The following is a 72,089-nucleotide window of genomic DNA, read 5'->3' on the forward strand; positions in this document are numbered from 1 at the left end:
ACCTCAGTCAAATCCAACTGTGCCCGGGCAGTCTCCTTCTCCGAGGCCAGGCGATCCATGTTTTTCTTCAATTCTTCGGCCTCAGCTTTGACCGTATCCACCTCCACCTGGAGCTGCTCAATCTGGTCAAGTCTCTTTTGAACCTGCAGGTTCGGATCGTTATCCACTGTGTCTGACTCATCGTTGCTAACTTCAAAAACTCTTCTTACCTATTCGACCAGGTCGGCATGCTCCTTCTGAGCCACTTCAAGCTCAGCCTTTAGTTTCTCAGTAAGAAGCTTGTAAGCATCCCTTTTCTCAATAAGCTCTCGAGTCTCTACCTCATGATGATTTAACTCCTATCGATATCAGAGAAAGGTCTCGTGATGAAGCACCAAGGCCTGCAAGCACAAAAGAAAATGTTACGATCGTTTAAGACTTAATCTAAGTACATAATAGAGGGGCATTCGAAGTTACCCGATTTAATGCATGTTGAGCTTCGTTGAACAGGTAGGGCGCTTCCACCTCTTTTATCCTAGCTTAATCCTCTTCGGTCACCAGGCACCGAAGATAACTGGTAATCCCCATGGGGGCGAAGAGAACTGGGGCATACTCCGGAATGGACATAATGATTAACCGCTACCGGGTAGGATCTGCACTCGGAGTTGGGAATCGGTTTACTAATTTCGGACTTAAAGAAGACTCGCCAGCTCCCGGAGACGGTATCTTCTTTGGTACCAGTAAGTCACCCAACCCGGTGACGTCCTCCGATGCGGTAGAATCCAAGCCATCGAAGAAGTGGTTAAAAGAATTTGCTGCCCCTTGGGGCCCCTCGCTGAGGTGACCTTTTAGCGTCTGAGCCTTGTTTATCATAAAATTAGTAATTGGAAGTGACCTAGAGAGATCTGTCACCCCAAGTGCATCCTTCGATACATTATCTTCTGCCCGAGAAGTACCGGCCACAATCTCTTTGTCGACCTCCCCAGCTCGGGGAAAAACGACCTCGACCCTCCCTAGTTCAGAGGCCTCATCCACTGCCTCTTCATTGGCCCCCCTAGTTCGAGGCAGTTCGGTATCGCTTCTTATGCGGGTCACCAATTCTGAGTTTTCTTCTTCTTCTTCGGACTCATCCCTCAACCAGTGGAGTGAGTCCGATGGGAGTTCTCGGGCGCTAGTACTTTCTTTGGATGTGCGCACCAGCCGCCTCTTTGGTTTCTTCCGTTCTGAGCTCGTGGAGCTTTTCTTCTTTTCTTTTATTTATCCTGCTTCGGAGCATGGGGATCGATGAAAATGTCATCATCACCGGACGGAGGCCTCATTTCAATATCTTTTGGTAAACCTGCAAAAGGAAAGTAAAACAAGTTAGAAATCGACGGCGTGAAAGTAAGGTCGAATGTAACTTAAACAAAAAATATCACCATGAGAACGGGCCTCCCATCGGCCCTTCGAAAGCTCATGCCATGAACGCTTGGAATAAGATCTCTGTGTTGCAATACCCTCGACCCACTCCTTGAGTCGAGGAACTGCATCCGGCATCCGAGCAACAACTGCACTATCACAAAATATCGATGAGAAGGGAGGAAAAGGAAAAGCGATAAAAGAAATTTTAAAGGCAAGGTTATACTTACATTTCATGTTGCATTTCTCAGGAAATGGCATATCCTCGGCCGGGAATAAATCTGAGGTCTTCACTCTAATGAATCAGCCCAACAAGCCTCGGTCCCGATCCTCGTCGATGCTCGAGAAAGGAGCCTTACTGGCCCGATGTGCGAGCTTGATTAATCCCCTCGATAGAGTCGGGGACTATACAGACGCATAAGGTGGTCGATGGTGAAGGGACACCCCTCGAGTTTGCTCACGAAGAAGCGAAGGAGAATTACAATCCTCTAAAACAAAGGATGAATCTACCCGAGAGTCACCTCATATCTTTTGCAAAAGGCTAAAATAACTGGATCTAAAGGACCTAGCGTGAAAGGATAAGTGTAAATACTTAAAAAATCCTCCACGTGGGTGGTGATTGCTTCCTCGGATGTAGGAATCACCATGTGCTTATCGACCCAGTTGCAGTCCTCATTGACCTTGGCGAGGACACTGTCGGTGACCGAACATATGTATCTCGAGACCGGCTCGCACCGACCCGGTATCGAGGAGGTTTTCTCGACCTTAAAATCAGCACCGGTTGGGCACCCCGTAGGTACGAACATTTTTAGAGGGGGTTCCGGTGTCGGTTCCTCAGCAGCAACAGACGAAACATTTTCCTCAACAGATGGTTGTGAGGAAGAGGGGTTTTCTTTTTGAGGAACGGATTTTAAAGTCTTTGCCATTGCTTCTAAATAGAGGAGAAAATAAAGTGCTGGTAAAAGAGGAGGTGTGATTAGCAAACAACTTATATAAGCTTTCAGAAAATCAGAAGATGTGAGTGATGAAGTTTTCTTAAAATACAAGAGCAAAAGTTTGAATGTAAAAGTTCTAAATGAATGGATGAAAGGGTATTTATAGTTTTTCCAAACGGCGGTTCGCATCTTGAAGTGGCTGACCGTTAACTGACACGCATTTAATGCCTTGAAAACTGGACCGACAGGACATTTCAACTATTCTTACGTCATGATTTTGTCGTCATGATTTATCGAAATGAGATTCGGAGGCTCATATCATTTCTCGTCATCTACTCTCCGAAAAATGAGAGAACTATCTGTATACGGGTAAAATCAGGCTCGATGTTTGATCGAGCTTCCAACATCCCTAATTAAAGCCAGGGTCAAAATATCCATAATAGGGTAAAAGTCGAGCTCGAAGTTCGATCTTATGTCCAACACAATCAGCTAAGATCGAAATATGGTAATTAAGATCGGACCCAAAGCATTGCTAAAATTAGTCATCGACACCACTAGATTTGACTTCGAGTTTATCAAAGTCATAACCGGTCCCGGTCATAACGGTCTCAAGGAATATGTTGCCAGCTTATCCGAAATTTTCGCAATTAACCGGACATTACGGCAAAAATCACGAAATATACCAAAAAAGGAACCAACAGTCAACTAATCAAGAACCTTTTTACCTTTTATGGAATAGTAGAATAATACCTCAAAAGTAGGTTCCTCTAATATATAAAGGGGGCCTCACAATTCATAAAGACATTGTAACATATACTTATAAGCAATACATTCTCTAAGTTCTTACTCTTTGATATCTTTGGGTCAATAAAAGTGCATTTAACTCCGGGGTAGCTTGCTTTCCTAAGCTGAAATCATCTAATTCATGTGGTTTGTAGTTAATTTATCGCTATTTATTTTAATTGTAATCTAATTTATCGCTTTGTATCAAGTTAATCTGCATATCCTTTAAACCACTAACAAATTCAATTGTTATCCGATTTCGAGGGTAAACAAATTTTTTTAAATGAATATATCTTAATATTTATACATACAGATAAAAATAAATTTGACAATGGTGTTACAACGTTTGTGTTATAATTCTGTATTGTTGTAATAAACAATTAAACTTTCTGAAAAAAATAAAACAGAAAGTTAGTAATACTCGTTTAACGAAATAGATTCTGGAAAACAAAAAACAGTATAGGAATAAATCGAGCCCACTGAATACACAGTGTGTCCTTAAGGAAATTATTTCCCTCAAGTACCCGAGGTGCTGGAATATATCCTCCCAAGATAGAATGATTTAACTCACCAGTGTATTGGTACCAAAAACTCTGATGAACTGCGAACCACTCAATGGTCGTAAAATACAATGGAAAATAATGTGCAGAAGAAGAAGAAGAAGAAGAAGCTCAGAAAATTTTCGTAAGGAAAGATTCTGGGATTCAAACTTTATTTATAGAGTTGCTGGCATTGTTTCTGAAAAGGTTTGCAACCTTTTAGAAACAGCCATGGCTGTTGGAAAAGGGGTGTTTGAAATATTGCGGGAAAAATATATTTAAAATAATTCGGAAAAGAAAACGGGCCTGACCGAACTGGGTCACGGGTCATGGGTTATTCCGGATTGAATTTTTCGTTAATTATTTAATTAATTAATTAATTAATTGAAAGGAATTTTGTCCAAAAAGATTAATCAATTAATCGATCTTTTGACCAAATTCAAATTCAAATCCAAATCCAAATCCAAATCCAAATCCGAATCCGAATCCGAATCCGAAGCCGAAGCCGAAGCCGAGCCGAGCGAGCAACGATGGCGATGATGCCAGGCTTGCCTTTTTCTTAACTCTTTAAGAGCTAGAAGAAGAGCAATTATATATATACCCATCAAAAGCCTTTTCTTCCTCCGATATGGGACAATGTCCCTTTCCCAAGGGAAACTCAAATATTTCATTTTCCCTCCATTTCTCATTCACCTTCTTTAAGCTACACAAGCTTAAAATCCCAACAATCCCCCACATGAATGGGGAATGACTATAAAATAAAGAAATGCACGGACACGTGTGTGTTTTACATGCAAGAATTAATTGCATCTGGATAAGTAGGTTTCCCTTTGAACTTTCTGTAGTGAACTTATATCGGATATACTCGGTCAATCGGTAGATTTGATATCTTTGAACCGTCGAGCTTTGTTGTATACCTAGACAACATAAGTCACACAATCAATCCTTAACCATCTATGGTTCTCACGGTTGTGTTCGTTTCAGCCATGAACACCGCCTGGTTTCATGAGTGCTTAGAGAATGGGCCTTTACTTTCATTCCCCTTGAAGCGGCTTACACTTCACACTCACATAGGTGATTTCTAAACGTGTAATCCTATAGACACACTATCTGGTCATATCCTGCCAGACTTAGCAAATCATTAAAAAACCTTTAAGCTTTGTTGACTCATCAAAAAGCCTTAATGTTTTACCTCGACTTCTAAACATTGTCTTCATCACGAGAATGGGTTGAGTTATTTGACAATGTTGAACCGTCATTCATAACTTTGTTTGATCTCTTTGAACCTAACTCGTGGGATCTCCAGTCTTCTAGGTAGATTTACCGTCATGATGACTTGTCCTAGACCTTAACCCCATTCCCTTTGATGATCTTTCAACTGCCTCTCTAGATAGACCTTTTGTAAGTGGATCCGACACGTTATCTCTTGACTTTATGTAGTCAATTATGATAACACCACTAGAGAATAGTTGTCTAATGGTATTGTGTCTCCATCGTATATGACGAGATTTTTCGTTATACATAACGCTCCCTGCCCTGCCTATTGCCGCTTAACTATCACAATGTATACAAATAGGTGCCAAAGGTTTGGGCCAAAATGGAATATTTTCCAAGAAATTCCGGAGCCATTCAGCTTCTTCATCGGCCTTATCTAAAGCTATGAATTCAGATTCCATTGTAGAACGGGCGATGCACGTTTGTTTGGATGATTTCCAAGACACTGCTCCACCCCCAATTGTGAAAACATATCCACTCGTGGATTTAACTTCAGATGATCCAGTGATCCAATTTGCATCACTATATCCCTCGATCACTGAGGGATATTTGTTATAATGCAAAGCGTAATTTTGGGTATGTTTGAGATACCCCAAAACTCGTTTCATTGCCATCCAATGTATGTGATTGGGATTACTTGTAAACCGACTCAGGTTTACTAATAGCACATGCTATATCTGGTCGTGTACAATTCATGATATACATCAAACTTCCCAATACTCTTGCATAATCCAATTGTGAGTCACTTTCACCTTCATTCTTTTGAAGTGCATAACTCACGTCAATTGGAGTCTTGGCAATTTTGAAATCCAAATACTTGAACTTGTCAAGTACCTTTTCAATGTAGTGAGACTGTGATAATGCTAGACCTTGTGGAGTCTTGTGAATTCTGATTCCTAAGATCACATCAGCAACTCCTAAGTCTTTCATATCGAATTTGCTAGCCAACATGCGCTTAGTAGCATTTATATCTGCCATGTTTTTGCTCATTATCAACATATAAACAAACAATGACTTCATGACCTGGAGTGTTTTTAATGTAAACACATTTGTCGCACTCGTTGATTTTAAACCCACTTGCCAACATTGTTTGGTCAAATTTGGCATGCCATTGTTTGGGTGCTTGTTTAAGTCCATAAAGTGACTTAACAAGTTTGCACACTTTCTTTTCTTTACCAGTTACCACAAAACCCTCAGGTTGTTCCATGTAAATCTCTTCCTCTAATTCTCCATTTAAGAAAACTATTTTAACATCCATTTGATGGATTTCAAGACCATACACGGCCGCTAGTGCCACTAACACCCTAATAGATGTTATCCTCGTTACTGGAGAGTAAGTGTCAAAGTAATCAAGGCCTTCCTTTTGTCTATAACCTTTGACAATAAGTCTTGCCTTATATTTGTCAATAGTGCCATCAGCTTTCACTTTCCGTTTAAAGATCCATTTCGAACCTAAAGGCTTATTTCCTGGAGGAAGATCTACCAATTCCCATGTATGATTATCCAAAATTGATTGAATCTCACTATTGACTGCCTCTTTCCAAAACGCTGAATCAGAAGATGACATAGCTGCTTTAAAAGTTTGAGGCTCATTTTCAAGCAAGAATATCACAAAATCTGGTCCAAAGGAAGTAGATGTTCTTTGACGTTTGCTACGCCTTGGATCTTCTATACTTGGAGTATTTTCCTTTGGTTCTTCCCGAGGTCGTTTAGGTCTTTCACTTAACGACTCACATTCAGTTTTATACGGATAGATGCTTTCAAAGAATTCAGCATTATCTGATTCCATTACCGTATTAATGTGAATTTCGGGATTATCGGATTTATGAACCAAAAACCGACATGCTTTACTGTTTGTAGCATATCCAATGAAAACGCAATCAATAGTTTTTGGTCCGATTTTAACCCTTTTAGGTAAAGGAACTTGTACCTTTGCTAGACACCCCCACATTTTGAAATATTTCACGTTGGGTTTTCTTCCTTTCCATTTTTCATATGGAATAGATTGCGTTTTGCTGTGGGGTACTCTGTTGAGTATTTGGTTAGCTGTAAGGATCGCTTCGCCCCACAAACTCTGCGGTAATCCGGAACTTATTAATAAAGAATTTATCATTTCCTTTAATGTCCGATTTTTCCTTTCCGCAATTCCATTGGATTGAGGTGTGTAAGGTGCAGTAGTTTGATGGATAATTCTATATTCCGAACATATTTCTGCAAATGGAAATTCATATTCTCCGCCCCTATCACTTCTAATCATTTTGATCTTTTTATTCAATTGATTCTCCACTTCATTCTTGTATTGCTTAAATGCTTCAATTGCTTCATTCTTACTATTAAGCAAATAAACATAATAATATCGAGTGCAGTCGTCAATAAAAATAATAAAATACTATTTCCCACCTCGAGATGGTGTCGACTTCATATCACAAATGTCAGTATGAATTAAGTCTAAAGGATTTGAATTCCTTTCAATAGACTTATAAGGATGTTTTACAAACTTAGACTCAACACATATTTGACATTTTGATTTATTACACTCTAATTTAGGCAACACTTCTAAATTAATTAACTTTCGCAAGGTTTTGTAATTGACATGTCCTAAACGAAAATGTCATAAATCATTTGACTCCAATAAATAAGAAGAAGCTGTAATTTTATTCATACTGTCAACAACCATTATATTTAGTTTGAAGATGCCCTCTGTGAGGTAGCCCTTTCCAACATACATTTCATTCTTGCTTACAACAACTTTATTAGAAACAAATACACATTTGAATCCGTTCTTAACAAGCAAAGAAGTAGAAACTAAATTCTTCCTAATAGTAGGAACATGAAGAACGTTGTTGAGCGTTAACACCTTGCCGGAAGTCATCTTCGGGAATGTCTTCCCATTACCTTCAATCTTGGCTGTTGCAGTATTTCCCATGGAAAGCTCTTCTTCGGGACCAGCAGTAGAGTAAGTCGCAAATGCTTCCTTGACAGCACAAACATGTCGAGTGGCTCTAGAGTCAATCCACCACTCCTTCGGATTTCCAACTAGGTTGCATTCCGAAAGCATTGCACACAGATCATCAATGTCATAATTCTTCTCCACTATGTTGGCCTGTCCCTTCTTTTTATACTTTTTCGGGAGACGACAATCAGGGGCTTTGTGACCGGTTTTTCCACAATTGTAGCAGCTGCCCTTGAATTTCTTTTTGTTCTGCTCCTTAGTCTGTCCAGAAGACCTCTTTCTCTTCTTACTTTTTGGAGCAGTCTCCTCAACGATATTAGCTCCCATGATCGTTGAATTTCCATGAAACTTCTTCTCGGCTGTTTTGTTGTCTTCCTCAATCTTGAGACGAATCACAAGATCTTCCAACTTTATTTCTTTGCGCTTGTGCTTAAGATAGTTCTTTAAATCTCTCCACGAAGGAGGCAATTTTTCAATCATTGCAGCCACTTGAAATGCTTCATTCACGACCATACCTTCAGCAATAAGGTCATGAAAAATAAGTTGAAGCTCCTGAACTTGGTTCCAACAGTTTTACTGTCTATCATTTTATAGTCTAGAAACTTGGCAACCACGAACTTTTTCAAGCATGCATCTTCAGTCTTGTACTTCTTCTCAAGTGCGTCCCATAATTCTTTCGAAGTATTCATCGCACTGTACACATTGTACAAGTCATCCTCTAAAGCGCTTAAGATATAGCCTTTGCAAAGAAAATCTGCCTGCTTCCACGCCTCAACAATCATGAATTTCTCGTTGTCCGGCATGTCCGCAGCAGGCACTGGAGGTTCTTCACTAGTGAATTTCTGCATACCAAGTGTGGTAAGCCAGAAGAACACCCTTTGCTGCCATCCTTTGAAGTTGGCTCCGAAAAATTTCCCCAGTTTCTCTGCCGGTGGAACAACAGTCCGGCTTGACGAGGCTATCGTCGTTGCCGCAATAGTCGCAGAAGAATTTCCGTTATCAATTGCCATTTCTCACAATAAACAACAAAAGAGTTCAATTAATGGCAAAATCATAACAGTAAACAATACTGTTATTAACAAAAATAGTATGTATAATAAATAAAACCGAAGTTTTTATATACTGTTTCACAGAAAAACGATGAAGTTTTTACGTTCTTCAAATCGTTTTATGAATTTCAATACTCTGATGAAGTTTTTTATATATTCAAATCAGAATAGTAAAATTCAGAAGGAGTAGAAAACCACACAGGTTTTAATCTCCACAAATAAAATACAGAATATAAAAAAAATTAATTTCCTTAAGAATGTTATAATTCTGTATTATTGTAATAAATAATTAAACTCTCTGAAAAAAATAAAACAGAAAGTTAGTAATACTCGTTTAACGAAATAGATTCTGGAAAACAAAAAATAGTATAGGAATAAATCGAGCCCACTGAATACACAGTGTGTCCTTAAGAAAATTATTTCCCTCAAGTACCCGAGGTACTGGAATATATCCTCCCATGATAGAATGATTTAACTCACCAGTGTATTGGTACCAAAAACTCTGATGAACTGCGAACCACTCAATGGTCGTAAAACATACTGAAAAATATTGTGCAGAAGAAGAAGAAGAAGAAGCTCAGAAAATTTTCGTAAGGAAAGATTCTGGGATTCAAACTTTATTTATAGAGTTGCTGGCATTGTTTCTGAAAAGGTTTGCAACCTTTCAGAAACAGCCATGGCTGTTAGAAAAGGGGTGTTTGAAATATTGCGGGAAAAATATATTTAAAATAATCCGGGAAAGAAAACGGGCCTGACCGAACCGGGTCATGGGTTATTCCGGATTGAATTTTTCGTTAATTATTTAATTAATTAATTAATTAATTGAAAGAAATTTTTTCCAAAAAGATTAATCAATTATTCGACCAAATCCAAATCCGAAGCCGAGCGAGCGACAACGACGACGGCGCGAGGCTTGCCTTTTTCTTAACTCTTTAAGAGTTAGAAGAAGAGCAATTATATATATACACATCAAAAGCCTTTTCTTCCTCCGATATGGGACAATGTCCCTTTCCCAAGGGAAACTCAAATATTTCATTTTCCCTCCATTTCTCATTCACCTTCTTTAAGCTACACAAGCTTAAAATCCCAACAGTTTGTTCCTACCAAAAAGATGGAGTAAATTAATGCTATTTTAGTCTCATAATATGACTACAATTTGTAAATTTAGTTAATAGGAATATGACTAGTTAGCAAGGTGATTTCCTTAATACGAATGGAGAATAATAGTTTCTATAAGTCAAAGGAAAATGTTGACATGGTGGAAGATGACTAAAGCTACGACTCTTTTGTCCCTCGTAATGTATGTATTGACATTCATCGGGTGTTCAAAACACTGAAAGATAAGGTGTTGACCATAAAGTTGATGCCACATTATGGTGTATTTAAACGGTGGTTTCTGACCTCCCATTTAATGATTATCTTTTACCAAATTATCAGTTTTCGAACAACTTTAATCTTTTGTTTTTCATTGACATCGATAGGAAGATACGATAAGAAAGTGTTTTGAGCAGGTTAGTGAAAGTCGTATTCGTAGTTGGAAACAGATATTACAATAAGAAGTCAGAAAAATAATTAATGGTGGTGTGAAATGTGGACTGCTCTAGCAAGAGACAATTGTAGGGTATGGATCTGAAATCGGATAACGTTAGATTTGTAGATGGTTCTAAGGATATGCGATACAATTTGATATAAATCGCGTAGAGAAATGAAAATATGTGTATTATTGACTATAAGAACGAAAATAATAAGCAAAAAGAATGAACAAGTAAAACAAGCACAAGGGGATTACTATCAATATCTAGAGGAAGTGATCTTTTTTTTATGTTCCCCCTCCTAGCTTACAAGGATTCCCCTTTTATAGAAGAGGGTCATTACCAAAAAATAATAAAATAAAATATGTAGTGGAAGACCCATGATGACTTGTCTCTTCCTTGATTCCCGCCAAAATTCTCTTTGTTGGTGTGGTTGCAACGGCTCTTGTCTGTGAGCTCGATACTAGCTCTTGGATCGAGTTCGACCTTCGAGATGGGTGTCGCACATTTCCGACCTCGAAGCAGTGCCTTGCGGATCGATTCGGTCACGGGCTCGATAGGATTATCGAGCCGCCTCCTCAAGCGGCCTTCAGGCTCGAGGTTCGTTAGTACCGACCTCAGAGCTCACTCCCAAAATCGCATTCTGACTTCTTAACACTCGAACTCGATCGAACGTAGGAAGGCCGAAATCTATTTCGACCGTATACAGATAGTCCCCTCATTTCTCGAAAAAGGATGTGGCGAGAAACGATATGATTTCTCGGCAGCTCGATCAGATATACACTGATGTTTTTATCGATCCCGACCATGACGTATGTAATACTCGATCAACTTATGTGTCTTTATAATCCCCGACTTTATCGAGGATACCCGAATTTTTTCTTCCCCGATAGGAATTGCCAGTTACCTTCGGTCTTTGGTGACCGGAGAAGATCAATCAGTGATAAATGCAGAGGGGCTTCCTGTTTTTTTAACGAGGCCCAACATGCTTTGAATCGGATAACTTCTGATGGCGTTTTCGCCGCTTCTGTACAAAAAATTTTGTAAATACAAATCTTTCTTCTTTTTTGTAGAAAAATGGCCTTTCAAACTAAATAGACAGTTTGAATTTAAATTTGTGTTGCTTTCGGGCCTCGTGGGTAGTCCCCTTTGCTTTATCGGGCTCAAGCGTCCTTCAGCTTAAATAATCAAGTGTTTGTTTTAATTCGAAGAAATGAGTAGTTTTGCTCGAAATAATGTAGCTCGTAGGCGTAATAGTCGAGCGAGTGATGGCTCGAACTCAAAATAAAGGTAGCCCGTAGGCTTAGCAGTCGAGTGAATGATTCGAACTTGATGCAATGTAGCCCGCAGACATAATAGTTAAAGTAGCCCGTAGGCTTAATGGTCGAGTGAGTGATTGCTCGAACTCGAAATAAAGGTGGCCCGTAGGCTTGGCAATCGAGCGAATGATTCGAACTCGATGCAATGTAGCCCGTAGGCATAATAGTTAAAGTAGCCCGTAGGCTTAATGGTCGAGTGAGTGATTGCTCGAACTCGAAATAAAGGTAGCCCGTAGGCTTGGCAATCGAGTGAATGATTCGAACTCGATGCAATGTAGCCCGTAGGCGTAATAGTTAAAGTAGCCCGTAGGCTTAATGGTCGAGTGAGTGATTGCTCGAACTCGAAATAAAGGTAGCCCGTAGGCTTGGCAATCGAGTGAATGATTCGAACTTGATGCAATGTAGCCCGTAGGCGTAATAGTTAAAGTAGCCCATAGGCTTAATGGTCGAGTGAGTGATTGCTCGAACTCGAAATAAAGGTAGCCCGTAGGCTTGGCAATCGAGTGAATGATTTGAACTCGATGCAATGTAGCCTGTAGGCGTAATAGTTAAAGTAGCCCATAGGCTTAATGGTCGAGTGAGTGATTGCTCGAACTCGAAATAAAGGTAGCCCGTAGGCTTGGCAATCGAGCAAATGATTCGAACTCGATGCAATGTAGCCCGTAGGCGTAATAGTTAAAGTAGCCCGTAGGCTTAATGGTCGAGTGAGTGATTGCCCGAACTCGAAATAAAGGTAGCCCGTACGCTTGGCAATCGAGTAAATGATTCAAACTCGATGCAATGTAGCCCGTAGGCGTAATAGTTAAAGTAGCCCGTAGGCTTAATGGTCGAGTGAGTGATTGCTCGAACTCAAAATAAAGGTAGCCCGTAGGCTTAATGGTCGAGTGAGTGATTGCTCGAACTCGAAATAAAGGTAGCCCGTAGGCTTGGCAATCGAGTGAATGATTCGAACTCGATCCTGTTTGCATAGTAAATCTTGAACATAGAATATCGGTAAGGAGGAGAGCTTTCTTTGCAGGTCATTATACATGGGTTCATGTTTTGCGTCAGGACTCGGGCCAACTATATAAGCATGATTCGTTTTTACCGTTTGGCCCTTACAACGTTTCCCGTTGAGACACTGTTTGTCATGAAATAACGAAGTAATTTCCTTTGCACCGAACTTGATAATCATCACAAATGCGTTCAATGATAAAGCCTCCCTGTGTACGAGGTTGATTTTAAAGAGGCCACGGATACTCAGCAGTAGTATCGTTTCCGCTATATGGCTGGTATCGATCTATGGTCGACTTTTGCTTTTTTGTAATGGTCCTAGAAGTCAACTGGTAATCTTCGACTCTTATTTTGGATTGATATCGATTGTGCACATCGGTCCAAGTAATAGCTGGGTACTCGATCAGATTTTTCCTCCGCCGTTGTGAAGCCCTCGAGCTCCGCTCATTTAGACCTTGAGTGAAAGCTTGAACAACCCAATCGTCTGTGACTGGTGGCAGATCCATTCGTTCCATTTGAAAACGAGCTACGAACTCCCTTAGCATCTCGTTATCCTTTTGCATTACCTTGAACAGGTCCGACTTTCTGATTTTGACCTTTATGGCTCCGGCATGAGCTCTTACGAAGCAATCTGCAAGCATAGAAAAAGAATCAATGGAGTTAGATGGTAAATTATGATACCATATCATTGCCCATTTTGACAGGGTTTCACCGAATTTTTTTAATGATACAGATTCGATCTCATCATCTTCCAAATTGTTGCCCTTGATGGCACACGTGTAAGAAGTGATGTGCTCGTTGGGGTCGGTCGTTCCGTTATATTTGGGTATTTCGGGCATACGGAATTTTTTGGGAATTGGTTTTGGGGCTGCACTCGAGGGAAAAGGCTTTTGAATGAATTTTTTCGAATCTAGCCTTTTTATCATTGGTGGAGCCCCCGGGATCTGGTCGACCCTGGAATTATATGTTTCTACTTTTTTATCGTTGGCTTCGACTCGTTTTGTAAGTTCCTCGAGCAATTTAGTAATTTCGGGAGTAGTCCCCGATTCTTGCTCATTTGGCTTCTCTATGGCTAGTTCCGTTCTATTGGTGACTTCTCGAAGCGGATTGGGCTCCGGCCTGCTTTGTACCTGAGTTTGGCTCTGCAACTGAGCTATCGCTATTTGCTGGGCTTATAACATCTCGAAGATCATCCGTAAGCTGACTCCGATCTCCTCCACGTTATGGGTGTCTCGAGCTACGGATCGAGTACCACCCTGAATGCTCCTTTTCGGTTCGGAACATTGATTCGCCTCTAGAGCTATTTGTGAATTGACATCCAATGATACTTCGGCTCGAATTTCGGGTGCTTCGATTTGAGCCTCAGCGCCTTTATCGAGTGGCCTTCCGGCCCCGGGTGCCAAGTTGTTGGTTTCATCTTGAAGGCCGGTTTCGTGGTCGATAGGTGAAGCCATTGCTGATTTGAAGTTGCAAACTGGCGTGTACTTTAGGTTTATATCAAACGATCACTGTTACCCTTAGCCCCACGGTGGGCGCCAAACTGTTTATCGGAGAAATCGGATAACGTTATATTTGTGGATGGTTCTAAGGATATATGATACAATTTGATATAAATCGCGTAGAGAAATGGAAATATGTGTATTGTTGACTATAAGAACGAAAATAATAAGCAAAAAGAATGAACAAGTAAAACAAGCACAAGGGGATTACTATCAATATCTAGAGGAAGTAATCTTTTTTTTATGTTCCCCCTCCTAGCTTACAAGGATTCCCCCTTTTATAGAAAAGGGTCATTACCAAAAAATAATAAAATAAAATATGTAGTGGAAGACCCATGATGACTTGTCTCTTTCTTGATTCCCGCCAAAATTCTCTTTGTTGGTGTGGTTGCAACGGCTCTTGTCTGTGAGCTCGATACTAGCTCGAACTCGTTACTGGGTCGGGCCCTTCGGTCTTGGATCGAGTTCGACCTTCGAGATGGGTGTCGTGTATTTCCGACCTCGAAGCAGTGTCTTGCAGATCGATTCGGTCACGGGCTCGATAGGATTATCGAGCCGCCTCTTCGAGCGACCTTCAGGCTCGAGGTTCGTTAGTACCGACCTCAGAGCTCACTCCCAAAATCTCATTCCGACTTCTTAACACTCGAACTCGATCGAACGTAGGAAGGTCGAAATCTATTTCGACCGTATACAGGATCTTAGGAAGTAAGGACTGTACTAGTAAAAGTTACTTCATCTCTAATCAAATGTCTCAAATACAAAATATGAGAATGGAATCTCCTTCGGTGGAAATCGCTATAACTTTTGTAATAATTTTGTTACAGTGCTGGACAAATAAATTTCACACACTGAATAACGAAAACAAAAAAAAGGAATCTTGAAAAGATAATTAACGTCAATTTTCAATAAAGTTTGGGTTTGGTGGTTAAGGGAAAAGGAAAGGTAGTTGAGAAAAGATAAGCAGAATCAAAATAATGTTCAAAAGAGCACAGGAGGTTAGGTCCGTGGTAATGGCAACGAACAGATTAAGTTATTTACATACTTTTTAATAGACTAATAACGGGACACGAGCATTCACGTGTATCATTTGCCGATTGTTACCATATTTATGAGAGAATGATAAAAAATGACGTTGGGTGTAGGTTTACAATAATCCTTTACATTTGTCTTAGAAAATATATCTAAGTTTATTAAAAGGCAGAATAGCATGGTTAGGCATCTCTACTTATTCGATTTTGACATCACCCCGATCTTCATATTTAATGATGATTCATCTAGATATTTTTACTCATTTAAAGTCAATATTTTAAACCCTTATGTCTATACGTGTTCCTTAATCGTCATGCTGTATTATCCATGTCACATAAAAATTTCCACGTCATTATTTTTTTTCACAAAAAATATTTTAAAAATTGAATTTCTGAAGTAGATCGTTTTTCTCTCTCAGAAGCACCTTCAGGCCTTCTTCTTTCTGAATACCAGCCATCCGCCATTTCATCTCCTATTCTCTTTCAATTGTGAATCAAAATCTATCATTTTCCTTTCTAATATTTGCAAAACCAGATCTACCATTTTTCATAGAAACCCAATGGATAATTTATTTTGTTCGCTTCTATTGAAATTAGATATAACAAAAATATTCAACTCAATCTCCGTAAATTCTCCGCATGATATCTTTAGATCTTGACCCCAAAGGTGAGAATAACTGTTGCGGAAGCCAAATGTATATAGTGTGAATGAGTCACAACTATTATACCAAAAATTATGACAACCACTAAATAATAAACAAGACAATAAGACAACAATAAAAGAACACCAGAATTTACGAGGTTCGGCCAATTTTGCCTACTTCCTCGGACACAATCAATATTTTATTCCACTCCAAAATTACAAGTGAAATAATACTAAAGAGAGAAGATACAAATGCCTTAAGAAGATAAAAAAGGCAAATGAGAGGTGTGTTTAAATCCTAAACATTAGGCCTCCTTTTATAGGGTGAAATTCCCATTCAAAATTGTCATCCATCGATGTGGGACTTTTGACAATTTCAACAATAACCACCGATAAACGACAGGCAAAACCCTAGAACACCTCCTCCATTTTTCTCTCTTTTTTACTTTTCGAAAATAATGTCAAAAACTCAACTCCTTTATAGTAAACTTTCAAATCAGTAAACAAGAACCTTCAATCAGTGAAAAATCAAAATCATATCTCTTAAATCAAGTTACCAAAAAATTCATTATTTCACAACAACAAATCTGAAACTCTATTTACCGTCCATATGTGACTTGATTTTGAGGCAAACTGGAAAAGACAAGAAACAGGAGAAAGTGATAGAAATAAAAGAAAGAGGGAGGGGGGAGGGGGAAGGGGGAGGGACGAGAAAGAATGAAAAGCTGGGAGGGAGAAAAGACCTCGGTGGATGTGGAATTTTTGTGTAAGAATATTGTTTTTTCATTTTTAGTTATTTTTTAATTGGAATCATCAAAGTTACTCGCTTAGAGAGTGCAATCACGCATTTTACTCAATTCATCAATGCATATGCCACATAAGTTCGGTCAATAGTTAGAGGGGTTTAAAATATTAACTTTAAATGAATAAAAATATCTAGATAAACCATCATTAAGTATGAGGACCGGAATGTTAAAATCGAACAAATAGAAGTGTTTATTAAAAAAGTGGACAATTTTAATTTCTGTTAAATTTCAAACAAACACCATCAGCTAGGGCCTAGGCTTTAATTTACCCATCGCAATATTCACGTGACAGACACGTCAGCCGATAAAAACTCCAAAAAAGAGAAGTGTTGTCACCAGGTCAGTAATAGTCGTATTCGTAGTTAGAAACAAGGAAATACATTAAGAGATGAAGTCAGAAAAAGAATCATAATGGTCGTGTGAAATGTTGACTACTGCTCTAGCAAAAGACGATTCTGAAAATGAATTTTGATGAGTTTCACTTTTCAATAAAGTAATAAAGACCCACTATTAAGTTGTTGGGTTTGCTCGTCGAAAGTAACATGAAAGGAAGTTGAAAAATTGTAAGCAAAGTCAAACAAAGGTTTCGAAAACGGATTTTTTCATATATATATATATACTATAACCGGAACTTATTAATTTATTTTCTTTAGGTTTTGTAGTTTTCAGAAAATATGTAGGTTTTTCTTACAAATTGTATATATTCCCCATTAAAAAGCTCACATCCCATTATTAATACTTTCAATTAAGAGATTCAGTTATATTATTTTCTTTTTTTCACGCTTCTCATTTCATGTGCTCTAATTCACTACTAGAAAACTGTCAAAAATTATCCACGAAAATCGACCGAAATCGGTCGGAAATATAGGAAAACCAACCGATTTCCGACCGATTTTAATTAGTCGTAACAATTGTCACGACCCAAAATCCATTAAAGGTCGTGATGGCACCGGACACCGCTGTCAGGCAAGCCAAAAATAATTATTTAATTTGGTTCTCATTTTAATATTTTTGAAATCATAATACCTTCAATTAAATAGTAAAAGATGGAATTTACAGAGTAAATAATAATAGTTTTAACAATTTTAATACAGGACAACCCATAATCACCCCAAAATCCGGTGTCATAAATGCATGAGCATCAGCTAGGAATGTAAAATAAAATACAACATCTGTCCGGAATACGAATTTGGATAGGAGAAATATAAATACTCTGAAGGAGACTCTGCCGGATGCAGATCGTAATAATAAATGCAGGTCACGTAAGTCCCCACATGCATGCATGCCTCTGCTCTCACAAGGCCACTAGTCACATATGTACATGCACAAAAATATGCAGCAAGTGTAGTATGAGCACGTAAATCCACGTGTACCCAGTAAGTATCTAGCCTAACCCCGGAGAAGTAGTGATGAGGGGTCGACATCGACACTCACTAGTGGTCTAATAATATCAAGTACAATAAGGAAGTGAACAAATATGAGGCAAAATAAATAAATGAAATAAACAAGTGTAAATATGTGGTACAATTATCCTCCTTACAATAAACTCAAGCTCTTAATTAGCAAATTCCTCCTCAACCGGAGCATATATATGTCTATACTGGATCTCACCAAGCAGATTGTTATAATTCGAATCCGGGGGAAATTTACATATACCCTAGCTTCTTCCAAATATTACGCATGATTCCATGAGGATATGATATAGGAAATGGCGAGGCGTACAGCCCGATCCAACATAAATATTAAAATTATGCACTGCCGAGGGTCGAACGGCACGAATCATAGATGCATCTATTAAACTGTCGAGGCGAACGGCCTGCTCCCATGAGAGTGTGGTACATAAATCCTGCCGAGGCGATCGGCCCGATTCCATAAGAGTAAAATACATAATCCTGCTGAGGCAAGCGACCCGATCCCATTAGAATAAAAAGCTTGACGGGTCCTTAACCCCACTCACAAATAAGTGTGTGAGTTGTAATTTCTTTAACAAAACCTTTCAATGAAGTATATATATATCACGGAAACATGCCGTAAGAGGAGTAAAGTTATTCGGTGACTAATCGTGAAATCGTGAAGTCTCTATAATAGCAAGTCTAGTCTCAAGTAGAAATGTAAAACAAATAATTAAATGAGAAAGGATAATCCCTATAGTACAAGTACAGCATGGTGTGAATCTAAGTCTACTCGGATAATAACATGAATCTAACTACGTACGGACGCTCGTCACCTCGTGCGTACGTAGTCCCCGCAACAAGTTGTACACATCAAATATATCACTTAGGGATAATTTCCACCTCACAGAGTTAGACAGGAGATTTACCCCACTCCAACATTCCAAAACCGGCTCCAATGCCGCCCTAACACCTCAATCCGGTGACCGTCGATCCAAAACTAGTCAAATAAGATGCAACCCAATCAAAATATACTCTAATACTCATAATTAATCAATTTATAACAATTTTCAACTCCACTCGAAAAATCGATAAAACAACCCTCGGGCCCAGGTGCCCGAATTTCAAAACTTTTCGAAGATAAATATTACTCATAACATTACGAACTCAAAGATATAAATTATTCTGAATTCCGTGCCCAAATTTGTGGTCAAAATCCAAAAATATCAATTTATAGGTTTTCCTTCAATATCCCAAATTTCTATAAATTTTCGTGCTTGAATCCATATAAAAATCATGTAATTAACTCACAATGTGAAGAAATCACTTACCTCATTATAGTTTATGAAGATGGCACTCCAAAGGTGCCCAAAATCGGCTCCCATGGACGAAATAAAATAAAATTGAGCCAAACCCTCGTTTTAAAGAAACACATTGCCCAGCCCGACCTTCGTACATGCGGTCCAATAGCCGCTCCTGCAGCTCCGCAGATGCGGTCCAAATTCCGCTCTTGCGGTCCTCACTGCCCAGCCAAGGACTCACACCTGCGAAAGTCTTTTCGCTTCTGCGGGCATCGCAGGTGCGACCTGCTCTCGCGCATCTACGCAATTTTATGCACCAGCGGCAGCTGCCTCGCTCCTGCGCACTCGCAGGTGCGCTTCTCCAGTCCGCTTCTGCGGCTCCCCCAGCTCCAGTCCATTCTCGCTTCTGCGAGCAATTCGTCGCACCCGCGATCTCGCACCTGCGACCAAAGTCACGCAAGTGCGTTTACACCAGAAGCATTTAGCTTAAAAAATTCTTAAGTCCAAAAATCGATCTGTTAACCTTCCAGAATCCACCCGAGGCCCCCGAGACCTTAACCAATTATACCAACGCGTCCCAAACACATTACAAACTTAGTCGAGCCTTCGAATAACATCGAACTATGCTAAAACCATTAATCGCACACCAATTCAAGCTTAATGAACTTTAGAACTTCAAACTTCTATCTTCGATGCCGAAACCTATCAAATCACGTCCGATTGACCTCAAATTTTGCACACAAGTCATAATTGACATTACGGACCTATTCCATCTTTCGGAATCCGACCCCGATATCAAAAGTTTTACTCCCGGTCAAACTTTCCAAAAACCTTCAAATTTTTATTTTTTGCCAGATGACCCCAAAACGACCTACGGACCTCCAAATCCACTTTCGGACGCGCCCCTAAGTCCAGAATTATCATACGGAGCTATTACCAGGCTCGGAATCCTAATCGGATATCGATAACATTGAAATGCACTTCAACCCAAATATATGAAATCCTTCCAAAATGCCAACTTTCCACAATAGGCGCTGAAACGCTCGCGGGTCATCCAAAACCCGATCCGGATATACGCCCAAGTCCAAAATCATCATACGAACTTGTTGGAACCTTCAGATACCGATTCTGAGGTCGTTCACTCAAAAATCACCCCTTAGTAAATTCTTCCAACTTAAAGCTTCCGAAGTGGGAATTTTCTTTCTAAATCAACTCCGGATTTCCCGAAATTCAATTCCGACCACACGTACAAGTTATAATACCTGAAGTGAAGCTACTCAAGGCCTCAAACCGCCAAACGATGCGCTAGGGCTCAAAACGATCGGTCGGGTCGTTACATTCTCCCCCACTTAAATATACGTTCATCCTCGAACGTGCTAAGAACTGCTCTGGAGTTGTCCGAAATCACTGTTTAACAACTCGTGCACCTATCCGTGCCACCACAACCTAGTTGGGCACATTAGCTCGAGCCAATCTGAAGATTCTTCCCTTTATTTAGTCAAATAAGCCTTAGTGCCAAATTCTAACATCTGGAATTCTCCACCAGTCCTATTTCCAACATACGAGCACCGTATCAATCACTACACACTGCACCAAACACGATTGTGTATCCTTACTAAATTCTAACCGTGCACCGCGTAACTCATTTGCCCAAGGCAATCTTTCCAAAGAACAAGATCTAAAATTTCCACTGACTGAAGCCCGTAGTGTACCTCATGACCAATTAAGCCTTTCTTTAACTCTCGCAACACTGCCACGACAGAGAAAATGTGTAGAACTCATAGCCACCTGCTGAATCACAATTTATGGAGTCTCTCCTCCCGACAAGTACCATTACCTCATTCTGGACTGATTAATAATATTTACTCTTTAATATGCTTCATATAAATCTGATCGCACTGATCCCAGGTCTAATAATCTCGTCTCACCCAGTACAAGTTGCTCAGGCAATAAGCTACCTCAGACACTGCCAAAAGTCTTATATGATGCCACAATGTGCCAACAAGCTACCAACTCGAATGTGATACATAAGGAAACGAACTCTGGAAAGATCTACTCAACCCACGTAACTAATTTAAACAATCGAAAAGATGTTACGAACCTTCCTCAGGAATTGAGAAGGAAAAAACACACAATAATAGATATGGGAAACTGTACTCAATATCACACTGTTACGGCGTGCAACCCGATCCACACATGATACCATTGCGGCGTGCAACCCGATCCAACCATGATACCCGTGGCGGCGTGCCACCTGATCCAAATAACATATCCGTGGCAGTGTGCCACCTGATCCAACCATATACCCGTGGCGGCGTGCCACCCGATCCACACATAATAATCTAAAGAAAACACACATTGAGCCGTAACGTTTATACTCACGAAATGTTCGAATATCAACCATAAGCACGCCAAGTGCATAATATAAATCTTGAGGAGACGGGTAGCGTTACGCGCTATAAAACTCAAGCACAACTAAGGTGCGATATATAATCTGCATCTCGAGAGCCATCCTGCTCACATAACACCACAAACTATACGGGATCTCAATACGAGTGCGAATATTCAAATCGCCTCATAACCCACATGGCACAATAGAGACTACACGGAAGGGCCGGCAACAGAAATAGCATCCAAGGCCCGAAGACCCCTCCGAAAACAACGCTATGCTGAAATGAACACATCTTGCCTGATATAGGGCCCATATTCACGTTTAGATCTATCCATGGACCTCAAACCAATTATGATCATACCATGCTTCGCTAAATAGTCCCTCAAGAACCCACAATGACCTATTCACGACACATAAGAATAGCTGTCAAATCCTAAATGAACTTACATGGTCCATAGCCCAAGGAATAGAATGCCTCTCAAGCATAAACTCTCGCACTTGCGATATTACCATGACCTCCATATTCGGTCTCAATATTTAACAATCAAGTGACTGACATGTCACAGTTATACAAATCTCCCCGTGGGGTATGCTCCCACGACCATTCCGCTCAGGTAGCAAGTCTGCACATCCATACCACCGGCCATACTAATGACGTAAAGCAAATCGGGAGTTCGCAAATCAGTACACCAAGCCTTTTGCACCGGACACTTATCTCAGGTGACCCTGAAGACAATACCAGCTCACTCTAAACATCTGAATTCTTCCTTGATCATCCGAGTTCTTGACATTCTTGTTGACATCAACTGCAACCTTGATCCTTAACTTCCAATTCCCATGCCGCTCACTGCACCTAGCATACCAATACGCAAATAGTATAAGAATTTTATCATAACTCCCGAACCACCAATAGGGTACACACTTCATCATATAGAAACCTTTCACTTAACTCATTTTAGGAAAACTATTTCCACACGTGACTGAATTCACATAACCACAAAAAATACAATCCTCAAGTAGTGGTCTAAACCACCATAACTCTTCCGGGATCCATCTATGCATAATAGGCCATAATACTCGAATGCCCCCAAATAAAATCAATTACGGCGACCGTCAAGCCTTACACGTACCGCCACAAATCACATGTATAACTCAACACGCTGAAGGAACTGATCATTGCCACCATCATGCCAATTCAACCATTGCTAGCCGATCCGACTTCCCCTAATTTACTCCGGACTTGCCTTAGGAATAATAATATCTCCATTTAAAACATAACGACCCCAAATCTGCACTCTTCCTGAGTGACCTTATTTCACGAGACCATGATGTCTCAAAGCCCACGAACAACCACATACTTTCCTTGTGCGTATATTCGCATCTTCAACAGGTACACCCATTCTGTTAATTCTTCCATGAATCCAAAGTTATTTTCTCCCGTTCCTCTAATGCTGCAGCGCAGACTGTAGATAACATAGAACACTCCAAACCCCTTTTTCATAGTCCACAGCCAAAGCTCGATACTTAACCATACCACGGACTCGAAATCCTTAGGCACCGTATCTTTAATTTTGAACCTACTAGGACCATTGTTGAGAGTCACCCACTCTGACTTGTCCCTGAATATAATCAAACTCCAAGGACCTGTTAGCACATGAACACCCTCTCAAAGAAGCAACTGGCTGAATTTCTTTCCTTATACATCACATCCACACGAAGCATAGACTCTGAATCTTCCCAAAACCTGAACATAAACCGATAAGGCCAAAGATAGCACACATTCCTCAAATCCTTTGCTCAAATTACCACTGATGGTTTCTTTCCTTAGTCATGATAACCCACCAATACGCCGATAACCAGAAACCGCACAAGCAGACAACCACGCGATCCGATCGTAGACGGTGGGGCTCCCCTTCTTAGCTTGAAGTTGCAATTACATAACCCTGGAACCCACCAAGGTTCCTCCTACCCCGTTGACTTCACTGAAAGTCCAGCAATGCATTCCAAACTCGAAGCCATGTTGCATCCAAATAAAATCCATGGTCCTAGTCACTGCCCATCACGATTCCCAAATTGCTCTAAGCTTCCCTCAAGGCGTGTGGCTATCCTACCACAGAACCCATATGCTACTCTGCCACTTTGATCAAACCCCCTCCTTTAAGCAACTCCTCGGCTTCTACTTTTCACACTTGACCTCATAATAATTCAACCACCGCAAGACACCTCCCACATGTCCTTCCTCGTCCTTCGCTTCCCAATTATTGCTCCAAACCCGAATCCATCTCTGTAACATCCGAACACATGAGTCGCCACCAACTCTAATCCTCTTACAAGATCATCTTTCTCGATCCATCAATACTAGACGTAACAATTCGATTCCAAAATTGCTACACTCTATTATCTCTGACAACCGCATCTCAGGCACCATTTCACAACACCCTGCCCCGAAGGCAAATTGAAGAAGGCCATAACATCGGCGAACCTTAACGCGTTCAACAAGGGCGATGAAACCACATCACAATTGAGAACTCTACCGTGCTCGAAAATACTAAGTCTCGTTATTCCATCAACACAAATCTAAACACTCCTAGTCTGATTGCCTTTCCTCTGCCGAAAATAAAATGTTGAACTTCTGAATCATGCACTGAGAAAAAAAAAACTCATTTTAAGTCATTCACTGCCTCGACACATAAACAAGCACCCTACCATTACACCAACATGGTGCAATAACAACGCACGAATCGTTATAATAATCAATACCAAATCTCAAAAACATAGGAAGTACTGATGCTGAGCTGAAACGACAGGACGACCTTCTGCAAGGCGACGGTAATAGCCCAATCAAATATGCAGGTAGCAACATCCTGCACCACCTCTGTAGTACTATGACAATTCCTCGATTCCCAATCTATAAAAAGCATTTCACGTCGCATAAGGTTGAATAGGAAAGAAATAAAGGTACAAGCCTAAAAAAGAATCAATTCGCACGATGAGGAATAAAGAAGGGAAGTACTCCTAACAGCCTTGTAGCCTCTCGAAGATAAGTACAGACGTCTCTGTACTGACTCACAAGACTCTATTAGACTCGTTCATGACTCGTGAGACCTAAGTGAACCTTGTGCTCTTATACCATGTTATCACGACCCAAAATCTATTAAAAGTCGTGATGACGCTGGACACTGCTATCAGGCAAGCCAAAAATAATTATTTAATTTGGTTCTCATTTTAATATTTTTGAAATCATAGTTCCTTCAATTAAATAGTAAAAGATGGAATTTAGAGAGTAAATAATAATATTTTTAACAATTTCAATACAGGACAACCCATAATCACCCCAAAATCCGGTGTCACAAGTGCATGAGCATCAACTAGGAATGTAAAATAAAATGCAGCATCTGTCCGGAATACGAATTTGGACGGGAGAAATATAAATACTTTGAAAGAGACTCTGCCGGATGCAGGTTGTAATATGGAATGCAGCTAATGTAAGTCCCCGCATGCATACATGTCTCTACTCTCACAAGGCCACTAGTCACATATGTACCTGAACAAAATGTGCAGCAAGTGTAGTATGAGTACGTAAATTCACACGTGCCCAGTAAGTATCTATCCTAACCCCGGAGAAGTAGTGACGAGGGGTCGACATCGACACTCACTAGTGGTCCAATAATATCAAGTACAGTAAGGAAGTGAACAAATATGAGGCAAAGTAAATAAATGAAATAAACAAGTATAATTATGTGGTACAATTATCCTCCTTACAATAGACTCAAGCTCTTAATTAACAAATTCCCCCTCAACCGGAGCATATATATGGGTATAATCGATCTCACCAAGTAGGTTGTTATAATTCGAATCGGGGGGAAATTTACAGATACCCTGGCTTCTTGCCAAATATTACGCATGATTCCATGAGGATATGATATAGGAAATGACGAGGCGTATGACCCAATCCAACATAAATATTTAAATTGTGCACTGCCGAAGGTTGAACGGCACGAACCATAGATGCATCTATTAAACTATCGAGGAAAAGGGCCCGCTCCCATGAGAGTGTGGTACATAAATCCTGACGAGGCGATCGGCCCGATCCCATAAGAGTGAAATACATAATCCTGCCGAGGCGAGCGGCCCGTTCTCATTAGAATAAGAAGCTTGACGGATCCTTGACCCCACTCACGAATAAACGTGTGAGTTGTAATTTCTTTAACAAAACCTTTCAATGAAGTATATATATCACAAAAACATGCCGTAAGAGGAGTAAAGTTATTCGGTGACTAATCATGAAATCGTGAAGTCTCTAATAGCAAGTCTAGTCTCAAGTAGAAGTGTAAAATAAAGAATTAAACGGGCAAGGATAATCCCTATAGTATAAGTACAGCATGGTGTGAACCTAAGTCTACCCGGACAATAACATGAATCTAATTACGTACGGACTCTCGTCATCTCGTGCGTACATAGTCCCCGCAACAAGTTGTACACATCAAATATATCACTTAGGGGTAATTTTTCCCTCACAGAGTTAGAAATGAGACTTACCTCACTCCGACATTCCAAAACTGGCTCCAACGCCGCCCTAATACCTCAACCCGGTGACCGTCGATCCAAAACTAGTCAAATAAGATGCAACCCAATCAAAATATACTCTAATACTCATAATAAATCAATTTATAACAATTTCCAACTCTGCTCAAAAAATCGATAAAGCAACCTTCGGGCCCACGTGCCCGGATTCCGAAGAATTTCGAAGATAAACATTACCCATAACATTACGAACTCAAAGATATGATTTATTCTCAATTCCGTGCCCAAATTCGTGGTCAAAATCCAAAAATATCAATTTCTAGGTTTTTCTTCAAAATTCCAAATTTCTACAAATTTTCATGCTTGAATCCATATAAAAATCATGTATTTAACTCACAATGTGAAGAAATCACTTACACCATTATAGTTGACGAAGATGGAACTCCAAAAGTGCTCCAAAATCGGCTCCCATAGACGAAATGAAGTGAAATTGAGCCAAACCCTCTCTTTAAAGAAACACACTGCCCAGCTCGACCTTCGCACCTGCAGTCCAATAGCTGCTCCTACGGCTCTGTAGGTGCGGTCCAAATTCCGCTCATGCGGTCCTCACTGCCCAGTCAAGGACTCGCACCTGCGGCCAAAGTCACATAGGTGCGATTACACCAGAAGCATTAAGCTTCAGAAATTCTTAAGTTCAAAAATCGATCTGCTAACCTTCCGAAATCCACCCGAGGCCCCCGGGATCTTAACCAACTATACCAACGCGTCCCAAAATACATTACGAACTTAGTCGAGCCTTCAAATACCATCAAACAATGTTAAAACCATGAATCACACCCCAATTCAAGTTTAATGAACTTTAGAACTTCAAACTTCTACCTTCGATACCGAAACCTATCAAATCACGTCCGATTGACCTCAAATTTTGCACACAAGTCACAATTGACATTACAGAGCTACTCCATCTTCCGGAATCGGAATCTAACCCTGATATCAAAAATTCCACTCCCGGTCAAACTTTTCAAAAACCTTCAAATTTTTATTTTTCGCCAAATGACCCCAAAACAACCTACGGATCTCCAAATCCACTTTCGGACGCGCCCCTAAGTCCAGAATCACCATACGGAGCTATTCCCAGGCTCGGAATCCTAATCGGACATCGATAACATTGAAATGAACTTCAATCCAAATTTATAAAATCTTTCCAAAATGCCAACTTTCCACAATAGGCGGCGAAATACTCCCGGGTCATCCAAAACCCGATCTGGACATATGCCCAAGTCCAAAATTAACATACGAACCTGTTGGAACTGTCGTTTACTCAAAAATCACACCTTAGTAAATTCTTCCAACTTAAAGCTTCTGAAATAGGAATTTTCTTTCTAAATTAACTCCGGATTTCTCGAAATTCAATTCCGACCGAACGACGCGCCGAATGACATATGTATATTAATTCTATATTAACATATGCAATATTAATATAAGTATACATATGTTGTTGTTATTAAAACTTAAGTATTAATATAGCACTACATCTTATAGAACTATACACTTTATTTTTAAATGTGTTATAGTATATTTTAATCGAATATAATTAAATTTCCAATTGATCCACTCATGAAGTATCCGAGCAAAGTACTAATAAAGTGATCGAGAATAAAATATTCAAGATTATATGTGTATGTGTGTGTGTGCATATATATATATATATATATATATATATATATATATATATATATATATATATATATATGTGAGTGTGTGTATTGTTAAATATATGTAGATATTGTAAATAATAAATAATCTAACAATAATACTGACCTAAGTCGGTCGGTAAATTATATGTATATATATAATTTTTGTTATATTAAAAAACCAAATGCACTTGGGCGAGAAAAAATAATTTCAATTTTTCAACCGATTTCGGTCGGTATACTTGAAATTTTGTAATTAAAGCTTCTTTTGGTAGATAATAATATGCAAGTATGACCAGGTCTTGGTCAAGGATTGACCAATTTCCGTCCAACATCGGTCGGAATTTTAATTTTTTATTGTGGGAAATATTTTCGGTGACTTTTGCGACCAATTTACCTATTTTCCGACCGCAATCGGTCGGTTTATTTTCCAACCGATTTCGGTCGGTATGCGGTGGACGGGTTTTGACAGTTTTCTAGTAGTGATTTTTTCAGTACGTAGATCTCCTTTTCTCTCTCTCTCTCTCTCTATCTCTCTCTCTCTCTCTATTCTATAGTTGCACGTCTTCAACACGAAGCTGGTAATTTTGCTTGAGTTGTTGAATGATTTTGGTTGGAACATTCAAATACTGGATATAATGTCATAGTACATATTCTATGTTCCTATTATCCTTATAATGTTAGAAAAGTGATCCCTAATCTAACAAATCTAATAACACAGAACAACTTTCCATAATAGCAACTAAAAAGAAACCTTTTCTTTGTAGTTAGAAATCTATACACATGGCATAGAAGTCATGCGATGACAAAAAGAATCAGTTGCTAAAAGTTTCTTCAACAATTCAAAAATCGTTGAACTCTAGCAAAATTATTACTAATAGGATAATAATTATCATACATTTGTGATACAATTTCTGCAATAATTATGATACAATCGTGATACAATTCTGATCTTCATCTTCTTCAAGTTTCAATCACAACTCTAAACTTAAATTTTGATACAATATTGTATTATAATTGTATTAGTATTGTATTAGATATTATTTTAGGTATTGATATATTAGATACAAGTCAAATACAACTTTATTATAATTGTGATACAATTATAAAACAAATCTGATACAATTATCACACAATTATGATACAATTTAGAAACTTTTTTCTTCGAGTTTCAATATGAAATTTTTTCTGAAAATAATTCTAAACTTAACCAATCTCCCTTAAAATTGAGATACAAACTCCAAGCTATATTCTCAATCGTTTGCCAGAGCACCCAATCCAAATAAATCATAAATTCGTAAAACCCAAATGTTGAATTCAAACCTTCGAAACTTTTAAATGGTTGTCAATGGAGAACTCTTTGCTACAGCAATTTTAGAGATAATATCGATAAATTTGTGTGAAGAGGATGAGATTTGGGTTGATTTGTATGAAACAGAGAAATATTTCAAAATCTTTTTGAAAATGGGATGAAAACGTGATTTTAGGGGCTTTGTATAACTGATATACATGAGAGTGAGAGGGGGGACTGACACGGGGGAGGGGAGAGGGAAGGGTTGTATCCGTTACATCCTAATATTAAGGATGCTATATTTATTAAACTTTTGTGTATAAATAGTAAATATAGATAGAGAATATAATTTTTAAGGAACCTAAAGAAAAGTGGTAAATAAGTTTCTATTATAGTATAACTAGGTAAATTTTCCGATCGAAAATGCATATATAGGCCCATGGTAATGGCAATGAATTGATGAACTTATATTGTTGGGAAGAAGGAAAAACAAGCAAAAGAATTATATTATTTAATCAACGTTAGAAGAAAAAACACTCTTGGGCATGACATAAATTAAACACGGATTAACATTATATGTTATCACGGTTGATTTTAACTATATAATGATGTAAAGTTTATGGTGAAAGCTTGGGAAATTTTGAGGAAGCAGAGTACCCAATATAATTTGATACGCGGACTAAATTATCCCAAAATTATAATCGCAGGACTAATTTATACCATATGGAAGGTGGGATAAAATAATCTCAAGTTTGATGGGATAAGGTGGGATAAGATGAGATATCCTAGATTAAGTCTAGGATTAAATTTATGCAGTATTTAGTTGGCGGTATAAATTTATCCTGGAATCAATTTATCATGGGATCAATTTATACCGCTAACCAAACACGTCATAAATTTAATCCCACATCCTATCCCTCGCACCAAACGACACCTTAAGGTACATGGATAACAATAATAATGGGTGCAACTTCAATGCTTTGAATTGTAAGTTTATAATGTCACATGGATCACAAAGCACACGGGTGACACATAAAAATAGAAGGTAAGTTCGAAATATACTCGACTATGCTTAAAATCAGTAGTTGATCTACTCCCATCGTCATGTGTCTTGCTTTCTTTTTTAGTTTGTTTAAAAAAAAGAGAAAAATACATAAGTTACACCTTAAACTTTAGGAACGTCTAGTTACCCCATTATTCTTATTTTTAGTGGAACTAACACCTTCCTACTAGATCCAAAACCAGTTATAAAACTGAAGGGTGAAGAGCACACGCTCCATGTCATTTTCCACATAAGAAAATCTTTAAATTTCTTATCTTTTCGCAAACATTTCCCATTTCATCTTCTCTCTCACCTCATCCCCCCCTCTTTCTCCAAAACTCCCCCTACTTTTCATTCTTTGTTTTTTGGTTAATTGAATACTTATAAACATTCACAAAATTACATCATTATAGGGGAGGGATGGGCTCCCTTGGGGATTATCATCAATGTCTAGCATTGTGTTAATATTATAAATATTAGTTTTTCTTTTAAATACAGTTCCTAAGATGTCTGCCGATACTGCATAGGAACTACCAAAAATTGGGTCCTATCAAAAACTTCATTCCTAGATCCTTCCTTTGTGAGGAGGTCTGCCACTTGGTTCTGTTCTCTGTAGCTATGGCCTATGACTGAGTTCTCCGGCTGCTCCATCAGATACCTGCATTCAACAATTATGGGATTATGAGTCAAATTACTATGTTTCAGCATTTTCAGCACCATTTCAGAGTCAATGTCTATCACAAGGGGTGACAAGCCTTGTTCGAGTGCTATTTTTAGCCCCATCCATAGGGCTTGGAATTCTTCCCTTAGACTATCAGTGATTGGGAGTCCCCTCATGAAGCCTAAAACCCAGTCATCCTTATTGTTTCTGAATACCCCCCTCCCCAATACCCCATTTTCATGTATTTAGACATGCAGCCTCATCAGTGTTCAACTTATAAAAGCCCTTTTCAGGTGGTTGCCACTTCAGGTATAGGGTGCTAGTACTTGTAGCAGGTCTATGTGAGGCAGCAACATGATGGTATTCAACATCTTTAGCAATTATTTGGTGGACACTAATGTGATTCCTCTTGTTCTCAAAAACATTATAGTTTCTGGTTAGCCAAATGGACCATAGGCGGAAAGGAAGTAGCTGTTTCCAACTGATGTAAGCATTGAAATCAACATTTTGAAGCTTATGCCATGTTTCTTCCCAGTTTTGCATAGAAAAGGGTGGTACATTAAGGTTTGGCCTATGGTTGCACAGGTGCAGTAGATGCTGCCAGAACTCTTTAGAATTTGTACATTCAAAGAAGATATGATTTATGCTTTCAACTCCAAAATCACAGTAATAGCAGTTTGGATTTATTCTCAGGCCTATGTGGTATAAGTGGTTCACTGTAGGCAGTCTGTTCTGTTGCATGAGCCATATGAAGAACTTAATCTTATTAGGGTCTTTAATTTCCAAATCCAACTGAAGTGGTCTTCATGTGAAGTGTTATTATGCATATGAGCATCGATGAAAGAGTAGGCAGATTTAGCACTAAACAACCCATTGGAGCTAAGGTTCTAGATGAGCTTGTCTTCAGCAGTGGTAGAGTTGGGGATGAAAGTATTTTGGATTATGATGTTGATGTCATGAGGGATTGGGCAGGGGATGAAGGTGAAATCCCAAACCCCATTGGAGTACATTACATTACATTTATCTTGGTATTCATGTCATTCTGATGCCATGGACCTCTAAGGATTGTATCTAATGGTTGCATGTTGAGAAGCCATGTGTCAGTAAGGAATTTAACCCTATTCCATTTGTGAACGACCCATCTAGAGCTTTTAATGTATATCTTTCAGCCCTCCTAGACACACTGCCATGTTCTAGTTTTAGCTTTAGTATTGTTCCCTCCTCCACTATAGTGCTTTCCCATGAGCACCCTAGCCCAGATGGAGTTTGTGTTATTATAGAGTCTCCAAAATAGGTTGGTATGGCAAGTTTTGTTCTTTAGACGTTCCTAATAGAGGCCTAAGTCTCCCCTATTCTTTAGGTTGGTGACAGTGGCCTACTTAATCATGTGGAGTTTTCTTTTGGCAGGGGTTGTTCCCCAGATAAATTTTCTTTGGGTTTTGTCAATTTAGTTGGTAATATGGGAAGGCAGATGGATGTATTGCATCACATGGTTGAGAATACTACTTAGGCAAGATTTGGCCAGTGTGGTGCGGCCAGCCATGTTAAGGAATTTGGTTTTCCAACCTGCCATCCTACTGTTGAGGTTATCAAGAATGAATTGGAAGTCATTATTTATAGGCCTTCTATGGAAGATGGGGAAACCTAGGTATTTACCAAAGTCTATAGCACTCTTAATACCTAGGTTGTTACTACAAGTTATGGTTTACTCCTCCTTACAGTTGGAAGAAAAGATCACCTTAGACTTCTGGAAGTTGACTTTCTCCCTAGAGGCAACATTGAAATTATCCAGAATGGATAAGATGGTCTCACAATTTCTCCTATTAGCTCTGGCAAATATAGTGAGGTCATCAATAAAGAAAATGTGAGAGATCCTAGGCCCTCCCCTGTTGATGCTAATAGGGAACCATTCCTTGTCAGCAATAGCATTGTCTATATTTCTGGAAAGCCTTTCCATACATATGATCTTTGTGATCAGTTTATACATACTATTGCACAAACCTATTGGTCTGAAGTTTCTCAGCATGGTGGCATTAGGGCACTTAGGAATGAGGCAGAGATTGGTTTTGTTTATTTCAGGTGGAATTGTACAAGTGGAGAAGACAATGTGGCAGTATTGGATGACTTTACCAGAAAGAATATGCCAGTACTTCTGGTAGAAAAGAGGGTGAAGTCCATCAGGCCCAGGTGCCTTCATGGCCTTGAAGGAAAACATGTCACACTTGATCTATGAGAGACTAAGGGGAGAGTCAATGATGCTCTGATCCCTGGTAGACAGGACTCAGTAATGTGGTTATTGTGCAAATTGGAGCATTGATGGTCAGCGGCATAGATCTTAGTGAAGTAGTTTAGGATTGTGTCTTTAATGTCTTGGGGGTCCTGGATAATGTTCCCCGCCTCATCTTTTAAAGACATGATCATGTTCCTCCTTCTATTAAGTATGGATATGTGGAAGAATTTAGTGTTGGCATCACCCTCACTTAACTAATTAATTCTGGATTTAAGCTTCCAGAAGTCCTTTTCACTCTTAATAATGACAGAGAAATCCTGTTAGAGTTTGGCTTCTAAGTCCTGAAGGAAAGTACTAAAGGGATAGGCATTGGACCCCTAGATGCCAGCTAATCTAGCAAGGATCTGCCTTTTCCTATGTAAGATGTTGCCAAATATATGTTTATTACAATCAACCACCCTATTAGTAAAAACAATAGTAGCTCTCAGAATATCAGTATTGGTTGTAAAGTTATCTTGCACAATTGGTAGGAAATCTGGATGATTGCATCACATAGACTCAAACTTAAAAGGCTTATTGGCCCTGCTCTGACTCTGATAGATTAAGCTTAAGAGAAGAGGACAGTGGTTAGAGTGTGCTCTAGGTAGGTGGGTAACAGTTGAATAAGGAAATTGTTCTATACATTCATCAATGGCAAAGCATCTATCTAGTCTTTCTAAGATCAGATCTTGCATGTTGGTGTATCTTTTATTAGACCATGTGTATTTTGAACCTTTGAATCCTAGATCAACTAGTTTACAATTGTTTAAGCATTTTCAGAACTTGTTGCTTCTATTAGTATTCAAGTTATTTCCCCTAAAGTTATCTCTAGCTTTTAGGAATTCAGTGAAGTCTCCCCCAACAAGCCAACTACCCCTATACACAGATGTCAGGTCCTCTAACAAATTTTAAAGTCTATTCCTATTGTTAACATAGTTACTAGCATATATAGCAGAAAAAAGACATTTAGAGGAGGAAGGGAATACCTTAACCATGATATGCACCCCATGTGGAGTGGTGGAAACTTCCTCGAGCTTAACCAGCTCATATTTCCACATAATCACAATCCCTCCAGACTGACATACAGTAGGGAATTGGAATTGAGCATCAAATTTGAGCTCAGTAGTGAAGTGTTTGTGGTATGCCAATCTTGTCTCCAGTAAGACAAGCATGGCAGGGTTATGGAGCTTCACCATAGATGCACAGTGCCTACGGAACTCATCACTATTGGCCCCTCTAGCATTCCATATTATGAAATTCTTTAACATGGGATTTTGGGTTAGAGCTTTTCTTTTGGTTCCCTTCCCCTTGCTCACTAGGGTTGGCTTCAACATGCCCACTAGAGGGACCAGTGCCACTGCTGAGTTTTTTGAGCTTGGAAATGAGGGTACTCGGAGATCGAGTTTGCAGCTTATGAGTTTTTTTGGGGCACAGAGCAATAAGCGTTTCGCCTGACTACTCTTTGAATTCTATCTCTAGGGGTTCCTGCATGAGGAAAGCCTTTGTCTTTGGCATCTCTAGTTTTTCTAGCATATTCTCCAAGTCCACATTGGTTGGGGAATTTAGACTATTGGTGGCCAAAGTTGGAAAGATAGAGATGGGACTGGAGTTTCCAGATTCATGAGGGGGGAAAAAGGCATGGTCTGGCAAAGCTGGCCTATGAAAGTGTTGATTTCCTCCATAGACCGGGATTGTTGGTTCCCTATATACTAGGCTTGGAGTAGTGTGGACATCCATAATTGGTGTCCAAAGTTTGCCAGACCCTGATGGAGAAGCTGGGTCGCCAGGCGAGCTAGGTATCAAGGGTTTTGGATGGTTATTTCCATCGGAGCAGACCCTACCATCATTTGGATGTTCTGGGAGTGTCCTTGGAGGGCCATTTCCAACCACAATTCCGGCATGAGCTCCGGTGGTAGTGGGGTAGAGGAGATGGTTAGCGAGGTTATGGTTTGTGCTTGAGAAGAGGGAAGGTTGTTCACCATCGGAAGGGTCAGCTTGTAGGAGGCTGTTGGTTTGGTTTTAAGTAATGACAGAGGAGGGAGATGCTCGGTTATAATCTATCTCTTCTTTGGGTTTCATGTGAGGCGATTTGCCTTCTGCAATTAATCTTGAGGGATTGTCAAGGAGTGTCACTTCATTGATAGTATTGGGTATTGGATTATTAACATGCACTTGATTACCTCTACTGGAAGAGGCAAGATTGGAGAAGAGTTAGGGTGGATTGTGTGTGGTGCAGGCATAGGCACGGTATAGTGGCCTTTCGGGGAAGTGTGGGCCATTTTGGGGTGGGGTTGCACTGACAAATGATCTCTTTCCAAAAAAAGGATACTCTATTTATGTGTAAGAGTATCCGATTTGGAGGGACCAGAGTCAGGAGGGGGAATCTTTAATCCCATTTTTGTAGATTGGATTGGGATTCTTAGGGGTGGAAATATTCCTTGAAATGGCATCTTTTGGAATTGTGTCTGACTTAAGCAGATGCCTTTTCAGCCCAATAATTTTGGCGTATGGGAGGGGGGAGGGGGCAGTTGATTTGACTTGGCCCGTTTGTGATGCTGGGACTTTATCAGTATTGGCCCAAGTTGGCCTCAAATCTTGCTGGTTCCCCGTAGCCTGCCTAGAGAGCCTAACTGATTACCTAGGTCCAATTATTTTTTGACCTTAGGATTGTTGTCGTTAGTGGTGGTGTCTACCATGTCAAGGAACGTACTTGTGACTTTATTGTACTATTTTACCTGGGTTAGGGTTTGCTTTGTTGTTGCTCCGGTCGGTTGGTGTTCACAGTTTCCCTTGTGTATTCCTTTTTTATTTCGCGTGAATGGGACTGTCTGCCATATAGAGTCTCTATTTGGGACTGTGCTGTCTCTTGGGGCGGTATTTGTTGGGTCAATCAGGCTATTGGTTTAGTTAGGCTTGGGGAATAATGATGTCACGACCCAAAATCCATTAGTCGTGATGGCACCTAACCCAACCCGCTAGGTAAGCCAACTAATAACCATCTAATTCCACTAATATTAATAAGAAAATTAAACACAAAGAATTATCTAAATCTTATACATTCCCCAAGGACTGGTAGTACAAATCATGAGCTTCTAAGAATAGAATTTACAAAGTTGATATGAAGTAAATACATCTTCTATTTGAAAAGTACATAAACAAAGTTTTTATAAATCTAAGGCTACCATGAACAAGAGGCAGCTACAACAGGAACGCAGGTACATCTTCAAATCCGGCAACCATCGAGCACAGCAACAATAGCAGCCACCATATTCACGCAATATGCAGAAGTGTAGTATCAGTACAACCGACCCCATGTACTGAGTAAGTAACAAGCCTAACCTTAGGTTGAAAGCAGTGACGAGCTGGAACATAGGTCGGGTCCAACACCAATAACCAATAGTAATTCATAACAACGTAGAGCATATACATAAGAAAATAATTCAGAGATAAAAAAAAATGATGCTCAACTTTTTCACAGTTTTTCGAAAATAGTTCTATTTTTCAAGAATATCAGTGAAAACTCAAATCCTTTACCGAAATCGTAGTAAAAATATGAGATAGTTGAAAACTGTAAATTTTTCCAAAAATCCTCTCCACAATAAATTAGATGTTTCGTTTTCTTTCTAGATAGCAAGTGTGAAATACCTCTCTATGCCCACATATCAATGTGTGTAAAAAGTCATGAATGACGTGATACCGTACAACATGAGGAAAAATGCATCTCTATGCTTGTACGTTATGTGTGCATGCCAATGCCATGTATCTCAGAGATGAATCATGTACTCACACTCTCAGATCACTCAATCTCACTGTTTCACACTTTTCACTCATCATGCTCAACCACTCGGTACTGTATATGGCCCATTCGGCCTAGGGAAATCCATCCCGGAACATATACAAAACTGCCTGTAAGTCAACCAGTACCGAGGAAAAAGGGCAATCCAACCTTGTGGAGAAATCCATATCCAAGAATCAAATACTTTGGACAAATCCATGTCCCGAGAAATCCATCCCTCAATAATATCATCCACGCTCACTGGGGTGTATACAGACTCTGGAGGGGCTCCTTCATCCCAAGCGCTATCATAAATCAATATAACCGCTGCGGCATGCAGCCCGATCCCATAACTGTCACTCATAATCAGGCTCTCAGCCTCACTTAGTCATCAATCTCTCCAGTCTCGCCCACGGGCTCACAATGTCATGAAAACTGACCCGGAATAATGATATGATATATCAATAAGTAACAACTGAGACTGGGACATGATATGAATGCATGAATGTGACTGAGTACGAAATATCAATGAAATCGATGAGATAACAGCAAGAAACGACCACTATGGGTCCCAACAATATCAGCATAAAGCCTAAACATGATATCTAGCATGATGTACAGCTCAATTACTTAATCACATGGTGAAAATATAGATATCAACAAAATAGGTCCACTAAACAGAGCCATTAAACAACTGAGTCACAAATTCACATGGTGCACGCCCACACACCCGTCACCTAGCATGTGCGTCACCTCAACATCAATCACATAGCATGTAATTCGGGTTTCATACTCTCAGCACTAAGTTTAGAAGAGTTACTTACCTCGAACAAGCCAATTTCAATACCGAGCAAGTCAAGCGATACTCCAAGAATGCCCTCGCACGCATAACGACCTCGGAACGGCTCAAAACTAGCCAAAAGCAACTCGATTACATCAAATAAAGCCAAAGGAAACAAATTTCAAATGATAAAGATCGAATCCGAAATCAAATCCTAAATCCGGCCAAAAATCACACTCGGGCCCGCACCTCGGAACCCGACAAAACTCCCAAAATCCGACAACCCATTCAATTACGAGTCCAACCATACTAGTTTCACTCAAATCCGACTCCAAATCGGTGTTCAAAAATTAAAAAATTCATATTATGAAACTTTAGGCCAAAACCCCCAATTTCTCTTTAAAATTACTCAACCAATTGCCAAAAATGGAGCTAGATTCATGAAATATAATCAAAGCTGAGTAGAGAACACTTACCCCAATCCTTGTGATGAAATTTGCTTCAAAAATCGCTTTAATCCGAGTCCCACATCTCAAAATATGAAGAAAGAACAAAACCCTCAATTTTTATAACTTCTGCCCAGTACTTTCCGCATTTGCGGACAAATAGTCGCATCTGCGACCACCGCATCTGTGGTAAAAACTTCGCTTCTGCAAAAATAGCCTTTCCCAGAAATCCCCGCACCTGCAGATGTCAAATTCCATTTCTGCAAAACCTTACGCACCTGCGATCCAAATCCCGTATATGCGCGCACGCAGGTGCGCTACAAAAATCCGCTTCTGCGGTCTTCCACACCCAGCCTCTTCTCGCTTCTGCGACCATCACACCTAAACAAACCAGCCGCAGGTGCGGTCATACCCGATCCAGCAAAACACAGCAGTGCAAAATGAAGGAAAAATAGCCCGAAATCAATCTGAAACACGCCCGAGCCCCTCGGGACCCCGTCCAAACATACCAACAAGTCCCATAACTTAATACGGACATACTCGAGGCCTCAAAACACACATAACAACATCGTAACGACGAATCCACCTCAATTCGAAATCAATGAACTTTGAAACTTCAACTTTCACAACCGATGCCGAAATCTATCAAATCACGTCCGATTGATCTCAAATTTTGCACATAAGTCACACTTGACACTACGGACCTGCTCCAACTTCCGGAATCGAAATTTGACCTCGATATCAAGAAGTCCACTCCCGGTCAAACTTTCCAAAATTCCAACTTTCACTGTTTCAAGCCAAATTCTTTTTATATATACGTTTTGTATATATTAACATATATTATTATCGAAGTAAGATCTTTATGTTGAAAAAGGAAGAAAGAAGGAAGAGAAAAACTTAAGAAAGATAATTAAAAATAAAATAAATGAAAAAAATTTAGAAAATATATTGGCTTCGACAGAAAACAAAATTAAGAAGATGAAGAAAAAGAAGGAAAGCTAATATGCGGGCCTCCAAATCAAAAATCCGTATGTGCTCCTAAGTCCAAAATCATCCAACGGAGCTAACAAAATCATCAAAAATCCAATCTGAGGTCAAATATTAAAAGTCAAACTTGATCAAACCTTTCCAAATTTAGAGCTTCTAGCTGAGGATCATTCTTCCAAATCAATTCTGAATAACTTGTAAACCAAAGCCGACGATTCACATAAGTCATGATACATCATACGGAGCCACTCATGCCCTCAAACAATCGAGCGAAGTGTAAATGCTCAAAACGACCGGTCGAGTCGTTACATCCTCCCCCACTTAAACATACGTTCGTCCTCGAACGTGCCCAGAGTTGTTCCAAAATCCATCAAATCGTCATGTAACCTTACCATGCAAATACTCGGGGGTGATCCCACATCACCCTATCCTATATAGGTCTGATAACACAACATGACTGAAATTTCCTAATCCAACCTAGCCCACAAGCCTTAGAATCCAATTTTCACATCCGAAAATTTCTATAAGATCAGAATCTCGCATCTACACACTGTATAAGTCTGAACAAATTGTATCAAGCCATAGTCATAACCCAAGATGAAATCCCATGATATACCACATAACTCAAACACTCATAGCGAGAAGTTCTAATCACCGTAGCTGCTCAAAACAAACCAAATGCCGGTAATAAACCTCTTATAAAAAAAACCTCGTTCTAACACCTTCATATACTACCAATGATGAAATAAACACGCAGAAATTCATAACCATTCATCAGATCAACCAGTTGTGGAATCTCCCTCTCCTTCAACAAGAACTATAGCAAATTTTCTAAGCCGACTTTCGATATTATCCTTCCAACATGTTGTAATCAATTCCTATAGTACCAATTCTAGGTCCAATGACCGCATCTCATCCAACTCGTCCACTCTAGTGGAATGACACATTGATTCAATCTAAAACCACAACTTGTGCAACCCGTGTGCCAATTAGCAACATTCCAAATGTACTCAAACATGAAAAATGACTCAAACAAGAGAACCGTCCTGTAAGCTCCATGGGTACCAGCATAACGAAATGCTAAGAACCCATCACACACCACAAAACCAAAACACACGAATCTCACACAAAGGATCATACCTCAATACAACTCTACTACAATGTGTGACCCCATCCAAACGCTAATCCATATTATATACCTCGAGCCACCCTACTCAAAGCCAATGACCATGCGCAATTCGATATCAAGTACCCAAAGTGCATTACCATAACTACGGAGGGCCAATAAAATAATACCACATTCCGAAAGGAACATAGCCAATGCGCGATCAATCCTGCAGTACTCAAATACTCATCTTGCTCAAATTCCGCTAAAAAGCCTAAATAGAACCACATCATATGTGCATATAACCAACGAATCACAATTCCTCGTAGCATAGAAGAGTAACTCACAAATCACTTCATAACACGAATAAGCTCGGCAATAACCGAATGGCACATCCCTCAACGATAGCAGTATGGAACCAACCAATTCGACCCGGTATAGAATACACATCCTAATTGGGCCTACTAATGAACCCCCACATCAACTCTAGTCACCCACAAATAGATAATAACCCTCCGAAAGTCCACAATGACTGAATCGCAACACATACTACCCTCTGACTAACCTTGGCTATATTTTCATAGTCCACAACCACGAAATCATCCACTCATGAGAACTCTCAGTCTCCAAATCCATAGAACCCACGGATCACCATATCCGATCTCAACTCCACCGCCTGAATGTCTGACACATCTCTCATACACGATCATCCCACGAGGAATACTCCAATAATTCTTCAGTGCCACATAGCAAAATTTGAATATCAGCAGTCGATCAACCAGGAGAGTGCCGCAATACCAATAAAGTATCCATAAATCAAAACACATTGCCCCTTCTGAAATGTATACTTTCATCAAGCCATACCAAATAGAAATATCATTCACTGAAACTATCCATACTACCTAAGAATACATCATGACCTTGCTCATGCAAATCTCAATCCCATACAACACACCACATATACCATGCCATCATAGAAAGAGTACAAAAATCTCATAATCCACTCCGAGTCACAGTAAACTACATACTCAACCAGTTAGAAACCTTCGGTTTGATCTCATCCAGGAGAAAATCCCTATTCGCAACATGTTCCACACACCGGTAGGAAATATACACCTCGAACCATGGTAGTAACCATTGAAAACTCTTCGAAACTCATTTTCACATAATCAAGCCATCAGAACCAAATCTCTCTATCTCAACCAAGCCACGCAGGCTACCAAAACCCAAGAGCATTGCCACGAAGCACCTGTAGAAACTCACTACATTACAAGTACCCAAAGAACAGATCATATCTTTTATTGTGCTGATCCAACCTACTACCAAGTTGACATTTTTCCTTGCCAGAACGCCATGACCCTTAACCAAAACTCACCATAATCAGTCCTAACATAAAACCACATGCCTTAAAGCCTATAAGCCGTTGAACGCTCTCTTAAGCACCCCCAAAATACCACAACCGAGATACTCACTCCGAAGAGACCTCCTGTGAATTTCAAGTTGTTCTTTCACCTTCCTAATACTAAAATGTATAATCCATAAGGATATAGAAACTCCACAAGTCTCGACACCATCCGCTGAAAATATCGGTTTCTAGCCATATACAAATCCCTAGTTTCTGCATTTAAATCTTGTATCCATTAGAACCATTCTCGAGAGTCTTCCACCCTACTCAAACCTCAATTATACCGACCAAACGGACTAAACGGCCTGTGCCCCATTAGCACACCAACACCCAAGGAAGTGACCCCACCTTAATGCAACCAAACAAATTCCTACTCCATGCACCCTACCTCCTTCATGAATAACCACTCAATCATTCCATGATTTCCATATACCTATAGAGTGTAATACAACCCACATCCAGATATTTCTTCACTCGAGTCATCCTCAATATCAACCTCTGTAAGTCATAACTGGTTCACAAGTATACCTCAAACTGAAACCAATACAACACATAACCGCGCAATCAACCCATCGATAGCAGACTCCCCCACTTGGATCAAGCCCAGGAATAAAGCATTTGATAACTTATGATACCCATACTTTGTTGCTGCCCAAAAATCCCGCACTAAAATTCAACCACATCCTTCATAAGCTTATGTAACACAAACCATCTAATATCTCATATCATCTGCAAATCTCGCAATCATCCTTGTAACAGTCAAGTCAACTCTCATAAGCGATCCAAACCCAAATTGCAACACTTATAATTCACTGGTAAAAGAGAACTCGCTACAAAATAACATAGGGATCACACAAACCTCAGGACACCCCGCAGGGGATAACCCACATGCTTTGCCTCAAACTGACATCTCTCTATTCCCTTCCACAGTCATAACTATTACACAATCACTTAATCTTCCTGAGTCTAAACTCATATCACGACATTGAAAACATACCTCACTCTGCAACCAAATAACATGAAAGATCCTTCAACACGCCCATAACTTGAGACTATACGTCGAACAAAGACAGAAATCAGGCACCCAATAGCCCCTTCCACACCTCAAGCAAACCCTTCTCGTCATGTTCAAACCATATGAACACATCTCGCAGTCACATAATACTCATCATGTAACCATCTATCCACAAACTCCACTAATAGGGACACTACCAGGCATATAAATCCAAAAGCACATGCTCACACAATCAACACCTCTATGCTCAAGCTACAGTCGAAACCCGGCCTTAAGTCCTCCAGACTGGCCCATCATCAATATGCCAGAATCATATTTCACACCTCAACCATGGAATCACAAGCCGTCGATGCACAACTGATACCGAGCGCTCATGTGCGCATGCGAATACGTGGAAGGAATTCAAAGAGTTACTCTTCAAGCTGAATCAATGTCGCACGATAAGGAAAGAAAGATGGGAAATATCCTAAATGTCATGTAGCCTCTTGAAGATAGGTATGGACGTCATCATGCCGATCCGCAAGACTCTACTAGACAATTGATCATGACTTGTAGAATCTATGAACCTAGAGGTCTGATACCAATCTGTCACAACCGAAAATCCATTAGTCATGATGGAACCGAACCCAACCCGCTAGGTAAGCCAACTAATAACCATCCAATTCCACTAATATTAATAAGACAATTAAACACAAAGAATTATCTAAATCTTATACATTCTCCAAGGACTGGTAGTACAAATCACGAGCTTCTAAGAATAGAATTTACAAAGCTGATATGAAGTAAATACGTCTTCTGTTTGAAAAGTACATAAACAGAGTTTTTATAAATCTAAGGCTACCATGAACAAGAGGCAACTACAACAGAAACGCAGGTACATCTTCAAATCTGGCAACCATCGAGCACACCAACAACAACAGCCAACATTTGCACGCAATGTGCAAAAGTGTAGTATCAGTACAACCGACCCCATATACTGAGGAAGTAACAAACCTAACCTTAGGTTGAAAACAGTGACGAGCTGGAACATAGGTCGGGTCCAACACCGATAACCAATAGCAGTTCATAACAACGTAGATAACTCAAAGATAAAAAAAAAAAAAAAAGATGCTCAGCTTTTTCACAGTTTTCCGAAAATAGTTCCATTTTTCAAGAATATAAGTGAAAACTCAAATCCTTTACCGAAATCGTAGTAAAAATATGAGATAGTTGAAAACTGTAAATTTTTCCAAAAATCCTCTCCACAATAAATTAGATGTTTCGTTTTCTTTCCAGATAGCAAGTGTGAAATATCTCTCTATGCCCACATATTAATGTGTGTAAAAAGACATGAATGACGTGATACCGTATAGCATGAGGAAATATGCATCTCTATGCCTGTACGTTATGTGTGCATGCCAATGCCATGTATCTCAGAGATGAATCATGTATTCACTCTCTCAGAGCACTCAATCTCACTGTCTCACACTTTTCACTCATCATGCTCAACCACTCGGTACTGTATATGGCCCATACGGCCTAGGGAAATCCATCCTAGAACATACAAAAACTGACTGTAAGTCAACCAGTACTGAGGAAAAAGGGCAATCCAACCTTGTGGAGAAATCCATCTCCAAGTATCAAATACTTCGAACAAATCCATGTCCAGGGAAATCTACCCCTCAATAATATCATTCGCGCTCACTCGGGGTGTGTACAGACTCCGGAGGGGCTCCTTCAGCCCAAGCGCTATCATAAATCAATAAAACCGCTGCGGCGTACAACCCGATCCCATAACTGTCACTCATAATCAGGCTCTCGGCCTTCCTCAGTCATCAATCTCTCCAGTCTCGTCCACGGGCTCACAATGTCATGAAAACTGACCCGGAATAATGATATGATATATCAATAAGTAACAACTGAGACTGGGACATGATATGAAAGTATAAATATGACTGAGCACGAAATATCAATAAAATCGATGAGATGACAGCAAGAAACGACCACTATGGGTCCCAACAATATCAGCATAAAGCCTAAACAGGATATCTAGCATGATGTACAGCTCAATTACTTAATCACATGGTGAAAACACAGATATCAACAAAATAGGGCCACTAAACAGTGCCATTAAACAACAGAGTCACAAATTCACAGGGTGCACGCCCACACGCCCGTCACCTAGCATGTGCGTCACCTCAACATCAATCACATAGCACATAATTCGGGTTTCATACCCTCAGCACTATGTTTAGAAGAGTTACTTACCTCGAACAAGCCAATTCTAATACCGAGCAAGCCCAGCGATGCTCCAAGAATGCCCTTGCGCGTGTAGCGACCTCCGAACGGCTTAAAACTAGCCAAAAGCAACTCAAATACATCAAATAAAGCCCAAGGAAACAAATTCCAAATGATAAAGATCGAATCCTAAATCAAATCCCAAATCCGGACAAAAATACACCTGGGCCCGCACTTTGGAACCCAACAAAACTCCCAAAATCCAATAACCCATTCAATTATGAGTCCAACCATACTAGTTTCACTCAAATCCGACTCCAAATCGGTGTTCAAAACTCAAAAATTCATATTATGAAACTTTAGGGCAAAACCCCCAATTTCTCTTTAAAGTTCCTCAACCAATTGCCAAAAATAGAGATAGATTCATGAAATGTAATCAAAGCTGAGTAGAAAACACTTACCCCAATCGCTGTGATGAAATTTGCTTCAAAATTCGCCTTAATCTGAGTCCCACATCTCAAAATATGAAGAAAGAACAAAACCCTCGATTTTTATAACTTCTGCCCAGCACTTTCTGCATTTACGGACAAATAGTCGCATCTGTGACCACCGCATCTATGGTAAAAACTTCGCTTCTGTGAAAATAGCCTTGCCCAGAAATCCCCGCACCTGCGGATGTCAAATTCCGCTTCTGCGAAACCTTACACACCTGCGATCCAAATCCCGCATATGCGCGCACGCAGGTGCGCTACAAAAATCCGCTTCTGCGGTCTTTCTCACCCAGCCTCTTCTCGCTTCTGCGACTCCTCTTCTCGCTTCTACGACCATCGCACCTGCGCAAACCAGCCGCAGGTGCGGTCATACTAGATCCAGCAGAACACAGCAGTGCAAAATAAAGAAAAAATAGCCTGAAATCAATCTGAAACACGCCCGAGTCCCTCGGGACCCCGTCCAAACATACCAACAAGTCCCATAACATAATATAGACCTACTCAAGGCCTCAAAACACACATAACAATATCGTAATGACGAATCACACCTCAATTCAAAATCAATAAACTTTGAAATTTCAACTTTCACAACCAATGCCGAAACCTATCAAATCACGTCCGATTGACCTCAAATTTTGCACACAAGTCACACTTGATATTACGGACCTGCTCTAACTTCCGGAATCGAAATTCGCCCTCAATATCAAGAAGTTTACTTTCAGTCAAACTTTCTAAAATGTCAACTTTCACTGTTTCAAGCCAAATTCTACTATGGGCCTCCAAATCAAAAATTCGGATGCGCTCCTAAGTCCAAAATCACCCAACGGAGCTAACGGAACAATCAAAAATCCAATCCGAGGTCAAATATTAAAATTCAAACTTGGTCAAACCTTTCCAAATTTAGAGCTTCTAGATGAGGATTATTCTTCCAAATCAATTACGAATAACCTGTAAATCAAAATTGACGATTCACATAAGTCATAATACATCATACGGAGCCACTCATGCCCTCAAACAACCAAGCAAAGTGCAAATTCTCAAAACGACCGATTGGGTCGTTACAAATGAGTAGTATTGTAAGGTATGGCCGATTCTCCCAGATCCCTTGCAGAGTATCCCTTTCCCCTCATATAAGATAGGTTGATTGTGGGTGCCGATGGTGACATCGGTGGTGACGAGAATGTCTAATGGAACATGAACACAGATCCTAGCATACCTCCCCTAAGGGTGGATGAGGTTCATGTGTCTATTTTCAGTAGTTTGCCAATTATGTTGCCCACTTGCTCTAGGATTAATCTATCATAAAATTCCGTTAGAAGTTATGGGAGTCTGATCCAAATTGCAGTAATAGCTAGTTTGGATTCCGTCGGAACAAAGTTAGGTTCTCACCTTCGTATAGATAGAAAGTGGCATGTCACAAACCAAGGCCCCTCTGTCAGAACCTTGTTCATGCTTACTTCAAGGTTGAATTTGACAATGAAAAAATTTTACCCCAGATCGATTAGTGTTAGGGATTCCATGGGTTTCCAGGGGACGTACATCATGTTCTTGTCTTTCTTTGTCAAAGGGATGGGGATATTCCCCGCATTTAATTCGAACATGGAGAGAGTGAATTAGCTCATATAAAGTGGAGGAAATTAAGTTCCTTTCTAGTAGGATCTTTTTGAAATAATTTTTTGAGCGGTGTCTTCCTCCATCTCAAGTACAGTGGCTTCCATAGGGGGGCCATAACCGGCCAGCATCAACCAAAAGCAAAACAGTGAACTATTCACACCCCTTTCTTGTTCTTTCTTTTGGTAATTGCGATTTATAAGTCGTATTTAGCAATTGCGATTTATAAGTAGCGCACTAAGTCACAATTAGGAATTACGATTTATATGTCGTATTTAACAATTGTATTTTATAAATCACATTTAACAATTGAGATTTATAAGTCGCATCTGGAAATGTTGTGCTCGAAGAAGAGATGGTGTTGATTCTGGTGGATTAATGGGTATAGAGAAATAATAACTATATTTAGTAGTATAACATTTGATAGGAAAATGACACCTATTCGGTTCTATCTGTTTTTTTACTTCTCCACGCACATTTTAGAAGGTAAAATTCTTTTCTTTGCCACATCATCTTTTAAGGATAAATAATACTTTCTGAAAAAAGAATAAGGGGGGGAGGGGGTAAGAGAATGCCCATAAAGTTTGAGCGTGTAACAAAGTTTTTGGAGAAGTTTAGAGAGTTACTTATGTATATATCTCTAAGAACAAATACTCTTTTCTATATTTAGTAATTCTATAACTCCAACTTTTCAGATGATAATATTCAATGGCATTTTAGTACATTATACCCATATTTAGCTTAAGACCACAAACTTTGAAGTCTTCCCTATTTTCTTAAATTCTTTGCTCAGTCAAACTAAGACACATAAATTAAAACGGAGGAAGTCATATTTTAACAGCGGGAGCAATTGTATATTAAAAAAAAATCAAAAATGATATATATCCAATAAGTTGAATACGCTCTTAATTTAAAATCTCACTTTATACCCGTTATGCCCAAACTATTTACTCTTTAATACCCAAGCCTAAACTATTTACTTTTCCTACCTATGCAACCCAAACTATTTATTCGGTCCACCCATTAGCTATTTACCTTCTTATTTGAAGTACAGAATGTTAAAAGCATTCGGCTTTATTTTTGCAAGCTTACTTGGTAGTGGACTTGAATGGATCTGCTTCTCCTCTACCAGATCGATCTTCACTAAGAGGGTCAACCCAAGTTATTGCTCTACCTCATCTCCTTATGATTTTTGTGTGTGTATGAAGACCCACCATTGTTGAGCTTGAAGCTCCTGAATTTAAAATTTTATTTTGAAGATTTATTGTTTGATTCGATGTGGGTGCTATAAAATATTGCTTATAGTACCTTCGAGTAAGCTTCCCAGATCTAAATTTTTATGTGTGTTTGAATATCCACCATTGTTGGCTTAAAGCTCAACTTTTATTTTCGAAGATTTCTTATTTGATTCAAAGTAGGTATTATTAAATATTGCTTATAGTACCTTCTGAAAGTTCATACTGAAATTTGATCACATTTGGAGTTGATTTGAGGTGATTGAGATCGAATCTTTCAGCTGAAAATTGAAGAAGAACACAGTTAGGTATACAATATGTTGTAGGAGTATATAGCTCAACAATATACTATTATAGTATACAATATACTGTAACGATATACTATAATAATCGAAGAAGAACACAGTTACCTAACAGTATACCATTACGGTATACAATATACTATAGGAGTATATAGCTATACTGCAACAATATACTATTATAGTATATAATATATTGTAACGGTATATTGTAATAATGTGCAATATACTGCAACAGTATGTTGTAATAGTATACAATATACCATAATAGTATACTATTTTAATGTAATAGTATAATGTTGAATGAAGAACATAAGATATCATTTTCTTATATTGTATGCTATTTTGGTATACAATATATAATTCAATAGTATTTAGTTTATGCAATAATATATTATTATAATATACAATATAATGCTATAATTGGGTTATTTTTTATTTTTTTAAAATTTTTAACTGGATCATTTTTAAATATTTTAACAAAGTTCTCATGCTTTTTACAATTTTTTTCTTAAAAGAGGTGTTAGATGGAATTCCATGGAGATGCTATTTACTGTATTAGAAGTAAATGTACAAAGCATACATAAAGTAGTAACATGCCTATTTGTAAATTTATATACTACTGTGCAACATATTTTACATTAATGTTAGACACTAATACGTGAATCAGTCATCTATGATACCATGTCAGTATATGATATTATACCACATTTGTATCATAGAGGATTGAGTGTGTTTCTATAAGAAACTAAAACAGGAGCATTAGTGCTAATATTGGTTCCTCTTGATATATATATATATATATATATATATATATACACACACACACACACACACCAGTAGGGCCCTGACCTGATCTCGTCACTACTCGACCGAAATTAGGCTTGGCACTTAGTGTCAGTATATAATATATACCATATGAATATCATATTATACTACAACAATATACTTCAACTGCTACTAATATTCTTTTTTGGTATACTATATGCTAGAATAAGTTATTTTTTTAATAATTAATATGAAAAATAAAAATAAAAATAAATAAAAAGGTATATTATAATAAGTTATTTTTTTAATATAGTGAAAAAAGAAAGAGAGAAAAATATATAAAAATAAATAAAGAAGCAAAAAGGTGTGCAAAATTAGATTATGAAAAAAATAGGAAATAAGGAAAAAATGATTTGAAAATAATAATAATAATAATAATAATAATAATAATAATAATAATAATAATAATAATAATAATAATAATAATAATAATAATAATAAAACTAAAAAGTTCCTCAGATATGAGAAAACGAGGCGGATGCGTCGCGTCCCCCTCAGCAACAGTTGATCTAATAACATATTTAGAGAAGAAAAAATGAGATAAAAAAGATAAAATATATGTGTTATATTAAAAAAGGTAAACGAATATTTACTGCATCAGTTATCTTTTATTATCGTATAAAAGAAGAAGAAAAAAAAAAAGGAGCAAAAGAAAGAGAATACAATTAGATTATGTAGAAAAATTTTTAAAAAAAAGTTCAATGAAAATAGAAAAGGAATAAAAAATAAAGAAAATGAACAAAATGAAAGAAAAAAGAGGAATAAAAAGTAAAAGAAATGAGCCAAAATTAAGTATGAATTCAGATTATGGTAAAAAATAAAAATATAATATAATTGAAAATTTTTAAATAAAAAGAAAAGGAGAAAAAAAGTAAAATATAGAGAATAAACGAGAAAAATAGGTAATTACATACAAAAGCTACGATGGATAGGAAGAGTAATTAGTTTAATGGGTAAAAAAGTTAATGGGTAGGCAAAGGTAATTAGTTTGGTTTTTGCAGGTAAAGTTATAAAACTCCCATTAATTTAGGCCAAATACATAGACAACCCCTCTAACTTGGCATCAATTTTTATTTTGTCACTTCATCTCAGCTCTATTCCATTTTGGTACTTCAACCCTATTTTTTATGTGTCATTTGAACACAAAAACTTTTATCTGATATAAAAATGAGCGCGTATTTATACTTGCTTCTAATGTGTAACAACCATCCAATTAGATTTGGACACCTATTTTTTTATCCTTGTCAACTTGGTTTAACCCAAATATTCGGTTCTATAAATTATTTACCCAGATCGAATATTACCCGAAAATAAAAATTCCTTATTTTCTCTAACTCCCAAAGTCCTCTGTCCTAATCCCACTCCCCCAAGTCCCTAGCCTTAGGAGATGAAACCATAGATTATTGAAGGATTCTTCATCATATAAGGACGAGAATCATATTTTCTTAATTTAATTCTTCATATTTTGCTGTACAGTTGATAGTTAAGGCTGTTTATAGGAGTAACCATCGTTCATCGTTATGGTTCTTGTACTGATAGTCAGAGGCGGAGCCAGAATTTGAAGCTTATGTGTTCGAGATTTTAGTTCTTTTAAGTCATTGGGCTTAAAACTAATAATTTATACATATTTTATGAATTTCACAAGACGAATACAGAATCTGCACAAAAGCTATTGGGTTAGGTCGAACCCGTAAGCGGAGGGCTAGCTCCACCCCTGCTGATAGTGTCCATTTAGCCATGCATTAAAGTTTTTTCTTTTTGTTTTTCTGGTGGTTTGAAAATTGGAGAGGGTTCACTTGAAAAATTCAAGGTTCGGATGAAGATCTAGGTTTGGCTTAGGGATATTACTACATGAAGAAACAAAAAAAAAGAATAAAGAAAGAAACTGCAAAAAGGCAGACTTTGAAGTTATCATGGAGATGAAGAGCGAAACAGAACGAAAATAAGGATTATTTTGAAGAGGAGATGGAAGAAATAATGGGGGAGGAGGGTGGGCATTTAAATGGAGTTTAATTGTAACTTTATGACCTTTTATTATTGTTAAAATAAAGTCTCCCGTGCCTATCAAGTGAGGAAACTCAACCAATGTGACAAGTTAGTTTTTTGTGTTAAAATGACATTAAAGGAATGGGGTAAAAGTGTTAAAATGGAACATAGCTGAGATGGAGTGCAAAAATAAAAATTGATGCCAAGTTAGTGGGAATGTCTATTTATTTGGTCCTTAATTTATGACCCTTATGTATCTAAATCTAAATATTAAAATTGAACCCTGAAAATTGGGAGTAGTGTATATGGGCTTTAACCGGGTCGGCTCTAGCTGGGTAAGGCCCAAATCATGTGTCCGACACAGGGGAGCTCTAAATTGCAATCAGAGAGGATAATTAAAGAGAGTATGTGGATGTCATATGCCACACCCACAAAGGCTTATCTCTGTGGGTGCACCAACGTACTTAACTGCCAACTTGAAACGAAGCACACACTTTAGGCGTAGAAGACTCCATGTCCAACCTCAACTTTCCTTATTCCTTAAAAACTAGCAGCCATGGCAGGGACTTTCTACTTCTATTTCCCACTTCAGGATTCCAGTCAAAACCTTATCTTCCCTTTTCAAGAGGTAGTCTTTCTTCTTATTAATTGGTATCTAGATATAGCGTGTGAAAATATGCTACTGAGAATGGTGAACTATTTCTATTTTTTTCTTAAATGGTGGTATTTGGGCCAGTTTGCCCTCGCCTGATTTTTGCCACTGGGCCTGCCGAAGCTTAGGCATTGGAAGAAATCACTTGTTTGTTTTTGTCTGTGCTGGTATTTTATTAGAGCTCTAGTCTCCAAGGTTTGCGCCTGCTTCATTAACTGTTGGGTCACACCCTTGAGTGCTGAGCTATTTCCGGTTTTGTTGTCACCTTTCGTTGACATTATCTGGAATAGTAAGCTGGGGCGAATGTATCATTAACGCTATGGGTTCACTGGAACCTATAGCTTTTGACACGGAGCATAAATTTATGCGTAAAATCAACTAAAATAGCAACAAATAATATATATGAACCCATAGCTTTAAAAATATAATAGGTTCAATACTAATAACTTTAAAGGTTGAACCAATAAAGTTTAAATTTTGAATCCACCTCTTATAGTAAAACTCATGCACTTTGTTCCATCAATTTATCTCCCAATGAATAGTATGTTTCTAATATAGGAACATAAATTTTGGATTCTAATCGATTAGGCTTAATGTGCCAGTTCTTTTGAGTATTATATTTGGAAATACCTCTTGATACCTTATTGACATTGTTTTGGACAAAACTAGTACATCAGGATTTTGGTATCTAAGTTTCTAAAATCAAAACAATCAGGTGAACTTTTAAAACTGCAGATTTGGTCTTAGTTTGATTGGAGGCGGTTTGAAAATTCTTAATCCGTCCATATTGATTAATGTAACTCATGAATTTATCTTTTTGAAATTGAAAAGTCTTGTTTTCCAGTCTTTTCCTTAAAAACATTTTGGTTGTGTGTGCCAGGAATTTGAATTTGAGACCCATATATGTAGGTTGCTCAAATTTCTTGGAAATTGTTTTGATCTCAGAGAAATTTTATCCACTATGTAACTCAACTTGAAATGTTTTGGAAAGAATTTTTTTAAAAGATTTTCCCAAACAGATTGTTCAGCCAACCACAAATTTTGGAAAATATGAAAGATTTTTGTTTTTCTAACTATTAAACCACCAAGCTGACAATTGAATGCAGGTTATCGGTATTCTTCAGGTTTGATTGTTAGGACTCAAACCTTAGTTTATGCAAGTAGTCTATCCCATGGACGTGCTCGTATAAAGGGACCAAGAGTAGTACAGTTTGTCGCAAAAGGTATATCCATTCTTTGTTTATAATAAGAACTTCTTTTATAATAAGAACTTCTTTCTCTTGTCAGCTTTCATTTTGGGAAGTATATAAATTTTATAGGACCTCATTTTCACCTTCAGCGCAACCTGTGGCTGAGGAACTTGTAGAGGAAAAATTAAGGGATCCCCAAACAAGCGGTGACTCTATACGTCAGCGCTTCCTTGACTTTTATGCTGCCCGAGGTCACAAGGTTCTTCCAAGTGCTTCTCTTGTCCCGGATGATCCGACAGTTCTACTGACAATTGCAGGAATGCTTCAGTTCAAGCCTATATTCCTTGGAAAGGTTCTACATGGGATTCCCCAACTTTAAAGTCTTCGTTTACTTCTAGTAACATCTGATTGGTGAAAAGTCATTGGTTTGAAAATTAAACGTACTTTATCAGCATTGAAGAAATCTAATTCTCCATATGTCGGACAAAACTTTCTAGGACATCGAGCAAATATGTCTATGACAGACGTATGCTTGTGTTTAGAGTTCTTTTTTACCATTGCTTGATCATCATAATTGCAAATCGCAAGCATTCTAGTTCTTTTTGTTTAAGTTTTTTTCCAGAAGTTTTCTTAAAAGACTTTCCATGGATGTCTTTCAGGTAATTTTTCATTGAAAACCCCCCTTTCCACTCACAAATCTTCAAAAAAATGACAGCCGTCCAGCCAAAGTTTCAAACCTTCTTCTACAAGAAGTATTGCAAAAAAAACTTTTGCAAAAGTTGTCAAATGGCTATTTAAGTCAGAAGGAACTTTTGAAAGCTAAAAGACATAAATCTACTAATAAAATGCATGGAATCACTTGCTGAGCGTGACATGGGCTGGATCTTAATAGTAAATTGACAGCCATATCTTGACTATTCTTGTTTATATTTGCAATTGTCTTGTTTCACTTGAAATGCTTTAAACAGAAAACCTTCTATTCCATCCATTTCAAATTGAGTCCGTGTTTGATTTTATGAGGTCAGACTGAACTTTTTGTCGTTATTAATTATATTATCTTTTGTCTTTTGAAAAGCAAATGAGAGGAATAATATTCTACATGAAAATATGAATTTTCAAGAAAACTCTACATGAAAATATAGCATTTTGTACCTCTATTAATTATCTCACCTGGGAAACATAAAAAATAGGTTTCTTACAAACTAGAAGATCCGCCAAAATTATTTGATTCTCTTTCCTTATTTTACTGTTGGTGCTGATATCAAGCTGATGGAATTGTGTGAATACCTCTATTCGACATTAAGAAATTCTGGTTTACTTTAAACAGGTGCCGAGGGAAGTGCCTAGTGCAGCTACTTCTCAGAAATGCATCCGGACAAATGATATTGAGAATGTGGGTCGAACATCCCGACATCAGACATTCTTTGAGATGCTTGGAAATTTTAGTTTTGGAGATTATTTTAAGAAGGAAGCCATTAAGTGGGCATGGGAGCTCTCCACCTCAGAGTAAGATAAGTCGTGTTTATGCAGTCTCATAATCAACTACTTTGTATGCTATTTGATAGAAGTATGATGATACATGTTCCCAAGGAGGAAACTATTGTGGCAGCATATTTTCTGCTTATATAGACCCCTTCTCAAAAATGAGAAGAGCCATGAATGGAGACAAAAGCATCTAAAAAGATATTATATGATGGTTTCAGGCATATAATTAAGGACAGAAATGAACTTGGCTATTTGTTAACAATTTTATTGGTTCAAATAGAAACCCCTTTAACAACCAGTTGAAAAGTGTCATTATCCTATGGTTAATAATATTTTAAGAGACAAATTTTCAATCATATTTTTCAATCTTCTTGCTGCTGCATGTGATAAAAAAACCAAACATTTGCATCCATATATGCAAACATATGTATAGTTTTTCCAATTTTTGTTCTTTGCATTGAAAGGAACTGACTGTCAAATAGTCTTTGCTTGCAGATATGGACTCTTAGCTGATAAATTATGGATTAGTGTTTACCAAGATGATGATGAAACTTTTGCACTATGGCATGATGAGGTACAGCACTTAAAGATTTGTCTGATGCATTATATCTTTAGTGTAGTGGTAACATCAATCCTCATGCAATTAACTAGATTTGCATGGTAATGATCTGGTAAATAACTGCTGGAGGACGACCTTCCATTTAGACTGAACAGAGGTGTACTGTGGTCATTCAAAGATGCCTAAAGAACTTCATTGCTTTCGAGTGAAGAGAAGTGTATCAGACAACCAATACTGTATTTAGGGTCCTGAAATATGCATGATGTGTTCATATTGTGAACTACCAATGTATCCTCAAGCTTAGATGAATTTCAAAGCTGAACACCATGCTTTCTCCATGATGGCTTAGGTTCCACGGGGATAACTCAATTAATGACTTAGAAGAACACATTTTTTAATAATTTAGAAGAATACGTTTATTGTTCAACTACCTTCTTAACTCAAAGGAACCTCTTCTCTGTTGGATTCCTGTGTGCTGCCAAATATGAGAAGTCTATTGCAACCAAGTTTTAACAATAACTGCATTTATTTCGACAATTGATCTTGAATGGGATATCTTTGATGCTATCTTGGTCTTACCTTCAGTTGTTTACAGGTAGTACTCTACTATGGGAACCCAGGCAGAGGTGCTAACACAGTTATCCTTGTTTCATGCTGCAGATAGGTGTTCCTAAAGAGCGAATAATAAGACTTGGAGAAGATGACAACTTCTGGACAAGTGGAGCTACTGGTCCGTGCGGTCCATGCTCTGAAATTTATTACGATTTTCATCCCGAGAGGGGCACTTCCAATGTTGTAAGTATTAGACATTTAACATGCCTTTTTCCCTTTTCATTTTCAGCTCAGGTGAGGTGGTCTCATAGTTTCATACATTTTTCTGCTTTGCTTTTTATTTGCTCCTCTTCGTTTTATCTAACCCTGTGGTCTAAATATCAGGATCTTGGAGATGATACAAGATTTATAGAGTTCTACAACCTTGTTTTTATGCAATACAATAAGAAGGATGATGGTTCACTTGAGCCTTTAAAGCAAAAGAATATAGATACCGGACTTGGTTTAGAGCGTATGGCCAGGATTCTGCAGAAGGTAATTGTGAGACAACAACATTTCTGAGTCAGTGTAGGAACAAATTAGATATCAGATCTCTCTTTTTTTTTGCCTCTGGATTTGGTGGCAAAAAAAACCTCCCTTAATTTAGGATTTATGATACTTTTGATTCATACATTGTGATTGTTCAACATTGTTTACTTAGAGATTCTCTTCATTTTTCACAGGTTCCCAACAATTACGAAACTGACTTAATATTTCCCATCATAGAGAAGGCTGCAGAATTGGCAAATGTCTCATATGCTCTTGCGGATGATTCTACAAAAACAAAGCTTAAGGTGCGTTACAACTGAAAGATTGTAAGTAATATTTATACTGGTCGTTTTGTTTGTGAACTGATTTACCTTCTAATGTGTTGAAAGCCTTCTAATTCTGATCAATCCAGATAATTGGAGATCATATGCGTGCAGTTGTTTATCTGATATCTGATGGTGTCAACCCATCAAATATTGGGAGGGGGTATGTGGTACGTCGCCTCATTAGAAGGGTTGTTCGAACAGGCAGGTTACTTGGTGTAAAGGGAGATGGGATGGGTGATCTCCAAGGAGCATTTTTGCCGATACTTGCTAAAAAGGTGATTGAAATAAGCACCAATATAGATGCTGATGTGAAGACCAGAGCATCCCGCATACTTGAGGAATTAAAAAGGGAGGAGCTTCGTTTTGTCTCGACTCTAGAAAGGGGAGAAAAACTTCTTGACCAGATGCTGGCAGATGCATTATTAAATGCTCAGGGAACTGCACCCTGTCTGTCGGGGAAGGATGCATTCGTATTGTATGACACCTATGGATTTCCAGTGGAGATAACAAACGAAGTTGCTGAAGAACGTGGAATCAGTATAGATATGAACAGCTTTGACATAGAAATGGAGAAGCAAAGACAGCTATCTCAGGCTGCACATGATACTGTTAAACTAGGAGTTGAAAATGGTGCAAACCTTGCTGAAGATATTCCTGATACTGAGTTTCTTGGCTACAATACTCTCCGTTCCACATCAGTGGTTGAGGGTTTGTTGGTAAATGGCAGTCCTGTAGCACAAGTCTCCAAAGGAAGTGAAGTGGAAATTTTGCTGAACAGGACTCCATTTTATGCTGAGTCAGGAGGCCAAATTGGGGATAACGGTTTTCTATATATGATGGAGGCTGAAAATGAACAGCAAGCCATTGTAGAGATAAAAGACGTCCAAAAATCTATGGGTAATATATTCGTCCACAAAGGGACAATTACAGAAGGTATGATAGAAGTCGGCCGAGAAGTAGAAGCTGCTGTTGATGCAAACTTGAGGCAACGGGCTAAGGTATTATGTTGTATATTCTAGAAAATAAATGGATATGCATCATTTTCAGGAAAGAAAAATAATTGATGTAAGATTCTGTAGTAGCTGGGCTTCCTGAATCATCTGTTTAGCCTTCCCATTGCATTTCAATATTTGCTGATTTAACCATTTGTCTCCAGAATTTTTTTGGTCTAATTGAAGTTTATCAACTTAAATTTTGTGCTTCGTTTCAGGTTCACCATACAGCTACTCATTTACTTCAGTCAGCACTCAAAAGAGTAATTGGTCAGGAAACATCTCAAGCAGGATCATTGGTTGCTTTTGATCGTCTTAGATTTGACTTTAACTTCCATCGGCCTCTTCAAGACAAGGAACTTGTTGAAATTGAAGGTTTGATCAACCAATGGATTGGTGATGCTGCGATTCTGGAAACGAAAGTCATGTCTCTGACTGATGCAAAAAGAGATGGGGCAATTGCAATGTTTGGAGAAAAATATGGAGAGCAGGTGCTAATTCTTACCAATTTTACGTTAAGAATGCGATGATTATAGAGCAGGGGAGATTTTCCGGGTTGCTACCTTATTATTACTTATGTTATTAAAGCTCATTCGGAATGACTAACAGCCCTTCTTTTTTTTGAGTATTTGAAACATAGAGATTAAACTGTACATCTGTCCATTTTGATGATTAAGTCTGACAATGAGATTTTACCATGTATTAAAGTTCAAATTGTTTGATTTGGGTCTTCCCTAATGAAAACCTATATAGGTACGTGTAGTCGAGGTTCCTGGCGTATCAATGGAATTATGTGGTGGCACCCATGTAAGCAATACTGCTGAGATACGTGGATTCAAAATCATATCTGAACAGGGCATTGCATCAGGAGTTAGGCGAATTGAAGCTGTAGCTGGAGATGCTTTCATTGAGTATGTCCTTACGAGAGATAACTACATGAAGCAGCTATGCTCCACTCTCAAAGTAAGGTTTCATGGACACCTTTTCAGTGGAAACTTTCTTCGACATTTTTGTTGTTCAACATGTTATTGGACAATATTAGGAAAAAATTGTGTGGGGAGATTATTTTTTTGATAATATTTTTTGTAACTTCTGTATTTTGTGAAAATATTATTATATTTTGTTTCTGAAACAGTATTTTAAGTTGATTTTTGAAACCAAACACTTTTTTCCATCAAGTAGGTTTCGATTTTTGGAAAGAGGTTTTGAAATTTTGCTAAACCAATAGGCAATTTAAAAATTTCCTGAACAGGTCACTGATTGTACATCTAATTGCTCTAACAGCAGCATAAACCCTCTTTTGCTTTTGATTAATTCTATGGTATTGAAGTGAAATCATATTTTTTGAAGGTAAAAGCTGAAGAAGTAACTGGCAGGGTAGAAGGACTTTTGGAAGAACTACGATTGACAAGAAATGAAGTTTCAGCTGCTCGGGCAAAAGCAGCAATCTATAAGGCATCAACACTTTCTAGCAGAACATCTACCATTGGAACTTCAAAAAATACTAGGTAAGCAAATGCTGTTGTATTCATTGTCCTTGTAAAGAAAATCTCAGTATACATTTTTTCCAATTAAATTACCTGTTATTTTGGCTTCTTTTATTCCTTTGTATATCTTGAAAGTGGCAGTCTGTAGAGTAATATCTCAAACAAAGGACGCATAACAAAGTCTGCAATTCTAATCCAGTGAATCAGCACTTATATGCAATGGAACTAATTTTTCTCAGTCAGTAATATGGTCCTACTCCTTGCATTGCAAAAGAAGTAGATGAAGTGTACACTGCTGCTTAATGTTTTTGTTTATGTGCTTAAATGTCGTGAATAAGTAACAACACTTTGATACTTCTTACTTGTTACAATTAATGTTTTCTAGGCTCCTAGTTGAGTCCATGGATGATGTCGATGCTGATTCACTCAAGAATGCGGCAGAATATCTGGTGGATTTGTTGAAGGATCCGGCAGCTGTGGTACTAGGATCATGCCCAGGAGATGGAAAAGTTAGTCTTGTCGTTGCTTTAACCCCTGGAGTTGTTGATCTTGGAATTAAAGCTGGTGACATTATAAAGCCTCTAGCTAAATCATGTGGTGGTGGAGGGGGTGGTCGACCTAATTTTGCTCAGGCAGGTGGGAGGAAACCAGAGAACTTGTTAGGTGCCCTTGAAGAAGCTCGAGAACAGCTTACAAAGCTGCTTGAAAAATGATGTCTGATGGTAGCAGCATGAGTTTTCAGTTGCTGAAGCAGAACTGGAAGTCGTTATGTATCGATCTTTGGAGTGAGTACCTCTCGCCACATACAAAAGAATATGGATGCAAGTACATCTGCTTCCATCACAACATTTCACACGCAGCTAGTTCAAGACTCTCTATCTTTCCTTTCTTTCATTTGTTCCTTAGCTTTTTTTTTATTTTTTTTCAATTTCTGTGGATAGAGTATTAGCTGCTCTAGGTAGGAAAGAAGAGGAGAGAGTAGGAGTGTTGTAAATGGGATCTTATACAGCATCAAGTGAAACATCATGTTATCTTGTTACAAATGAATTAAGGAAATTAACATGATGCAACTGTCATTTATACTAATGAAGAATTGGATTCCATATGGAAATTTCCCGCATTTCTCTAAGGATTCAGTTTGAGTTCGTCTCTAAATTGTGCTTTGAAGTCCACTGTTACTCAAATCTGCACAAGTGTAAAAGGTGTTTCTACGTAAAACTATCAGCAATAGTCACGTAACTCAGTATGTTGAAGTTTGGTAGAGGCATATGCTTTATGGGTTCAATTGAACCTAGTATTTCTGACATGAAATATATATAAATTCATAATTTCAAAAGTAGAGGTAGCTCACTGCCAAGAACTTTAAAGATTGAATCATCAAGTTTAAATTTTTGAATTGACTCTGAAGTCTTATGAGTTCCATATTCCTCCAATTTAACACAGTATCTCCTAAAATAATCAGATTTGATTCTTTTGCCGATACATCATGATTTCCTAAAGAATATATTACAGTGTTTCATATTCGTAATTAGTTGATACAACTAAATGGTGGTGGGCTGGTGGCACTAGCCGTTGAAGCTCGACCGCAAAGAGAGCCTTCTGTGCCAGTTTGTGTAGTTCATTAAAGAGGCATATCTGCAACTAGTAATTGCTTTTCCAGCTAAACTGAATCTTGGATGCTAGAACAAATCTTAGTAGTAGCTATTATTTATTTCCAGAGCCATGTGACAATATTAGATTGAATATGTTTTAAGTATATATGTATTTGACTTCCGGTAGCTTCTTTAATGGATTTTGCGTATATCATAGCCCTTGGTCAACCCCTGGCTTCTTGAACTATGGTAATTTTCTGATTTTGTTTTCTGTTATTAAGGTAAAAAGTCAAAAAGTTACTTAAAACAAGAGGCTTTGGTAAAAGAAGATGACGCCATTCGTCAAGGTAGGCTGCTTGATCCAATGAGGAGGGTGAAATATATGTTGCTGTTATGCGCACAAAGAATAAGAATTCGTGGGACACTGAAATTGCACTTGGTTTGGGGTTTGAACTAGAAAACATTTTGGTATTGTTGTGTTATATGCAGAGCAACGGCGGATCTAGGATTTTTAGTACATAAATGCACTATTAAAAAAATAGTAAATTTTATGGGTGGTCATTCAATTTTGTGTTCATTACACAAAAGTCATTTTTCTTTTTTTTTTTTGTTACGTAGAAATCATTCAATTTTGTATTTATTACCTAAAGGTCTTTTTTTTTTCTTGTGTTACACAAAAATTATTTTACTTTACTCTATTTATCATAAAAGTCACCTTGACCAAATCTTATAATACTTTTAGTTGAAAAGTTTATTATGCCCTTGACATTATAAATCCTCTCGTTTATATAATACCTTGTATATTACTCTTATATAATATATTTTTACCTAGGTATTTTACTTATAATTAAAATAAATTTTAATTATTTATTTATTATTTTTATAATATATCTATACATTTAAATTTTTCATGGCACTCAATTTGTTTAATCATATTTAAACAGGAACATATTTTAAATATAAAAATGATAAAGATATTTATTTTTTAATATTTATTTGAAGTAATAACAAATAGATTTGTTTAAAAAAATGATAGTTTTTTTTACAATCAATAAAAAAAATTAAAAAAGTTTCAATGATATTTGTGTTTAATATTAAGATTTTAAAGCTTTATCTATTAATATTATTTATTTGAAAGTATTAATCTGATGTGTCATTGTGCTAAATATGGGTATTTTATTTATTGAATTAATGAGTATGGCTTGGCTTGTAAATCAATGAACTTTCATTCGATAACTTTCATTAAAAATATTTCATTAAGCATTACCAAGAACATGGACTTGAGATTTGTTCACGGTAATATTAATGACAAATTTAATAATGCTACTTATATATCTTTAAGAAAAAATAAATCTACGAATATATTATAAAAATAATAAATAAAATAATATTAAGTTATTTTAATTATAAGTAAAATATTTGGGTAAAAGTATATTATATAGCATATAATATAGAAGATATTACATAAATGGGATAATTTATAATGTCAAGGGCATATTAGACTTTTCTAATAAAAGAATTGTAAAATCTGGTTAAAGTGATTATTGTGATAACTAGAGCATAGTAAAATAATTTTTGTGTAACAAAAGAAAGAAAAGTAACTTTTGAGTAATAAACTTAAAGTTGAATGATTTTTACGTAACAAAAGAAAGAAAAGTGACTTTTGGGTTATAAGCATAAAATTGAATGACCACCCATAAAATTTACTGGCTAATAAGAAGGAAAAAATGTACTAAGTGAGAATTGATCCCCTATTCCTCTTGATAAATAACTCAATCTTCAAACAAGTGCATTATTCAACCTTCTTGGAGCATGGGTACCAATAATTAATTTTATATTAATTTTTAAAAATATATACATAAAATATCTAATTTTACGGAGAGACCCATTCACGTGTCCCATAGTCTCCCTTACCGATCCACCCCTGGTTCTATGGGTGGAAGGGAGCTGAGTAACAGTATAAGTTGTCTTTGTATAACTTATAGGTTACACGAGTTCGAACTGTAAAAACAGTCACTGATACTTGTGTCAGGGTAGGTTGTCTACATCACACATCCTTAGGATGTGGTCTTTCCTTGATCCCATGAACGCATGATACTTTGTGCATTGGACTACGCTTTATGTTCTATGGGTGGATTTAGCTTATGTACACCGGGAATATATAATTTATTTACATAATTAATGTATTTTAATCTGTTGTAGTTGATAATATATCTTATTTTCATGTTACTAATCCAACTTTTTTCTACGAACAATTAACTTGTAATTGTATTTTAATTGAACCTAATAATGTATAAGTTAGCAAAGGCGTATCCAAGTTGAGGGATATGGGTTTACATAAACACATACTCATCTCCCTAAATCATGTATAATAATTTTGTATTTCTTCAAAATTACTTAAATATATATGCGTGAACCCATGCTCAAAGACTATTATGGTGCAATTATTATTGGGTGCACCTCTACAAGTAAAATTGGCAATTCAAATTGTAACGACCCGACTTGTCGTTTTAAGAATTTACGCCCCGTTCAACGACTTAAGGTCCCGAGCAATTATATAATGTATATTATGACTTGCGAGTGTGATCGAGTTTGGTTTTTGGAAGGTTCGGGATCAAATTGGAAGAACAACTCTTATTTAAGAAGTTTAAAAGAAAAGAGTTGACCGAAGAGTTGACTTTTGAGCAAAACGACTCCGAAATAGAATTTCGATGGTTCCAATAGCTCTGTATGGTGATTTTGGACTTAGAAGTATGTCCGTATATTTATTTGGAAGTCCGTAGTTGATTTTGGCTTGAAATGACGAAAGTTGGAATTGGAAGGTTTGGAAGTTTGGCCAGAAGTTGACTTTGGTGATATCGGCATCGGAATGTGATTTCTAGAGTTGGATTAGTTTCGTTATGTCATTTGGTACTTGCATGCAAAATTTTACGTCATTTCGGATTAATTTGATATGTTTCGGCACGAGTTTTGAAAGTTGGAAGATTTAAAAATTTATGAGTTCAATTTGTGGTGTAATTCATAGTTTCGACGTTGTTTGATGTGGTTTGAGGCCTCGAGTAGGTCCGCGTTATATTTTAGGACTTATTGGTATGTTTTGTTGAGGGCCCGAGTGGCTCGGGTGAGTTTGGGGGTGAATTTTGAATGAGTTTGGGTATTTCGGCACTCTGACGATGTTTTGGGACAGTTGAAGTGCGGAGGGCACATTTTGGAGTGCGGATGTGCGACCGCAAACTTCCAAAGTGCGGAGGCAGTGGTAATTGTGCGGACCACAGTTGAAATTGTGCTGTCCGCAGTTGAAATTATGCGGTCCGTAGAATTTTTTTCGCGGCCGCAGAAAGGAGATTTTCAAGTTCGATAGTTCGACTTCGGAAGCTTATATCTTTTGATCTATAAGGAATTTGGAGATGATCTAAAAATAAAAGTTGTAGCTCTTTGAGTCTAGTTTCTAGAAATATAAACTAATCATCATTTGGATATTTATATCGAAAGTTATGGTCAATTTACTGAAACCTGATAGTGCAATAGCTGCTGAAGTGCAGCCTCACAATTTGGATTGCGGCCGCACGGACCTTAAATGTGAGGACCGCACAAAAAAATGTGCGGTCAGTACTTTGGAAGTTAGATGTGGTACCATATAAATGAGGTTTTCATCTTATATTTTATTTTTGGACCAAGAGAGTTCGGTTTGTGGCGATGTTTCGTGGATTTTTCAAGGAAATCATCGGGGTAAGTGATTCTAACTCGGATTTGGCTAATATACATGAATATTTCATTGTTTTCATCATTTAATTAATATTTTGACATGAAAATTTGGGGGGAAAATTGTAGAAGTTTCATAAACGAATTTTTGGGATTTGAATGTCGATTCGGAGTGGGATTTGAGTGAAATTAGTATGATTGGACTCGTAACGGAATGGGTGTTCGAATTTCGTAAAAATTCTATCGGGTTCCGAGATACGGGCCCCGCATTGACTTTTGGTTAACTTTTAAATGTAAATTTTTAAGTCGACATTTTATTATCCGAAATTATTTTCGGTGAATTTTAATGAAGTTATATAATTTATTTGGCTAGATTTGAGCCGTCCGGAGGTTATTTCACGCAAGAAGGCTATTTTGGAATATCGGCATAACTTCAAAAAGGTAAGTATCTTGCCTAACCTTAAGTGGGGGAATTACCCCTTAGGTATTGAGTCTTATGTGAAAACTGTGTAATTGAAAACCATGTACGCGAGGTGACGTGTACGTACTTGGTTTATATGTGTAAATTATATCGGTTAAAATTCTTAGACGCCATTATGTATTAAATTGGAAATTATTGGCACTTATTAAATCCTCTATTTGTCATACCTAAATCCTTTTTTCGAATTTGTTTTTATATGATGATTTGGTATGATTGCCACCTTGATTTTTTATGTGAATCCCGTGTTTTTGTCAAGTAGATATTTCCTGGAGATAATTTCATTATGGATTATTCATTTGTAAATAATTTATTAATTTTTTTTAAAAAGGAGGTATTAATCTATTTGCCAAAAATTTGGATTAAAGAAGGCGTTGTTCCTTGATGAATTACTTTTCAATTCATGTTGTTGAAATTGTTATTGAGTTATTAAGGCCGTAAATCATACTGAGGCAAAGTGTTAAATTGTGAAATATTATTTTGTTGAGTTGTTCACTCTCGAATATTTTGTTAAGATTTTGTGCACATTATGGTCGAGACATGGGCTCCTTATTGTGAAAAATAATGTATTGTTGATTTTTGTGGCAAGTTGTAATATTTGAGCACTTGATGTGTAATTTTTGATATGTTGTAATATTTGAGCACTTGATGTGCAATTTGTGATATGTTGTAATATTTGAGCATTTGATGTGCAATTTATGATATGTTATAATATTTAAGCACTTGAGGTGCAATTTGTGATATGTTTTGATATTTGACCACTTGATGTACAATTTATAATATGTTGTGATATTTGAGCACTTGAGATGCAAGTTGTGTTATGCTATGATAATCGGGCACTTGAGATGCGAATTGTGATATATTGTGATATTGATACGCATGCGGCAGTATAAGATCTGGGTGTTGAAACGCATGCAGTGAGATAAGGGGGCTTGATACGTGTGGCTAGTAGGGGAACTACTAAAAGCCATGCAGTGTGATAAGGGTGACTAAAATGCGGGATGCTATTTCGGGAAAAATAATTTTTAAAACTAAATGTGAAGACTCCCGCGGTGATATAAGGATAGATTGTGAATTTATTTATAATTTGAGACTACGAGGCGGTACCTCGGGAGTGCCCTTTGTTGAAATTTATTTATGATTTGGAACTACGAGGCGGTACCTCGGGAGTGCCCTTTGTTGATATTTCTCTATGGCTGCACTTGTCTTTGGTTATTTTATTTTTTCGTAATATGTAAATTCTTATGTTCTCCGTGATGTATTATTTGACTTAATATTAGGTGTTTTGTATTTCTTATTGTATTGTGTTGACTTTGGCTTTTTTATACGAGACTATGAGTTCTGGTTTGTACTTGTTTTCGATGATTGAGTTGTTTTAAATATAAAAAAATTACTACTATGTTTTAATCTAATAAGTTTTACATCCAATCAGTAGCTTATCTGATGCTTTATTTTAATTGAAATATCATTTTTCTTCACTCAAATAATTTCTAAAATAAACTTATTTCTTTGTTGATTTCTTATTTGATTTAAAGATTTTAAGCTTACTTTATTGAAAATAAATTGATCCTACGGTTTTTATATATTGATATTTTGGGCACATGAGTTGTCCGTGCAGTTGTGATATAGACATGGGCACGAGGTGCTATGAGAATATGAAAGGGAGCTGAGCCCCGTATTTATGATTATGATATAAGATATTTATGTGAAAGAGTTTTATATTCGAAGGATATATATTTGAAAAAATATATTTGGAAGGTATTTATTCGAAAGAATTATATGTGAATGATTTATATTTGAAGGACTTGATTAATTGGTTATACTTGTGTTTATTATTCGTTTGAGCAATATTTATGGTGTTCCTGTTGCCTTGCTGTTTATGTCACAAGTTGATTATTGTTTCCATCACTGCTATTTATTTTTTATTATTTTTGTATGCTATATTGCACAAGTTATTTGACTAGTGAGTGTCTTGACTATATCTCGTTACTACTCCACCGAGGTTAGTCTTGATACGTACTGGGTACCGACTGTGGTGTACTCATACTACACTTCTGTACATTTTTGTGCAAAGCCAGGTATTAGAGATATCAGACTCGGGCAGAGTTAGTGTGTTGATCACAAGGATTCAAGGTAGAGCTGCTTGGTCGTCGTAGTCCCTTGGAGTCTTTCCGTTATATTGTACTGTCAACTCTTATTCGAACAATATTGTATATTCGATCCTTGAGATCATACCATGTATTCAGTTAGAATTCGTGACTCAGTATTACCAGTCTTGGGAGGTTGTTATATTTGTTTCCGCTTTTGGTTTCAACACTTATGTTATAACTTTTGGTTTTAAAAAAATGGCTCGAAATGTAATTGTAATCGGCTTACCTAGTCTTAGAGATTAAGTGCCATTACGACGCGTGTGGTGGGGTTTTTGGGTCGTGACACAAATCCTATTCTGAACGGTCTTGTTTTCGGCATGAGGTGTGTGTGTGTGTGTGTGTATATATATATATATATATATATATATATATATATATATATATATATATATATATATATTGTGTGTGTGTGTAGTCCATTACTCAAATGGTCACTCAACTATCCCAAATTATCTACTAAAGTCACTTTTCTTTCTTTTATAACAACAAAGTCACTTAACTATGCCTACAACACTCAGAAGGTCACTCAGCTAGATTTTTCAAATTTTGGATTGTCAAATACCTATTTTACTCTCTAAATTATAAACATTTATCTTCTTTTTATTTTATTTAACTTTTTAATATTATAATTTTCCCTTTTTAATTTATATTATGACTTACCTATATAATAAATATTTTTTATTTATAAATTTAAAAAATAAAAAGTATTTAAGCATATATAATACTGGAATAACAAAATAATGAGCATAGTAAAAATATTAATTAGAATAATTTGTTCGTAATAATTTTAGTATTAACAAAAAAAATTAAAAAAATTATTTACACAATTGAGAATGAAAGATAATAAAGGTTGTAAAATATATATTATGCACGTAATATAAAAATAATTATTTAAATAAATATATTTTTATAATATACATTATATATGGTTGAAATTTATGCTTATATTATTATTCCGTCATTATATGAGATGAAAACTAATTTTTTATTTTTTATTTTATAAATAAAATATATTTTTCTATACGTAAGTCCACAATGTAGATTAAAAAGAGAAAAAACATATAATATTTAAAAAGTTTTAAAAAAAATGATAATTTTGAGGGTAAAATAGATATTTGACAATAAAAATTTTTAAAAATCTAGTTGAGTGACCTTCTGAGTGCTATATGTATAATTAAGTGACTTTGTTGTTACAAACGAAAGAAAAGTGACTGTAACAGATAATTTGGGATAGTTGAGTGACCATTTGAGTAATGACTCTCGGTGTGTGTGTGAAAATTACTAAAATTTCAAAAACAATATAATTTGAACCTATAATTTTAAAAGTGTTGTGGGTTATCGTAAGGGACTAAAGTTAAACTAGTAAAATATAAATTCTAGATCTACCTCTTCATAATAGTGCACACATCCTCTTGAAATCCTGGATCCGCCTCAAGTTAGGTTACATTGTGAGTGTATAAAAATTAAATCCCTTATGTTTAAGTTTAATTCGGTTTTGTTTCATTAGTAACTTTTCAATAGTCCAGTAATTATCAAGTCAAGGTATGAACAGCCAGGCACAGGATTTAGACTTCAAGAAGATAACATAAAGGATCTAGCTGGCTTTAGCTTGGTTTTAATTTTAAAGCCATTAATTGATGACCCATCCAATTCATGAATGCGTCGTCCATTTTTGGATTCTTTCTTGCCTTGTTTTTGTCTTGTTTCTTCATGCCAACCAACTTGGTTACAAGTGCATTCAGAAATTGTGAGTTTTAAGTATGTATAAGCAAATTTAAATTGATTTAAGCTTGGAATATTTCTTTTAAAAAAGGGACATTACTTTAGGGGGTTTTCATTCTTCAAAAGAATGTAACCAAAGAACAAGAAAGGGGTCCAAAATCAAGCTGTGTTCCATAATGTTGGTGTTCCTATCTGTACACGTAATCATTTATTCTCTTCTTCACAAACCTTTCCATTAGCCTTCTTGTTCTTAGCTTTCATCTTTCGAATATCTCCTAGTTACGAAAAGAATGCTTGTTAATTTTCGTACTATTTGATTTCTAAATTGTAGAGTAATACAACAAATTCTTCTTGTTTCTTTGAGGACGCAAGTAATCTAAACATGACAAAGAAAGTCGTCATGACGTGTAAATGTGGGACATTTTTTCTCACTTTGAGGGGGAAACGCGCAAATACATAAGCTCACAAAGATCCCAAATTGCCTGCCAAAATTTCAATCCTTAGATTAAATTTTATTCGTGGTCAATTTTGCTATTTTTCTAAATAAGAATAAATACTTTCAATCGATGATATATGGGTCTGATGTAAAATATAATTCAAAATTAAAGATGAAAGTTGGCATTAAATAAAGAGATTCATACAATTTTGCATAATATAGAAGTAACTCTTTTTAAATGGCTTGACAAAAGAAAAGATCTCATCGTAAATCTACAATACAACAATAACAATATTGCTTTAATTCCCAGTAAATTGAGATCGAAATATACATCCTCACTCTATGTTGCTTTGTTTAATCTCATCTCAAGTGTTTTACACGTTCCGATAATATATTTAGCATTTTGAAAATTCATCATAAACTGACTAATATTACTATCATCCTTTGTTATTCCGAACTTGAAATCGATAATATGAGCAAATACATGCGGGCAAAATTGTTGTAAACCTACAATAAATTAAATAAAATTAAAAGTTCTTTAACTTTTGTAAACTTGTAGATAAAAGAGATTACACAATTTTCAATAACTAAAATGTCTCACCCTAAAAGGAAAAAGAAGGGGCAGACGCAAATACAAGTTTGTAAAATGCGGGACTAAAGAGTGGCGATTAGTGGTTTTCTCTCCACAGCTGTAAATGTGGCATAGGCAGCTGGTCGGCGTCAAGTGTCAAATGTCCACATCGCACTATAATCTATAATTAAATCTTCATTTTTATCTAGTTTTCATTTCACCGCGTATTGAGCATTATTTCTTTTCTTCTATCATCTCTTTGCGCTTATTTACTCGTTTACTAACTCTCTGTTTATGGTAATAAATAGAAAAGATTCATAAATATAGCTCAGTGCACCCATTAATTAAATAACCCCACTTTCCATCTCCACTATCTCAATTTATTATATATAGGCCTTACTACTCACCATTTATTTAGTAAGTCAAACATTCAAAATCCTTCAAAGTGTTAAATGAAGATTATGGCTGTCAAATTCCTTCCCTTCCTTTTCTTCCTTTTTGTCTCCTCAGCTACAGCCTGCGATCGCTGTGTTCACCAATCCAAAGTTGCTTACTTTTCCAGTGCTTCTGCCCTTCAGTGTAAGCCTTTTATTTTCTCGCTTCTTAAATTTTGAACAAATTTGAGTACATATTCTTGTTTGTTTATCTGTTTTTCATTTTATGTGAATCCTATTTTTGCAGCTGGTGCGTGTGGTTATGGAGATTTAGCAATAGGCTTCAATGGGGGTCGACTTGCTGCTGCTATTCCTAGCTTTTACAAACAAGGAGCTGGTTGTGGTGCTTGTTATCAGGTTAATTCTTGATCATTAACGCCTTCAATTTAATTAATCTACGCAATATTAATTTGAATTGCTAAATATGAATAATAAACTTGTTTGAATTGCAGATTAGATGCAAGGACTCAACACTCTGTTCGAAAGAGGGCACAACTGTAATTGTAACTGATCTAAATACCAATAACCAAACGGATTTTGTGATCAGTAGCCGAGCTTTTATGGCCATGGCCAATAAGGGAAAAGCTAAAGACGTTCTCAAATTGGGAATTGCTGAAGTTGAATATAAAAGGTTCGTAGTAAAATTACCACATGTTTTAGATTATACACCGGATATTTTATTTGATGCAATGACCGTACAAATCTTTAAAAACTAATTAAGTTAAGAATTATTTTACAGTATTAAACTTCATACATTAGACTCTTGCGGTCCGGCCCTTCCCCGAACCCCCTCGTAGGATGAGCTTAGTGCACGGAGCTGCCCTTTTTTACATTATAAAATACGCATGAATTTCTTTCTAATCAAAAGATTTGTTTTCGGATAATAATTGTTGAGGTATTATCACTTTTAGATTCCGTCAGAAACTATTTACATCGGGTAGCTGAAAAAATATATAAAATTTATATAATTTTTGTATATAACATAAAAATATATATATATAAAATATACAAATTTTATATATTTTTTCTATTATTATTTTTACGGCGGCTATACAATATTATCTTTCCATAATTTTATTAATTTGTTCTGTTTACTGTGGGCCTATGAACTTTGCGTTGCTTGTCCGAATTTTCTTGTCAGCATACTGTACTAAGGCTATATTTGGTGGTTTCGTTACAACAACCAAAACATTAAAAAACAAGTTGTAAATTTTGAAAAAAGGAGTCATCTTACATGCCCCACTTGACCAGATATGTACTAGTAGTACATAATTAAAGCAGTAACGGTCAATTGAACATGTCTAAATTATTCAATTCAATTAATGATATGTGCATACGTGTTATTGATTAGACTCAGTAAAGTAATCAAATGGAAAAGAGTTTGGGATGAAAGTTTATGCTTCAAAATACTATATTAATGCTGGTACTAATATTGTATTTTTCGTGGGGACAGAGTACCCTGTGATTACAAAAGCAAGAATTTGGCTATTCGCGTGGAAGAATCGAGTCGAAAACCAAATTATCTAGCAATCAGCTTCTTGTACCAAGGTGGTCAAACTGAAATTGTCGCTGTCGACGTAGCTCAGGTAAAAAAAACTACTCCCTCTATACATAGTCGCTTTTGAGTTGATACGGAGTTTAAGATATTAATTTTACCGGCGAATGATATGTTTTAGGTTGGATCATCGAGTTGGAATTTCATGAGCCAAAATCACGGAGCAATTTGGGACACAAGCAGAGTGCCAACAGGGGCATT

General features: G+C 37.4%; 2 protein-coding genes across 5 annotated transcripts in view; both read left to right on the forward strand.

The window, feature by feature from the left end:
- The first annotated feature begins 51,857 nt into the window (after nucleotides 1–51,857).
- Nucleotides 51,858–60,359, forward strand: LOC107766724 (alanine--tRNA ligase, chloroplastic/mitochondrial). 4 transcript variants are annotated; one of them, XM_016585561.2, is made up of 13 exons: nucleotides 51,858–52,105; nucleotides 53,236–53,352; nucleotides 53,469–53,671; nucleotides 54,647–54,825; nucleotides 55,300–55,378; nucleotides 56,024–56,158; nucleotides 56,300–56,449; nucleotides 56,638–56,748; nucleotides 56,856–57,767; nucleotides 57,980–58,252; nucleotides 58,515–58,724; nucleotides 59,112–59,269; nucleotides 59,634–60,359. In XM_016585561.2, the coding sequence occupies exons 1-13, from the start codon at nucleotides 51,991–51,993 to the stop codon at nucleotides 59,959–59,961; spliced, it is 2,970 nt and encodes a 989-aa protein (XP_016441047.2). In that variant the 5' UTR covers nucleotides 51,858–51,990; the 3' UTR covers nucleotides 59,962–60,359. The 4 variants fall into 4 exon arrangements, with proteins under 4 accessions (XP_016441047.2, XP_016441049.2, XP_075094257.1 ...); XM_016585563.2 differs by having other exon boundaries at nucleotides 51,880–52,105; nucleotides 53,449–53,671; XM_075238156.1 differs by having other exon boundaries at nucleotides 51,904–52,105; nucleotides 55,287–55,378.
- Nucleotides 60,360–69,576: 9,217 nt separating this feature from the next.
- The window catches only part of LOC107820468 (expansin-like A2), a 2,890-nt gene continuing 377 nt past the window's right edge, over nucleotides 69,577–72,089 (forward strand). Inside the window, exons 1-5 of the mRNA XM_016646756.2 lie at nucleotides 69,577–70,478; nucleotides 70,581–70,690; nucleotides 70,786–70,964; nucleotides 71,787–71,919; nucleotides 72,010–72,089. The exon at nucleotides 72,010–72,089 is cut by the window's right edge and continues 377 nt beyond it. Coding sequence (XP_016502242.1) covers nucleotides 70,352–70,478; nucleotides 70,581–70,690; nucleotides 70,786–70,964; nucleotides 71,787–71,919; nucleotides 72,010–72,089 — 629 coding nt within the window. The 5' untranslated portion in view covers nucleotides 69,577–70,351. The remainder of the gene's footprint in view (nucleotides 70,479–70,580; nucleotides 70,691–70,785; nucleotides 70,965–71,786; nucleotides 71,920–72,009) is intronic.

The sequence above is a fragment of the Nicotiana tabacum genome, chromosome 19, assembly GCF_000715075.1.
Source record: "Nicotiana tabacum cultivar K326 chromosome 19, ASM71507v2, whole genome shotgun sequence".
Classification (NCBI taxonomy): Eukaryota; Viridiplantae; Streptophyta; class Magnoliopsida; order Solanales; family Solanaceae; genus Nicotiana; species Nicotiana tabacum.

Excerpts from the sequence above, each read along its gene's own strand:
- LOC107766724 (XM_016585561.2), top strand. The coding sequence starts at position 51,991 with ATGTCCAACCTCAACTTTCCTTATTCCTTAAAAACTAGCAGCCATGGC. Across the intron at positions 54,826-55,299 it reads TGGGAGCTCTCCACCTCAGA|ATATGGACTCTTAGCTGATA; the intron begins GTAAGATAAGTC and ends CTTTGCTTGCAG. Across the intron at positions 58,725-59,111 it reads AGCTATGCTCCACTCTCAAA|GTAAAAGCTGAAGAAGTAAC; the intron begins GTAAGGTTTCAT and ends TATTTTTTGAAG.